The 72,089-nt window shown below is 40.1% G+C and overlaps 2 protein-coding genes across 3 annotated transcripts; both read left to right on the forward strand.

Moving 5' to 3' along the window:
- The first annotated feature begins 5,286 nt into the window (after positions 1-5,286).
- On the forward strand, positions 5,287-29,822 carry rgs8 (regulator of G protein signaling 8). Of its 2 annotated transcripts, none has more exons than XM_030082550.1 (5): positions 5,287-5,506; positions 22,825-22,938; positions 24,127-24,188; positions 28,294-28,460; positions 29,407-29,822. In XM_030082550.1, exons 2-5 carry the CDS (start codon positions 22,838-22,840, stop codon positions 29,599-29,601), a joined length of 525 nt encoding a protein of 174 aa, XP_029938410.1. In that variant the 5' UTR covers positions 5,287-5,506; positions 22,825-22,837; the 3' UTR covers positions 29,602-29,822. The 2 variants fall into 2 exon arrangements, with proteins under 2 accessions (XP_029938410.1, XP_029938409.1); XM_030082549.1 differs by having other exon boundaries at positions 5,288-5,506; positions 22,828-22,938.
- Positions 29,823-54,773: 24,951 nt separating this feature from the next.
- Positions 54,774-56,023, forward strand: rgs16 (regulator of G protein signaling 16). The gene is made up of 5 exons (XM_030082548.1): positions 54,774-54,902; positions 55,175-55,258; positions 55,355-55,416; positions 55,531-55,697; positions 55,803-56,023. The coding sequence occupies exons 1-5, from the start codon at positions 54,859-54,861 to the stop codon at positions 56,016-56,018; spliced, it is 573 nt and encodes a 190-aa protein (XP_029938408.1). The 5' UTR covers positions 54,774-54,858; the 3' UTR covers positions 56,019-56,023.
- The last annotated feature ends 16,066 nt before the right edge of the window (positions 56,024-72,089 follow it).

The raw sequence follows: 72,089 nt of genomic DNA on the forward strand, positions 1-72,089 counted from the left end.
CCAACGTTTCATAATGTCAGGTTGTTGGAGGCATTAAAAACAAAGTAGTATTGAATAACAGATGTTAAAAGTCATCTTATTAAAATGAGCCAAAGCACCCACAAATTATATTATGCATGTTTTTATGTTATACATGCATCTTATATTATGCATGTTTATACATGTCATGTTACTCAACAGGAATAATTCCAATCAAAGAAAGAGGGTCAAATTGAATTTCTAATTAACTTAAGTATCTATGATGAATTTTATTTTTAGTTATTGTAATAGTACAGACGTAGAGATATAAAATATATTATAATAAGTGTAAAAAGTTCAGAATAAATCACCATCATGAGTCAGGTCTCTGTCTAATTCTGACATTTGAAACATGTAAAATGCTATAAAACCTGGAAAAAATACACGCTCACGTCGCTACTCATGAAAGATGAAGGTAAAGAAAAGAAAAATTGCTTCCTTAAAAGGATTTCCGATTCGTCATACAGACAGAGATGACCGGGAAACCTGAAGCTCTCCAGCTGCAGCATCATGAAGGTCACTCATTTCCAGTCAGCTGTGTGGGCGAGGAGTTTTCATCACTCTGCCTTTGTGGACTGCCTTCTTCTGTTTGTAAAGGATTTTGAATCACGCTTTGTCTTTATGCTCCTGCTTCTCTTTGTAGTTGTTGGATGATACTTTTCGTAAGGCGGGGGAAATATAGCAAGGTCTAAAAGTAAATTTCAGAGTGCTAAGACAACCTTGTCACAATTTTCTTTTGTCGGGGATTATTCTTCAAGTGCTTTAGCTTTTTGTGATGCTGTGTATGACACATCCAAGGAGAGGAGACACGTGTGGTTGTCAAAGTTATTCATACAGCTGTAATCTTCACAGGACATGAGGCAATTTTCTCTCTTAAAGTGTTGGAATCATATTTAGAATAGAAAAGACAGATAAAAATATACTTTCATAGGCTACTTTTGGTCACAAACTTTGGTTATGGTTGGATTTTTTTTCCCCTTTTGTGTCTCCTTCAAACTGGAAACTTCCCACGGCAGCAGTAAAATGTTTGCAAAGAAAAGTATCTTCTTTAGGCAGTCTGCACGAAACCATCCATCCATCCATCCATCCATCCATCCATCCATCCATCCGCCTTCTTTCCCTCTCAGTCCATATGGGGTTTTGGGGCCAGTGTACAGAGAGCCCTGCAACTTCTTCCACCTCGTCATGGGGGAACCCCAAGCTGCTCCCAGACCGAACTAGAGACTCCTAGGCCGGCCTTGGGGCATCCTTCCACTTAGACGTGCCTGGTGAACGTCTTGGGAGGTAACCGAGGGCAAGCTACCCCCGACCGCCTGGAGAGGGCAAGTCAGCTGAGTTGTACTAAACTAACCTGACTGCAATTGAAGGGAAAATGCGAAAGACATTTGACACAAATATCAGCTGCTGTAGGCCAAACCGTATATGAAGACGTACATCTCTAATACTTGACAAACAACATGTCGTTATGCTTTATTTGGAGGTGAAAACATTGTTTACCATTCATCAGGTGATTTTTTTGTGTTTTTTTATTTTTTATTTTTTTTTGTGGGGCTAACTTGTTGGCTACTTCTTGACCACAGGTAATGCTTTCAAGGTAGTTTCACAATAGATTCTAACCACTTCACTTATTTTTTTTCTTCTCTTTTTTAGTAATTACCCTTTTCTGTTTCAGGTGTCCTATTGTACCACTTGGATGCCTTCCACAGAGCATCAGCCAGCCTTCATTTCTATTTTGTGTGCGCCTGTGTCTCATGAAAGTCAGATCACTAAACACCACACTTCAGTTCTGACATGGTGCTTCATTACAGCATAGTTTTCTCATCACACTTTACATTCAACGCATGAGGCAGATGAAGGGTAAAAACTCCATTTAGCCATAAATAAACCTGTCAACAGATCCAGACTCAGACATGACAGCTTTTGGTTTGGACCAGATTAGTACTGTCACTGCAACATTTTGAACAAGCTGAAGAAGAGATTCTTGTTTGAACACAAAAACCTTTTTGAAAACTATCGGTTGAAAATCAAAAAACAATGTAGCTTTCATATAGGACCACAAGTCTGTGGCTTTTCTTTGTTTGCTTTTGCAATGAAACCATGTGCACAGAGAACAATGCACAATAACCATTAGCAATGGGAGTACGTGGACGTTCATATGGATGGACAGTGAAGTCAGATTCTATTACGCTGACTGTCAACACTAAAACTACCAAATCCAGGAGAATCTGGACCAAGAGTCATGACACTCTGGAGGAAAACATTCTTCTTGTTGGCTATCTCATGGCCATGTGCAGAAGAGCTGTTTATTATGGCCGTGGTGTGCATGCACATGGGTGGCTGTTAACTTAGCTAGAACTTAAAAGTTATGTTTTCCTGTTTCCACAGAGACGCAGTCAGAACATTTTTAAAAAGTTCCACCTCAGAAGTCAGTTTCAAATAGTTGTGCTTTCAGTGGCTCCGAGTATCGTTGTCATGTCAGGTCAAGTAAAAAAACACAAAACTTCTGTGTTTTCACTTGAACAGGGCTGTGGAAACACTGATAACAGGGAACTATGGCAGTTCAGAGAGTAAGAAGCAGATGCCTGAATGGAAAGATGTGGCTAAGTGAAATCATTAATGTTTTGCACATGGAAAAGATCCGGTATACGGTTGAGGACAAGTTTGACAGATTTGCTGAGATCTGGCAACCTTTTTTAGAACATCTAACAAAACATAAAAGTGTTTCAATGCCTGAGTTTCATGCCAGTTTACCACTCTTTTTGTCTTCTTTTTACCTTTAATGCCAAATGTTTTTTTCTTTTTACGCGCAGTGTAGCGCTGACTGTATTTTATTTATTTATTTATTTATTTATTTATTTATTTATTTATTTTTTGTGTGTGTCCATGTGTGTGTATTTTGTTGTTGCTCTGTTTAATGCTCACAATATTATAAAACTTGAATAAAAACATTATCAAAAAGAAAAGAAACTGATGCATGAAGTCTATCAGCTAATCTTTCCAACATTTCCTGTGTCCTGGGACATCTGGCTTGCCTTCAGAATTTGTTTTGATCAGGTTTTCATTCTTCACCAAAGCTCTTATGTTCTTCTTAAACTTATTACTGGTTTATATGTCGACACAGCCATGTCATTCAAGAACATTCATCCGAAGATGCAGGAGATTTCTAAAGCATACTGGAGAAGATCTGGTAGTTTCTCTTGCAGATGGTGCTTAAGTAATATCTGCAAAGTAGAGGGAAGAGATAAATTTGTCATTCTCAGAGGACTTGAGTTTGCCAGGAAAAGTTGCCAGAGTTGAAATCTCACATATCTGCAGAGAAATGTGTGGATCTCAGGTCTCACCTTAAATCTGTTGAGGTATAACAAACTCTCATGCTTCTTTCCTCTTGGCTTAGAAATGTACCTCGTCTCTGTCTTTCTTCCTTTCGAGTATGTTCCTTTTTTTTTTTTTTTTTTTTTTGCTTGCTCAGCTTTGTGGCGACTGCCGGGATTTGCTTCAATTGATGTCAAAAGGTCAAATAAGTAGGCTGCTTAACTTTACTTTCTCAGGGTACGTTGAACAGTCCTGCCTGCATTTTAGTATCCGTCCATATAAACATATCCTGCTGCAAAATATCACTCAAGTTAGGTCTAATACTGTTTCCCGAAAGATCAGTGGTGTAAAAGAAGCCCGTAATTATCCCATGCCTGTCACGCCGTCATTTAAATGAGAACTTCAGAGTGATGAGGAAGGAGAGACAGAAGGGAATCGATAGTGAGAGCATGTGTGTGTAGGCAGAGCTTTTGCATCCTTTGTGTGTGCGTGCGTGTGTGCGTGTGTGTGTGTGTGTGTGTGTGTGTGTGTGTGTGTGTGTGTGTGTGTGTGTGTGTGTGTGTGTGTGTGTGTGTGTGTGTGTGTGTGTGTTATTTTATGTAACACTTGGTTGTCTATTCAGAGGCGAAAAATTATCTTTCTCTCTGCCAAGTCACCTCCTCCACACGCTCGGTTCTTTGCAGATCACATCTCCGGCTGCAGGTTGTAAAAATATGAAAAATGCCTAATATGCTCTTTCTTATAAACTCTAATGCTTGTCATTAGTCATTTCACATATGCATTCTGGTAAAAACAAACGCAGGTGCAATCACACCTCTTGTTTGCACTGTGCTCATTCATGTTGAATATTTCAACGAACATTAAGATGCTGTAGATGGAAGACACTGTGGGATGATCCATTGGGATGTTGTTGGCTATAAAATTACATTACCTTCCGAGTACTCATTTGCATATGCTCACCATGGATGTTGTGTTACATAACCATCTTTTTTTGCTGAAAGATGCACAGAGCAGTGACCAAGAGCAAGTCCTCTGCATGGACCATGTCAAAAACTTCACACAAACATGCAGGTTTCACTAAAATGAGATAATAAAACACCAAACACCCCCCCCCCCCCCCCCCCCCCCCCCACCCACCCAATTTCTGATTGAACTCTGCAATGCAATAAATGTAAAAGCAAATTGAAAAGTCCTATTCTTATTAAAGATCATGATCTGCTGCAGATTTATTCATTATGCAGCATTATCAAGGCCAAAACCTACCTTCAACATCAAAAATTGTATTGCAACAGATGATGTTTCCCACGCAAAGCCTTCATCCACCGAATATCACAGACAAGACTGCATTATTCAAAAGCAAACACTAAAAGGAAAGACAAGCTTCTTTGCTCAGTTCATTGCACTGGCATTGCACAAAACAGTTAGATCTCAATGCAATATCTTTGAAGACAGTCAAATCAAATAGTCAAAAGTTTAATTTTATGATTGTTAATTTTCTAATTTTCTAAGTTTATATATGCATGTATATATAATTTCCTAATTTATATTTTCTGAATTAAATAAAAAAGTGTTGCAGTTGTATTGACTCTTTCATCATTATAATTAAGAAAAGAAAAAAAAAAACAATTCAACTAGATATTCAAATATTAATTATGTCTGAGTGTGTTATCAAATCACTTTGGGGGTTTTGAGGCATCATTGTCCTCCGCGACTGAAATGCTGGCGGTAAACAGCCTCAGTTCAGCATCTGTATCCACCCCCGGCTTCCCCTTTGCACTCCACATGCATGTTTCCATCTCTCTAAGCACAACATCACTGAGCAGCTCTTCTCCGCTTCACAGATGCGCTCGGGGTTGTCCTTGGAGATTTCCCTGTGCAAACAAAGCCCCTTTCCCCCTCCGTCTCTCTCCGTTTCCACCCCCTCTGCCTCTATCCATCCCGGCTGCTCTCTCCCCCCACAATTTCACACCAATGAGCATGCCGCATGTAGCTCCCACTCGCTGGCATCAGAAACACTAGATATCTTCAGTCCAGAGCCGTGCAATTTCAAACAAATACACACCAGCTTTGGCTAGACGGAGGCTGCGTCCTGCCAAAACGCACGTTGGGGCTAGTCAGTGCTAAAAACGAAGGGGAGACAGAGTCCAGCAGCTCTCTCACTCACACCGGACACAAGGTAAAGGATCCATATTCATTTATTGAATGACAGCGTGTTATGCAATTCTGCCGTGGACACTAAGCTGCTGGCATTGTGCGGGTCTTATTGCTCTTCTTAATGGTTCACAGGGCTGATTAACATGTGCAGCTTTACGTTAGGCTGACAGTCAAATCAGGGAAAACACAGTTGATGAAATGATGTCCGTGGAGATAAGACTGGAAACTGCAATAAAACTGTTTCAGGAGAGAAATGCAAGCAGTTGCTTAGAAGTGTGATTATTATCGGCCATGCTGCAGATATTTATGATGGGTGGGGGGGGGGGGGGGGGGGGGGGGGGGGGGTTCTATCCTGCATGTCCAGATTTCTAGCTGCTACCAGATCAATGACAGCTTCCAGGACCATTTCCTGTGAGCACTTCAGAAAGTAATTTCACACCTTTGCCCCTTCCCTGCCTTGATGCTGGCAGCTCTCAGAGCTGCTCAGTCCACTAAATGTCACTTGTTAGAGTCCTTACAGATGGAGTGGGTCTTTGAACCCCTCATACGAGTTACTTCAGAATGAAGTGTATACAAACCCCTCCACACTGATTCACTGTAATCATTCTTCAGGGCTCATGCATTTTGCACTTCACATCTCTGTTTGTGGTTTGTTTACAATTCTCCATGGCCACAGTTTTCCTCTTGGTGTTTAGGAATTAGTTACACAAACTCTGTCCTTTGTTGTTTTGTTTTGTTTTTTCGTACTTTTTTCAGTAGACGCTCTGGGGATCAGTGTTTCTGACAGAACATCTAATTCAGATCTTCGTACAGTGCAGAAAGCATATGAAGTCTTCCAGAACCACTGAAGCAAACAATTCATGCTGCAGAATTTTCATTATTAATCAATTACTTAATCATTCTCTGATTACTTGCAAACATTGGCTGGAACTGGAACCAAGCTGTCAATTCCATGCTGCTCAAGGACGTTACAGTAATTGGTTTCAGGGACTTCACAATTTCAAGCAATCAATCTGTCCATTCGTGCAGGTATACGGTCTCCCACAGTTTCCAGATTTCATTGCTCAGTGTAGTAATTTTTGGCATGTTCACAAGCTATGGTGACTGAGGAAAATATTATAGTATATCCAAAGCTCAGACTTTCTCCAAGAAAATAAATTTAAAGCAAACATAGTCATCAATACAAAGCAACAACTACAACTTGCAGATATATATTTATTTATGTTGCAACAATCAGTGTCCACAGTAATTACGGCAGGAGCAAAGAATAAAGCCCAGATTAAATGGAGACAAAGGCGCAGATGCAGTTTTTAATTTTTTAGGAAAGAGGAGTCTGTTATGTAAGGTTACATGCTCATTTTACCCAAACCTAATAAAATTCCCCTAACCTGCTGGTGGTATAGAAGGCACTTAGGCTTAATGTTTTGGGAGCTCCGATTTCAAAGTGATGATGCCTTACATAATCCAGTGCAAACCGAGCATCATTGGAAACCCGTGTTGCATGTCAGTCTTACTGTCCTCTCAGTTTTCTGTTGAATCCGTAACAATGTGCAAAAAATTCTTCAGAATAATGTTTTACTTGTCATAAAAAAAATAAATAAATAAATAAATAAATAATTGCACTGTGTTTTTACATGCATGTAGAATGTGCAGGTATCCTGAGCATCGGATCATTGCAGATGCATGACGATAGACATAAGTAATCAAAGGAAAAAGCTCTACATAACATTAGAAGTTATATAAAATCCAGATACAAGAACTGAGTGAAATACAGGCACTTCTCAAATATCTAAAGAACTAGAAAGACAAATAAGAATGGCTTTATATGGTGCCCGGCTAAAAAAACAAAATTTGATTTTCTGCTGAGAGCAGCTTAGTGGTTGAGCTTTATTCTTATAGAGTTGTGCAGTATCATCACCATATGCAGTAGTAAGTTCAAGTCAGAGAGCAAATACATCAACGATGCTGTGCAGCGGAAGCCTTTGTGTGCTTAATACAGTCATTTGTCAACACAGTTTTAAATCCCTCTGAAGTAAAATGCTCTTAGTAGACACAGTGATGGACCTTGGAGTGAAGCCGGTTTCAGCAATGCAAAATAAATCCCTGAGACAAACTGATTACATAAAGGCTAAATACGGGATGAGCGACAGGAGACATGTGCAATTTTTAGCACAAACTGGGTAGAACTGAAGAGAGCAAAAGGCTTAAGCACCCAGGCAAAACAGCCTAGGGTCAAAACAAACCAAAAAAAAAAAAAAAGACAAAGAGGAAAAAAAATTATACCTGCATCACAGAGTTTGTGAAGGGTATGCGTGCTGATTCATTACAAATGGTATTTTTGTTTACATATACTATATTCCGTAAAAAACGACACGACTCGCAGATTTCGCACTCTAACGTTTCTTTTTTTTGTTTTTTTTTTTTTGCCTCAAGTTCAAAACATTTGCATGAACTGGCAATGTTTATTTCCCCAACTGCAAATCATGACAATTTGCAGCAATTAATTCTCCCTGTCCTTGGCATAACATTACCCCAAACAAGACATTTAGCAGGACTATACAAAAGCCCACTCGGCCCAGTCACATCACATCATGTTTGAATCTACCCTCCAGTACATGACAAGCTCTAATTTTATCACCAAGCAAAATGTTCTCCAGAAGCTAAATGCAAGTCAGTGGCCTGCCCTTATCATCCTGTGTGCATGCGTGTGCCTTTAATAGCGCTGTCCAGCCAGTGACAGCCAGATTTACTTGACTGTAATCTGACATAGCTCTGAGTCGAATTCTCGGTCGAACACTAGGAAGCCTGTCGACCTACTTACGTGGCTGAGGAGACCTTTTACAGAAGTGATTATGTGCGGAACAAGAAAAGATGTACAGAATATGTTTGGATTTTTTTTTTTTTTTTTTTATGTCTTTACTGACTATATTTGGAAACTTGTGCTTTTACAATGTTACTTTTGTAACTGAGGTAAAATGCATGAAAAATGGATTGCTGTTCTGCAGCAAAGCATTGGGTAGACATCTCACACGCATACATGTTGTGCAACTAACACGATATCTATTTTTAAATATTAAAGCATGGATTGTAATTTGTAGATTTTGTTGAAGGGCAGTGGTATCAAGTGCTCAATATAGGTTCCTTTAGGTAATTAGACCAGGTCAACTGGACTTGTTGTGTGTTTTTGAAGACATTTTGCCCCCTATTCAAGTCGCCACACACTTTAAGACATATGACCAAGTCCAGTTGGCCTGGTTCAATTGTTCTGAGATGCTTCCTCCACCTAAGTGAGGAAATGCATAGAAATACCACAGTGAGTGAATGACTGGAGGTTTTTGTTTGTTCTGCTAAAAGCTTGATTGTATCTGCACTGATTGTGGACTGTGTTGGGTCAGTCTCTCACAAGTTAAAGGCAAGTTAGTCAACTCTTATGGATTAAAAGCTAATGCACGACAAAATGCACTTCGTCAGTTTTGACAAAGCTGTGCCGTTCCCCTCAGCAGTTAAGCTGTACAGTGTAATTAGCGAAATGGCGGCAAACATGTAAGTCTTCTCGGCCTTATGTGTCCATAATAAGCCTCCCAGCTGCCAGAAATCATTAGCACTGCTCGAACTATTGACGTTGCTTGGACCCACCAGCCAACCAATAGGCCTCTGCATCTTAAGCCTTCTACACACAGTGTAATTTTGACTGCAGAAGATAAACGACAGCCAGTAGTGGCGATATCTGTGATCTTTGATCTTTGTCACACAGTCGAATGGGCTCAGCTGATAGCATGATCATGTGAATGCGAATGTACCGAGAGATAAGTGCTAGAAAATTCATGATCTTCATCTCACTGCACAGCGTCAGTGCAGCTACACGACATTTCTACTGTAACATTAAGAAATATATAAATATCAAAGAAAATGCTGATCAAAGCACCAGTAAAGACATTTCCGTACCCACCTTATTTATGCCAGGAGTACAATGGTCCAGTCTGTGGTCCGCTTCATTCATATCTTCCTGAAGGCATTCTTTGTTGTCCATTTGTATATATATTGAAGTACTTCTGTGTAGAGCCACAATGTGCAGGTACACTCACTGTCGTACTCGGAGTGTAGCACATCATAAACTCACTATACCCCGAAATCACACTGCATGTGGGGGAAGTTGAGCAACAGCTGGTATATCTGATCTGAGATAAATCTTCTCTCTAACTTGTGTTGTCAATAAGATGGCCTAAAGATACATTGGCTATACCTCACCATAACAAACACAAAACTCTTAAATACCTGAAGTCAACCAGACATGGCTGTATGCAAGAGGCTGCAACAGTTCATGCTGTTCATTTTCTCACTAAATGATGAAGAGCTCAGGTATTCAAACGCACAACCAAATAGTTTAAACATAAAAAGTATTACACTACTATCATAATAAACCTTTGGCGACACACAAGAGATAAAATACCTGAGCTTCCCTCACTTTAGTTGGACATTTTTTTCATGTTTCAAGTGAAATCAATAAACTAATGTTTACCCATCTGTTTATATGAGAATGATGTTGAGCCTTACTAAAAATAACACTTTTTTTAACACTGGAGTGCCACACTTTCAAAACACACCAGTCTCTGTCTACAACAGGGGAATAGACACATGCACAATGCAGTCACAGCAAATAGTTTTTTCCACACGCGTGCAAATAAACTGACAACAATAACAATGGAGACAATTCTCACTCTTTAATTCAGTAGTGCTCTTCCAATAAAACACGCGTCTATTACACCATTATCTGCATAATGAACTGACCTAGAAGGCAAAGAATGACAGTTTATAGGAGTTCAAATGTTTACACTGTTCTCTGTAAACATGCATAAGTGGGGGTACAAAAAAACACAGCAACTAACTTATGGCTGGAAATGCAAACTGCAGAATATTCAGCCTTTCTAGCATTTCTTTGTGTGTTGTGATCATTTTAAAAATGCTGAGACTCTTAAGAAAAGTAAACTGAAAAACTATGATGTTTGTAATTGATAGTTGTCATGGAAACAGGTCCTGAAACAGCCCAGCTAGGTTAGGGTAGCAGCATGAGCTGAACAGTCCGACCTGGAGAACGAAGCCTGTCTGTGATCTCAAAACATCGTCATGCATGTGTTTTTCCCTCCTTACATTGTCCAACAGCACATGTAAGGCACACAGCCAGTAACTGTCAGCAAATCAAGTGTTATGTTTTGGTCAAAGTCTGTATTTTCAGAGTGAGGGATTGAAGACTGATGCTGTTCAGAAGATTTTTCTTTGGTTCCTGAAGCTGTAATGAGAAGTCTGCACTTGATCTATGATAGGCTTGCATTTGTTTTGTGTGTGCATCCAATCATCACTGTAGTTCTCCTTTAAACATGCTATTGTAATGAAGTTGTAGTGTTATGTCTTTTAACAACGTTCAAGTTGTTTTTATCCAATATCCTCACATGTTTACACTGTAACCAATGACCCCCTCTGGCTTTGACTGCTGATCGTACCCGAGGAACATGCATCCAAACGAATATGATTTCACGCTCACGAAAAGAGGATAAAAACATAGTGACACTTGTTAGGAAAATGGAAAATCTTTTCAAGGTTGTCAAGCAAACTGCAGTGACAGGTAATGCACCGTGCCCTTGTGAGGCCTGCATGGGCGCATATGTATTCATTTGGAGTTTAATCCATAAGCTGCTGGAGCTCGTGAATTGAACGTAGATTATGTTGATACACAATGAACAGATAGAGTCAGGCCTGCATAGCGGGGATGTTAACATTAATCTCACCGTATATGAATGTACTTTTCTGAGTAGCAGGCAGATGAAAATAGCATCAGGGTGTTATGTGCTGAGAAGCCCCCCTGGGTGTTTCTATCCCAGGTTGACTCTTGATGAGAGTGAGCACAGGTGTCCTTACAACAGGTCTCCAAGGACCAGGGGACAGTGGAGGTTTTGAACATGATTGAACATGAACAGGAAGGACCACAGTTCACAAGTTGAGTCCTTAGATTTATACTGAGCTTTCTCACGGGCCTGTTGCTCTGTCTTCAGAAATAAAGGTTTTTTTTTGAAGGAAAAACAAATAATCACAAAATTGCAGAGCCATTAAATGTTGAACTGAATTAACAATATATTGTTAAAATCTAGCAGAGTGCCTCTAAATGCAACATACATGTTAGACTGACAAAGCTACAAAAGGTTGAAAGTAATTCAACTAAACACCTGGTTGTTTCATCACAAAGCTTTGCAGAGACTGACCATGGTCCAGGTTTTGCATTCAGATAATCACCATAAACATGCAGGACTGTGGAACTTAAGGACCAGGGTTTCACACATTTGGTCTTCAGAGTACTTTTAGCATGTCCACATGGCTGCATGCATCAATTATGCTGCACCTATCACAAAAACAAAGCCTGCCCATGAGTCTGCATTTGCATTTCCTTGTCACATGTGATTTTTAATGCACAGAAGCAGCAACAGAAAGAGATTGCAACTAGGACTAAAACAAGAATAAACTTCTTCAACATGCATTCTAGGGGAAAACATTTTACTAATAAATAAAAAAATAAATTCATATTGACAGGATATAATAGTATCCATGTAATGTAAATCTAATGTTGAAATGTGTAGATGACTGGAGTGATGATATGGTGACTAACAAGGTGCTGAGCTGAGTGTGGGATGTGTGACATTTGTGTTTTTGAGATGTTTATGATCTGTAGTACTAATGCAAGCCAACAATTACGTTTTAGTGCATGACAAGTACCTGATAGAATGCAGAGAGCCGAAGCAGTAAGTCATGTTTGATCGATAACATATTCCAAGTTCCAAAAACAGAAGAACTAAAAAATTGAAACCAAGCTGAGGAATCCAGTAATTAGCAGTAACACTACATTTAGGTGTAGGTGCCCGAGTGATGCAGTCCATTATTTACCTCTGACACTAGTTTTTCTTTAAATTTTTGCATCATTACTTGCCTGAAAATTTAGATCTATCTAAAATTTATAAAAAATTTAAGATTTTAAAGAAATCGATCAGGCTCTGATAAATTAGTAGTGCACTTATACCAGTATTATGCCCGATACTCCATGGAGTATACATGCTTTAAATAAATCCAAGTGCTACATGACTCATACGTCTGCAGTGTCGCCTGTTGCTACACAGGAGAGCAGGAGCAACGTCCACACTGTGGATATTCTTCATTATTATTGAAAAAAGCAAAACAAAGTAAATAAAAAACTGTATTTTTTCATAAAACGTCTTTTCTTTTCACTCTAAAATACCAATCTTGTTTAGCAACAAGTTCTGGCTCTGCTAATCAAGGTGTTAGACACAGCCATTAACAACAATAATTTTTGTTTGATTGATGATTTCTCAGTGACACCCTGAGGGCCAGACAGGCAGAGCTAAAATGCCACAGATGTCCCTGAGGCCTCATGATGCCAAGGCTCGTATTTAAACCAATGCATCCTGTTGCATTATGATACAAAGAATAAGGAGTGACTTCTCTTATTATTTTTATTTCTTAAACATTCCTTCACATTTACTGTCTTTGTTGCTGAGTAGTTTCTCAGGGAATGCCTCTTTAGGTCAAAGAGACACATGTCAGAGTCGGGTCACGCTGTTTATAGAGGAAGGTGTTTCTGCATCAAAGTAGCCAGGTATCAGATCCGTGAGGCAGCGAGCGATGTGCAACAACCTGCCCCGAGTCCTGCCTGAGCGAGCAGAGCGAGCGCAGACATCTCCAAGGACAGAAATAAACACAAAATTAGCTGAGATTTTTACTCTCTCTTGGTGCTGAAAGTGGCAACGCGTCAGATGGTCTGACACACACTTCTGTGGGCAGTCGGTTCTTCCGCTCTCTGGGCAGAGCAGACAGAAGTACACACAAGCAAACACACACGTGCAAGACCACAGTTGTGCTCTTGTGATTCAAGTTCCAAATCTGACAACTTGATAGTCGAGAGGAAAAGGCACACATGCACAAACTGCCAAAATGAAACTGCTGTTCATTCACCCTTAATAACTTGTCGTCTGAGTCACGACGCATCTTAATTTGCCTGAAAACAGTGGAAACTGGAACATGGATTGAATAGAGTGAAGAATCTGGACAATAAATCTATTTGATTCTTCAAGCAGTTTATAATTATGACACCAACATTTGGAGAGTGCCCAGTACTTTTGGCACTTTCATCTGCCATTCATTTGTGTTGCATTTCCAACAAATGCAAGGAAAAAAAATTATGGTAATTAAGAAAATGTATTATGAAAAAATGATGGCAAACCTTTCACATGTGAGCAAGGGCCGTACCAGCACAGGTTCAGGTTCAGGGAAGGTATTGTGCGGTAACATACAGATTACTGGGAGATAATGCAGAAGCATTGTGCAGCCATGCAAATACTGTTAGGTAATGTCAAAAACCCACCTGAGAAAATCAATTGCAGTAATTTAAAAACATTGTGAGGTAACAGAAGCGTTACTGCAAGGTGGTACAAAAAAATAGCAAGGTTATTCCAGGGCACGTTGCAAGGAACAGTGACTGGTTCGTGCATTGTACTGAAAAGGTTCTGGGAATCTAGATGCAAAAATCTTTTTCAAGAGATGATCATCCAAATATGGTCAGAAAATACATTGAAACAACAAGCAAAGCATTTCAAGTTTATGCAAAAGAATGGCAAAGTTATTGAATAATCCCAGCAATCACAAATGTATTTCAGTTGTTATACTATGAGGAGTCAATGCGAAGAATGGACCACAACAGGGATGCACCGATACCATGACTGGGTATCGGGTGTGCTACTGCACGGAATTCTTATACTTGGAAAAATCTTCAAGATACTGCTGGAGTGTGTGTGCAGCACACGGCACACTCGGTTCCTTGGTCTTCAAGGTGTGCATAGAGCAGTGTGGCGATGCTGTGCTACGCTAACTGTAGGCTGTTAGTGAAGGTGCATGCTGCATCGACACAAAGGCTGTGCAGAGGTGGTGATTCGCAGCGGTGCACAGCCGTCACTCATCGTTTGCGTCTGGTGTATAAACTAGGCTTCATGTTGTTTATAAGTATTGACATCAGTACTCGGAATTGGCAACTAGCTAAGGATTAGTACTTGTACACGCACTCCTCCTATCGGTTCATCCCTAGTTATAACAACATGATTGAAATAGTCAATTCTATGACAATGAAATTAAAAAAAAATAGAAAGATGAAATACAGCATTCTCTGGTGGTGAAAATGGAGTGATGAGAAAACATGTATCTGTATGTACGAAAGGTTTGGAGATCTACTACCTGCAAAAGAATTGGGGACAAATTTGAATTACCCCTGCGTCATAATATCATAGCTGATGCTTTGCACTACTTTTTTCTCAGGATTTTTGAAGGAACACGTTGCTGTCTCTCACCTTTTGCTGACCTGAGCCAATGCTTATCAACAGTTATATTGAAACATTTGATGCTAAAGAGTTATCTGCATGTTGTGATCTGCTGGGAGATTATTAGGGCTAACTTTAAAAATAAAACAAACATTTGCTCCACAAAACCTTTTTCCACCTATGATTATGGATTACATGTTACATGTTCGCACAATTACAAATCACAAAATTATCACTAATTGATCAAGGGAAGAAGAGGATTAAGAATTAAGAATTGCATCGATGTTCTTTCACAGAGCAGTGGCTGCTACCTCTGGACCAGAGGTCTCTGTGATGCAGAGTTTCTTCTATATCTCTTCTCATCTCGTCTCCTTTAGAGAAGAATCGAGGCCCCTGACTTTCTTCAGTGACGGTAACGTCAGATGAAATGTGACATGGCCATTCAGACCGAGGTCACTTTGAAAAACATGACGGAAAAGATCACATGCATGACAGTGTGCTGGATCTGATGTGAAGTAAACACTATGTTAGCAGAATAATCTGGGTCATACATCAGCCACAAAACTTGATTTTGACCACTTTTATCTGCCATGTCAATACAGAATAAGACCTGGTCCACAATATGCGTGGCCACTGGGGCAATTAAAAAAAAAAAACAAACTACACTTTACTGTTGATGTTGTGATGACGTTCAGCCATATTTGAACCACATGTATCAGTTACATTTGTTTGAAATCATGTCGTGTTCATTTCTCTGCCCTGTCTTTTCTGACCACCACCGTTTTATTGACTAACATGGGGAGGGGTCGTGGTCCAGACCAGGCCGTCCCTGCTGGTCCATCTTATCCTATGGACTGGGACATTGTCCTGTAAAGTTCCTACCTCCCCAGTTCTCATCTCTTTCTGACATCTGTGTGTGTGTGTGTGTGTGTGTGTGTGTGTGTGTGTGTGTGTGTGTTTGTGTGTGTGTGTGTGTGTGTGTGTGTGTGTGTGTGTGTGTGTGTGTGTGTGTGTGTGCTCAATTAACTGCTTTTTGATTGTGAGATGCATGTTGTGTGTAATCGCCAAGTGATCAGTAAGCTTTTGACTGGCTGCTCTAAACCTGCGTCCTCCGTATCGCAGGACTAATGCTGGATTGATCAGCAGGCCTCATGACTCTTTATTGACAGTTGGTACAAAATATTATTTAAAATATCTTAAAAATGATGTATAGTCACTAAGTTCATTACAGCATAAAAAAATCTAACAAATTTGTTTTGAAAAAAAAAAATGAAGTTTGATTTAGAGATTGGTTTTATTATAATTTGCCACAATAACATTTAATACTTGAGGTAAATGCAGATGGTCACAATTTGTCTGTAATATTGTGAGGATGACATTTTGTTTCCCTCTTTAACAATGATCAGATTTGCCCATTCCTCAGATGTCTACACACAAATTTTAACACTTTTAAAAATACCCAGCGTCATGACGGAGAATCTTGACTGTAACTTCATTCTCCAACGAACATGAGGTTGGTACAAGTTGTCTTACAGAAACAAGGCAGCAACATGGCTCATTTATTGAGCAACTGACACAGACAATGTAATCTAGTTCAGTGTGACAGACATAAGTGGAACATGGTGAGTTACCTAACCTGGGCTTATTAATTAATGGATGTGCGAAAGGTAAGCGCTGTCTAGGTTACGTGGCTGCAGGAAGCAGGACAAGTTCTCTAAACACTGTGATTTTCACTTTTCAAGCAATATGGATGTATCCTGACAATATCCCCGCTTCCAAAAGGAAAATAAAATTTAAAAGTATTGTTAAAAAAATACTATTAAGCTTATATGAAGTTAAAAATTATGTTTTTCGACCTGTTGTTTTTTTTAAGTTTGTGTGGCGGTGGTGGTGCTGTGCTGCAAAGTACGCTCTTTGTTTAGTCTGACCTTTCCCAGTGCTGAATCAGAAGTAGCATGACGTACATATATAGGATAAAAATCTAATTTAATTGGCCACAGTCACAATGTCTGATTTAACTTGACATGTTGCTATTTTTACTCACACTCCTCGGAAAGGAGAGCGGCGATATGATGGTTGCTGGAGATGTTCTTTTTTTAACCTGAGAGACTTCTTGACACGCTCACGTGCCTCCTTGCCTTTTACGTCAACACAGGCGTCACTGTGCATCAGCGCATCCATGCGCCTATAAATGTACTGTGTACATCAGTGCAGGTTATGTCCCTTTATCCATGGTGTCCTATTGTTGACTTTGGACTGTTAAGCTACCTCTAACCAAGTAAACGTGTCTTTTTTCCCCCTCATAACCACTTGGCAGCGAGTCAGATGTTGACGACAGACGTCTTAATGAGGAACTGCAGGGTGTCTCTTGTCAGAATCAAGAAATGAGGACAAGAAGAGACATCTAAAAATCTGCATTGCACCAAGTTGGGTAACATCAAAGAAGACATTCCTACACAGACATACACATGCACATATCCAGAGACAACTCTCATGATCTTGATTTTTGCTTCTTAATCCACAAACCCCACCAGGCATCTCAGATCCTGGAGGTCTAGCGGATGTTGTGAGTGCTTTTAGATTTGAAAGGCACACTTGTGTCTATCTGAGATGTTGGTGTGCTGATGCTGTTTTTAGCCTCCTTCCTCCAGGAGCTGGCCTTGCTGCATGGCTGAATAGAACATGCACTGCTTCCTCCTGACTACATGGATTTGTCAGGGATTTTTATAAATAGCTCAGCGCAGCAGCACGTGTCTGCAGCGCACTGCAGATGAAGAATGTGGCTCACAACAGCCGTGAAGATAGAGATTTGTCAAAACAAGAGAAGAGGCGGTGAGAGAAGATATATCAGCACGTGGGAGACGTCTTTGCATCGGGAGTCTGATGCACACCGGGCAGGCTGATCAATAAGACCATTTCACCTGTCGTCAAACCCATCAGTTATGCTATCCTGCTGAAAAGGGCTCACGCTAGTTTGACCATAATAAAACAACAATTGTTTCTATTTGTAACACAGATTCAAAGCTGCTGAAAAACGTGTCAGGATTTCATATTTTAAACAGACAGTATTTACTGACCAGATTAGCTCACGATTATTTCGAATTCATGAAATTACTGCAAGGAATATTTTAGCATTTTTACCTTCATTCAGGCTCAGTCAGGGGTCTGCAACTCATGCAAGTTTTGTGCCACTTTGTAGTGAGTCAAAATTATATGGAAATAAACATTTATATTAGGGATGCATCAATACCAATACTTGTATCAGGTATTGGGTATCGCACAGAGATAAAGTTACTCATGAGAGCTGTCCAATACAACCCGGCATAACGTCACACATCAGCAACGTCAGAAAAGTTTGTCTTTATAGATGCTATAAATTTCGATCATAGACTTCGCAGCCCGTGTGCTTCGTTTCAACATTCTTTTCCAAACTTTCACATTGTCTGACAAAGTCTGGGCTCAGATGCTTGACTTTTGAGCTACAGCAGCTATTTCAGTTCCAACAGGATGAATCCATGAGATGTTTCCCCATGTTCACGGTGTGATGCTCAACATGAGACTGAATCAGAAGCATAACAATATATGTCCATTCATTCCCATTCACTCCATGTACAGGAGCTGCTACAGAACCAAGGAGGTGCAACTTTCCTGTAGTTCATACAGTGTTTCAACTTTCTTTTCAAGATTCTATAAGAGACTTTGGCAGTTCTGATGGGAGCTTGTTGCTGGTTTAGGTTCGTTGTCGACCGCCAGGATTCCTCAGGGTCTGTGGCTGAAAACTGTCTCGTGTCCTGGAGTAAAGTTCAGTTACTTTTATCAGCTTCAAAAAAATGGATAGTAAGTGCAAGAGAAGAGAAGCAAAATAGAGAGCTAAGAGGACAGGTCTTCACTGTAGTTTAGTTAGAAATACATTAGCTGGCAGCTTCTGCACCAGGAAGAGTGTTCATTGTCATTTGATAATTCTCATTATGTGTGTGTGTGTGTGTGTATATATATATATATATATATATATATATATATATATATATATATATATATATATATATATATATATATATATATATACACACACACACACATAATGAGAATGTATATACATATACACACATATACATATATATACACACACACACATATATATGTATATATATATATATATACATATATGTGTGTGTGTGTGTGTGTGTGTGTGTGTGTGTGTGTGTGTATATATATGTATATGTATATGTGTATGTATGTATGTAGGAATGACATGCTCAATTTCTATATTTCTATTTATTGAAGTTACACATAGAATATTTTAGTCTTTAATGGAATAAAAGAGTGATTCCGTTTAGTTCAGTTGTTAAAATAATCAAAAGAAGAAGACTGAAGACTCAAAAAAAAGCATTGAGGCAAAAATAATGAATATTTTCTGTCATAATTGGCTGTATGATGCCCCAAAAACCTCAAAACTGCAGGTTTGGAGAGAACATATATCCACACACTGACTAATAATTCAAATATGTATTGCATCAAAAGCAACATTTAGAAATTAAATAAGCAGAAGAAAGCATTGTGAAAAAACACAGGACGAGGAAATCTGACAGACAAAACAAAGACAACGTCTTTGATCATGACTTAAAATCATCGTTCTTATGCTGTACAGTACATCAAATGTCATGCCAGCTGGTTACAATGCAACATGTGACTGATGCTGCGAGTCATAGTCTACAAAATGACAGAATAGAATAGAATAGAATAGAATAGAATAGAATAGAATAGAATAGAATAGAATAGAATAGAATAGAATAGAACAGAATAGAATAGAATAGAATATCACAACTTTGTTATTCCCAGAGAGAAAGTGCACAGAATAAATAGAATACAGATCACAGATCAGACGATTTGTACAGTGCTAAAGGGATAAATAGTTACTAGGAATAGAGGATGAAGGTGTTAACAAGTAATAGTAGAGCAGTTTAAAATGATTCAACAATCAAAACAACATCAGACATTGCTGATCTACATAGATGTAGCATTTTGGATACAACTACAACCAAGCTGTTTCCTACATATGTTACTAGAGAAAGAGTTCAGTTTTCTTTTTTGAATGCAGCAACATGATATTCTCACAAAACTTTTTTTTTTTTTTCCACTGTCAATTTAAGTCAGAGACTGGATGGTGACAGCTGCCATGCAATTAGCCCAGCCTCCAATGAGAGCTATTTGAGGTTCGGGGTGTTACTCGAGGTCACTTTGGCATATGGACAGGGTGAAGTAGGCGATTGAACCTGCAACCTTGTCACAGGAAGACAACGTGCTCAGTGAGCCACAAGCGCAGCAATCAAGAGCGTGCAGATCAAATTTAATGCACGACAAATGTTGCACGACGTGGCAAATATAATCATGTTGTCTGTACGGGTCTTTACAGGGGAAATAAGACACGACGCGTAGAAAGACGTGACAAACGGAGAGCTGGCGAGCAGACATGGGACACGAATTGGGACATGAACTGGAAACAGGCACCAATAAAAATAAAGACAGAACAACAGGATAAGAACGGCTCGAAGAATACGAACTATACACGGAACACAAGGACCCATCAGAGTAAAAAAATTATTTGGCTGTGATGAAAACATCTGCTCAGGCTTAGATCTGTTTTTTTTTTCTTTCAGTAATCTTTGACATTTTTGAAACTATATATCAACATTTGTTTGTTGAATCTTGGTCCAGGAGAACCATGACGCTGCATGTTCTTTTAACAGCTCTTTGCAGGTTATTAATGTTCGAGTGGCTTTGACTTTGAATATGACACATTCGTCTTATTGTCAGTGCAACAAAACTCTTTTATAACCTTTCTGACGTACAACCCAACACTCACCAGTGAACTTCAGTTAACTCCATACATAGTTTGCCAACCCAAAAATATCCCCGCATTTTATTTTTGAAGTCCTGCCTGAAAATAACTATTCATTAACAAATGAAGTGCACCTAGAGATTATGACTCATCCAGACGAGACGGAAACTACCCTTCCAGTTCAGCGCGTCTGCTTTATACCGAGCATAACACGGGTGTTTCTAGGGCAGCCTGCGTCACATCTACGGTGCATCTGAAGGAAGCTGCAAATGCCTTCAGTGTTTTGAGTTATTCTTGGCAGCAGAGATAAGCTTTTGAGCGAGCATGTAAACCATTAGCTCAATATTTCCCAGTGCAGGGCGAGGGGAGGGCTTTCATTCTTGGTTTTATCAACTCATGTCCTCCTCCGTGAAATTATATTTACCTCACTGAGCTGACACCTGTCAGACTCTGTGGAAGAAAGCGGACTGAAAGACAAATTCCATCAGAAAAGCTAGAAACCTGATGTATTGTGCTCGTGTTGTCTTCACACATACACACACACGTTGGACGCCGGAACATACTAACAAAAACTGATGGACATATAGCATTAACTCTAAAGTTTATTCCTTAAATGAAGGCCATCAATCTGAACAAATGGCTTTTGCTTTGAAAATGAAAAATACATTTAATACAATGTTCCCAATTCAGGATCCAAGCGTCAAAACAATCGACAGCTCTGAACCGCAGCGGCGGCGCTGATATCACCCGAGAAAATGGGGACTAATCAGGACCACTTATGCAACCCTGGCTTTTTGAGGTGAACAGACAAATGCGATGAGCAGAAGGACGGATGGACGGATAGATAAAGAAACACACAGAGACCACATTAGTTGTTCTCAAGCTTTTCTCCATCCATTACAATACTCTGAGGAGTTTTACATCACAAAGTTGTCACGACAACCAGAAAACACTGTGGAAGCGTGGCATCACATAGTAGTAAACAATTGCAAGGTCCCCTATTTAGGTTAATTACATCAAACTGATCCCAGGAAACCATGTGTGAAGCACAGTACATTTCTTTAGGACACCAGTCTTTCCCAGTGCTAACACAATGAGATGGACACACACACACACACGCACACAAAACATGTTGTCCCTCTCAGTCCAAGTGCTTCTCTTAGACTGATGTTGACATAGCTGATACTTGAGCTACAGCTATGCTAACGCTACATCGCTGCCTTGATCTCTTCACTCAGGCTTCAGTGTTTTGCTGTATTTATCTCTGTTATACTTATATATTGTGATTAATTATGATTTCATGTTCTTATGTTTCCTTTGAATTCAGTCACTTTGTATTTTTTATAAGTCTATGTGCAGTAATTAATTCCAGTATATGATTTTTAGTCAGGTCCCAAGGAAATTGGTTGTTTTGATAAGCCCCCGCCCCCACCCCCCCACCTCCACCCACCCAACAACAACAAACAAAACAATTCTCATACATGAGTACACACTTTCTAAAACTTCATTTGTGTAATTGAGCTGGAGTGCAAACAATTTGTGGTCTGTTTCATCGCATTAGCTACCAGTAAATGCTTTGCTTTTCTCATCTGTTCCATTGAAATGGTTTATTTCCTGAGCAGCATATTCAAAAAGAAGTTAACCTTGATTTCTGTCCCTTTTGCAACATAGAAGTTTCTATCAGATAACAAGATGTTTACATTTCATAATGCATTTTTAAACTAAAACCTCAGGAAAGGATGATGATCGGCAGCAGGGCTGTTTGGTGGTTTGCTCTGAATGAGTCAGAGCTGCACTGAATCAGGTTGTTGCATATGGAGTTACACCTGTCGTCCGGTCACAGTTGGCCTTATCACACTGTGTCTTGATTTAACATTTAGGAACTTACACATAGTCAAAACATCCAAAGCAGGAGAGGCCTGGCGCCATGAAGCCATAACATATGATTAGTCGCTGTAGCAACAGCTATAATGTGACGGCGGTGCTCTTACTGGAGCACTTGCGACTGTCACACTACTACCTGGGGAAGTTCTGCAAACCTCATTGTTTTTGTTACACAATCACACTCAAAATGTGAGATGAACATGCATAAAGCTGAAGAAAAATTATGAATATTATCTGCTTCTTTTCCAACAGCATTTGCACAATGAAGACCAGACTGGGCTGCTTGTCCAACAAATCTGACTCCTGCAGTGACTTCTCCGAGTTTCTGTCTCCTGCCCACGAGACCACAACCAGGTGTCTGAAGTGAGTCTGCCAAAAAATGACAAAAAAGAAAAGCCTCCACCGTCCCGCTCTGTTCCTGTGGGACTACAACCACAGAACAGTCTGAGAGCCGTCCTTCTGTTGTGTGAAATAACTTTCAGAAGACATAGGCTACTTGGCACTCCTTACACAATCGTTGACACTTACCTTTAATTTAAAGCTTTGCAGACATGATGCGCTTTGTTGTCTTTTTAGGGCTCGTTACAGTTTAAGCCATTTAAAGTTTATGCAGCTTGCAGTTTTAGTCTATTTTGCAAAATGTAACCCTGTTTGCCTGTATGAATTGTTTAGTATTAATCAAGTGGAAGAATATTTGTGAAAAAGAAAAAATGCATAATCAGAAACAAGAATTTTGGTAAAACTTCATTCAAATTAAGTGTATATGTTATACTTCCTGCCTGTTTTGTTTTGGGTTTTTTTTGTTTGTTTGTTTGTTTGTTTCAAAAATTAAAGTCTCCAGACATTTTCTTTGGTGGAAAAAAGCTCTTTTAGTCGTCAGGTTGCAGGTCTGTAAGGTAGACCGTTGGGAGATGTCTTTAAACCAATGGTCCCTACTGAGCTCTGATTTCTGATCAGTTTCAGTTTCCAAAAACTGGAGATGGAGAGAAAACAGACTACATGAAAAAAAACAAACAAACAAAAAAAAAAAACACGAGAATTGAGAAAATAAAAGAAGCTCAGAGCATTAAAGTGTCATTGGAAAATGGTCCAAATTTCCTTGAGCAAATCTAATTGTAAGCTTCATTAAAGAGAAAAGTTTTCTAACAAATGCAATCAAAATCTGTTCATTGCCTTAAAAAACAACAACATCCTCATAACGCCTTTGGCTGCATAAAGCATCTATCAGGGAATATCATAAAGCATCTCATTCCCTGGTGTCATGATACAATATATTCACCATGTTGTAAATAGCAAATGTGAACAAAGGCGAGGCATTGTTCCTCTGTCCTCTCTGTACCTTCCTGACATCTTTCTGAAATGTAACCAGATATTTGAAGACCCACATAGTAGCGGGAGGAAGAACAGCTCTGAACGGAAGATAAATTATACATTAAACTTAGGAGCTCTTCAATAATGAATATAATACCAACTTGGGTTAAAAATGCATGAAAGCACAGCAGTTGGCCTGCAGCTTATTCAGACTCTTCCCTTTGGTTTTCTCTCTGTCAGGGTTTCAACGGATGAAGTTGTCCGATGGTCTGAATCGTTTGATCATCTCCTCTCTCACAAATGTAAGTGAATGAGCTGAATGTGAATGTGCTGAATGGGCCGTGAGAGAAATGTGACGCCTCCTAAATGTAGCTGTAAAATTGAAATTTTCTCTTTCCATAACACCTTCCACTTTTTTTCCCGTCATTCCCCTCCCAAGCATTTTATGTAAGATGGGTTTTTGTGTGGTTTTTTTGAGGACTGGTGAACTCCTTCCCTCATAGCGAGTGTCTGACCGTCTTGTAGGACCAAAGAAATCCTGACACAGACTCGCTTGTAGACATCTGGATGGACTAGCAAACTTTTCTGACAAATCTATGACAAGCTGGAGATCCAGATCAATGTAAAACATAATATATATATAGTTTCAATTTGGATTGAAATCACCCTAAAAGTGACTTTTTTTCTCAAAAAAGAAAAAAAAAATCCTAAATTTCAATCAAATTGTTTCTGCCAGACTGAAACATTTAACTTAATTTAAGCAAGAGGTCATCCACTGATCAAAAAGAAAATAATTCACTGCCTAATAGTTTTTAAATAATTTGGAGTGAATTAGAAGTGTGTAGTGCAGGTTGTGAATTGCTTCATACTGAATGAGTTGGATGTTACTGAATGCATTTATTATTTTTGCAAATGCATTGTAGTTTATGGGAAACGCAATAATAGAAAAAGTACTGTGCTTGTACCCATTTCCAGAATCTCTCGCTGGATTTCTTGCATGCACGTGGGAGCACTATCCCATGAAATACTCAAATCAGCTTCACAATCACTAATGCACCGTATTGCATGCACACTCTTCGGTTTTTTCTTTGCATTTGGAGAACAAGACAGCTTTTATGCAAAATATCAACAATAAAGACTTATTTGACCGAAACCTGTAATTGTATCGTTAAATCTCTTGGCCTTGTTAATTTGTTTCAGACCTCAAGCGAGTACAATTGCATTTCGGACCCAATTTGCAATAACATGACATCGATTGTTGGGAGTGTTCATAAACTTTACCTTCATTTGATAATAATTATTATATGCTTTATTAAGGCTCTCTTTGAAATTGAATGCCAAAGCAGTTGCACATAAGCAATTAACCTCTATTTTGTGTGTGTTTTTTTAAAGGGATCAGATGAGCTGGTATAGAATGAAAATAATCGGGACTCATATGAAAGTTAAGATTTGTTTTGACAGAGGTTATGACATAAAACAGTGGCTTCATATATGAGGTATTAAAGGTCATCAGGAAGAAAAAACAAACAAACAAAACTTTTCAATAACAGAGAGTCTGCCCACAGAAGTGAGAGTGGGAGGTGACAGATCAGAGATCCTGTTTCCAAAGACCAAACTTTAGAGAAGAGTACCATGCACACACTCACACACTAAAACACACGCACAGTAATGAGAAATCAATCAGAAGTTCAGAACACGGTACTGAATGTTCCCTGGAAGGATATTGTATTAAGAATTTCCCTAATTTGGTTTATAAGAGGAAATAGTGAATTACACCTTGCAGTATTTTGGTGCTATTCTTCATTGTGTAAACCATATTTTCAGTATCCCCAAGGCCTGACATGCACACAGTATTGGCTATTACATGTCTTATTGGTACAAGAACATCATGTACCTGCGACTTGGGTTATTAAATCACATTGCCTCAAGGTATAGAATGAATGTCAGGTCCTGTGTGCAAAAGTCAGGTGAAGTTTTGGTTGTTCGCATGCTAGAGAAGGCTGTTGTATTGCCATGAAAATGGCTTGCGGGGAGAGAGATTTTCAAAATGCTTCCTTCTCAATACACAAGGGAAAATCAAACCATTTTTTAAATGCATACCACAGTTCGAATCACACCACCTTCTATCATTTTTAGATGACAAGATTCAGCAATGTTTTCATGTGAAAACTGACACCTTTCTTTGTACTTTGGCATCAACACAACAGCTCCCAATGTCAAAATTTTCAAAAACACTTGCACATGCAGCTTTCGAAAAATTCTACTCTATCTCTATCTCTTTTCCTGAGACGTTGCTACTTTTAAATGTCACCAGACATCGTTTTTAAAACTTTAAAATGTAAAAGTAAAGTTTTTCTGAAAGAAAAACACAAAAATGAATCACTTTCAGATTAAGTGTCATGTAAATGCAGCTTCATAGGTTTGTAGCATGCTGGAGTGAATCCCAGTTAAACCATACAGGGTAAAGCCTTGACAGGTCGCCAGTCCATCAAAGGGCAAACATGGAGATAGACAGCCACGCTCTCACATGTGTGAGCGATGTAGGGAAGCCAGTGTACCTCGAGGAAATCTTTCACGCCTGCAAAAGTTATATGCTCGAGTGTTGACATTCACAAAGAAAAAAAAATGCTTACTTGCTTCAGCCTCTGACCAGGGAGCAGTGGACAGCTACAACTCAGCACCCAGGGAGCGGTGGGGGGTCAAAGGCCTTGCTCATGGAGCCACAGCAATAACCTGTCAATAGTGGACTTCAAACTTGCCAAATCGATCACCACTGCCTGCTGAAACTGTCTCCCTTGAAAACTGACAAGAGCACAAAATGAAAATCTGTGAACGCTTGATTCCAAACTAAAGGGAGAAAAATGGGAAATAAATGCAGCACCGGAGGGTTTGGTCTTATGAAATAATATGACGGATAGAAAAAGAAAAAAAATCTCAGAACTGCAAAGAGCTAAATGCTCTTTCTTCACAAAAAATGACTTCTTATCCATCTGTGGTTTCCACCGATTATAGGATTTAAATTTTGACTTGTAGTATTTGACGTCTCAAACAGTATCACGGCACGTTTGCATGGCTCGCCAGTGTGGCTGAAGGAGTCGCACAGTCCAGCACTAAGCTTGTATTTTAGGTCCATGAATTCCTGCATAATGTTTCTCATCATCCAGCAGGTGTAATTCTTTCGGAGTGAATCCAGTCAGGTCTTCAGGTGGTTGGCAATGCTCCAACAATTGCTCAAAATCACAGTGCCTAAATAGCCCTGATTGTACACAGAGTACAGGCTCAGAAAGCGGCAGCTTGAGAGATTCTCTAACATGGTTGTGTCAGCATCGTTGCTTGGGTTTGTTTTTTAGGTCAAACAAACAAAATGTCAGATTGTCTGGAAAAAAAAAAAAATTGAGAACGTGATCTGCATTGCAGGACAGACAAAACTGTCAGTCGCTGTTTAACTTACACACAGCGTACAGTGACCAGCGTCCTCAGCCTATTCCACCTTATTTGCAGCTCCCATGTGCCCTTGCTGCTGTTCAAACTGGATTCAGCATTTTAACGAATTTCCGCGGTACAGCACCTGTAGCAGCGGGCTTCTCATCTCCCCGATGATCACTGATTCTGTCTTCACCGCATCCACCTGACATTTCACTAACTCAGTCAGTCAGGCATCAGCGGATCTCACTGGGAATGTCCCTGCTGTTTCTGAGGCATGTGTTGTTGTTTTGTTGTTCTGCACCCTTAAGTACAAGCTGAATATTGGACCCTGAATACAAGACTTCCTCTTTTTTTTTTTCATCTGTTTCCATCAAATAGGAACGATTCATTCAGGAAGGAATTCTTAAAATGTCTTATCAATTATATGCAGATTGCTTTGAGGTTGGACCAAACCAGCTGGTGCAGCAGTCCCACCTGTAACCATGTCCACCAACAACCATGACGATGTATGAGTAATAGACCGGCCCCTCTTCGTACAGCTTTATTAAACAAACAGCAGAAATGAGAAGGATGAAAATAACATGTCAATGTGACACAAACCCATAGGAAAACATGCCCTTCCTCTGAGCAGCATCAATAGGGGGCACATTAATTGATCACTTATCTTTGCTCTGTAAAACAGAGGGGACGAGGCTCGTAGTGGGGGAGTTTTGTTGTGATTTTATTTGTGTTCCAGTCACAGGAACATTTCCCTCTTTCCCACATAGCGTGTACATTCTGGAAAATGAACAAGATAGGACCAAGGACATCGTCACATGGATAAGCTATTCTGAGTTAAATAAATAAAAACATCCTGAGAGGAGGGGGGAGGGAGGGCGTTCAGCCGCTGTACAGACACATACGTGTTACATGCTGCAAGATCAACTGTGTTTTTGTTGAAGTTGTTCTCATTCATTTACACTCTGATTCATTCATTTCCAGACGGGCTGGCTGCCTTCCGGACATTTCTCAAGACGGAGTTCAGCGATGAGAACATCGAGTTTTGGATGGCCTGTGAAGACTACAAGAAAATCAAGAGCTCCACCAAGCTTGTGTCCAAGGCGAACAAGATCTTTAAGGAGTTCATCGATGTCCAGGCACCAAGAGAGGTGCGTTCTTGGTGTTTGATTTTGTGTCAACATATGGTTCTTTGTTGGTTCTTTCAGATTATGAAAAGCTTTTCAATAGCGAAACAAAAACCATTGCTAATTTTAATAATGTAGTGGCTTTAATTTTGGAAGGCTTAAAGAAAATAAGAGAAAATGGAAAACACGGAGTACACTTCATTTAAAGAAAAGATAACAAAATATAAAATGTGCTATGAAGGTAATTTAACCATTTATGTGCATTTCACATGTAAATCTTTCAGCGGTTGTGAGCTTTGGTGTATTGAAGTCACATTATGATAGGTGGTGGTAATGTTCTAGATCATGTTGATAAATTCATAATGAACTGACTTCATGGGAAACAAACTGACTTTTTGCCAGGTCACTGGTTTAATGTCCCATAAAGTATGAAAAATAAAGAATAAATGAAAATGCCACAGGGCCTACTGTAATATTTAGGTCCCTGTAGCGCTGCAAAGACATCTGTGGAAGTTGGCACAAACAACACGCCCCAGCTTTTTCTCTTCAACTTCACTCACTGTGGACATGTGTAACTTCAGGCTCTTTTCAAATTATATAGCAGATGCAACAATAGTGAAACTAAATGGGGCGATTTGTGTAATATCTTTCATACAAAAAAGTCAAACTTCAGATTCTTTGAAAATGGAGTAGATGATTCAGGTTCATATCCCAAAGATCAACTTGGGCTCGTTATCAGACTTTCTGCTGAACTTGATGATGACCCTTCAGGTGTGATGAAGCAGGGAGACATGTAAACATGCAGGGCGGCGGCCCTCCAAGATCTCACTTTAAAACTGTTTTCAAAATGTGAAACTTTCCTGTAACGAAAGTGCAAAAAGTGATGCATTTTCACTTGGAGCGCAGTCATATAAATGCACCTTTACCCTCATCTACTGACCTCTAATGCAGGGTTTTCTGAATCCGGCAGATAAACATTGACTACCGCACCCGGGAGAAGACCAAGCAGAGCCTGGCAGATCCCACCCCGACCAGCCTCAATGAGGCCCAAGCTAAAATCTACAGCCTCATGGAAAAAGACTCCTACCCTCGATTTCTCAGGTCGAAGATGTACCAAGATATAATCAACAGGGCACAAATGCAAGGTCAGCGGAGGTCTGTTTGACTGGAAACCAAGATCGCAGAGGAACAAAGACTGGACCTACACTGTAGATCATTCATTAACCCTTTGACATGTCTTAATACTGTGAATCTACAAGGATGCGGTGACCTGCTTGACTGTTTCCTTTGTCAACACCAGCTCCATGCATGCACTCCCTCTAGATTAAACACATCTCTGTGGACCACTCTGTACAGAGAGGAGAGTAGATGAGGATAAGCTAATTGTTTATTTTACCTCTGCTTAGTGCTGGGTGATGTGTCTGGTAAGATTATATTGAGAGGATGACCTTCTTTGGCAATAATAGTTTTCATTTTACACATATTCTGCTATCTGTAGCTCTGATATTTATGTATTTATTCACAGATAAGAGTTCAAGATGGCAACAAATCTTTAACGTTATCACAACGCAATGCCACAGCTGATCTTGCAAACCCACTTTATCACTGGAAATAGTGTGTTTAGTGGCTCTAAACATACCCCAAGGTTGTGCAACAGTCAGGGTTATTGCTCTGGGACAAAATAATAGTCTCCAAGATTAAATTGAATGTTTTAGCGATCCTAAGTATTCACCCAGACCTTTTCTCTGTGCATGCTTTATGCATCCACAGGACCTCATTGAGCTGTTATGGAAGGGGGCGCTGTTGCAATCAGACACATGGGTTTTAATGAGCTACTTTCCCAAATAATCTGTTCAATCTATTTCATGAAGACTGCGATGGAGTCAAAGCACAGCTTGGGGAAAATGCTTCTGCCAAATCACATTGAACCTGGGTTTGTTTCTTCACTGCAGAGTATGCATACACAATGAAATGTGGTTGAATCTCTGTATACTTTGCTTTCTCTCCTTTTACACGCTGGTCCAGTGCATTCGTTTTTGCTCTATCCCATCATTGAGATGAAGGCTTCTCCTGCTGCCTGCTCCTACCAATACCTATATTATCATATTTGTGAATTAGAAACCGTTGTATGCAGGTGATTGGACCTGCTGTAGTAGTCTGTGTTTACAATGAACAACAAAGTGATTACTTAACATCAGAAACTGTGCCAAAATAATAACTTGCACTTAGATATTGCATAATACAGTGTATTGTAATCTATTGCGGGTATTCTATGTGATATTGTGTACGTAGTGTTGAAGAAGATATGTTTTTGCTATTATTCTATTCTTCTGAAGAACTGCCAATTCAGTATCACTCACTTTCAACTTGTGCAAGAGTTAGAATCTCCCGGAAAGGGGAATGCCAGGATGTGCTGAATGTCTTGATGCTCACTGTCCTAATCCAAACAAACGATTCACTGCCAGACTTGAGCATATTGTATTTACGACCATTTGATTTTATTCTGGTCTACACATGCAAAGCAAAGCATTGTCCTGAATCACTCGTCGCCATTGGTTTCTTTGGCTTCAGACATCGGTTCGACACAATGACTGATTTGCAGTCACAGAGATTATATTATTGATTGACACCAGTTACTTCAGGATTGGTCTTTTCTCCCTTCTTGTTTGTTTTCTACTGCAAAAGTCAGAAAAACCCCTTTTCTAATTTGCTTGGAGTTTATAATTAAATGTGTTGTGTTAACTTCCTCAGTGATTTCCAGCATGAGGCAGCATACTCATAATGATTACTTATATATTCTTAGACTTGGTACGATATGTAATGAAAATGACTGCAAAGATGTAACAATGTGTCCGTAATGGCATTGTGCTTCCTGCATTTACCGTCCTTTAAATGAGTGTATTAAACCTTCGCTGAACATAAAAGGGGTGAAAAATATGCATTAGTGCATGTGTGCTTTCTAAGCAGACTTGTTGTTCCATAGATGATGACTGAAAAACAATTGTTTGCCATATTTAGTATGTTACTGTGCTCCACATGAATGTAATCCCCTCCGCCCCCATATTTTTGATTAAAAGTAAATCTGCATCTACATTTTTGTGTGACTTTGCTCTTAATATACCAAAAGGTTTTAGGGTGATGAAAGTGTCAGCTGATCAGACGGGGATTGACCTGGTTCACAAAGCTATTTTGTAACCGCAGTGGAATCAGGCACGCACACGAACAAGATGCCCAGTGTATGAAAACCGGGAGATCTACTACTTTATTTCAAAAAACATAAGTTTTGAAGAAGAAAATGAGAATTGTATTGATTATTTCTTTCTTTTGTTGTTTGTTTAACCATTCAGCCCATTTTGTCAAACTTTCAACGATGTCAGATTGACATCCATCCTCAAACAGATGTTCCTTCTGCTTTCTCAGCAGTGAGTCACACTGAGTAAATTCACCGCTGAAACACAACGTCATGCCTTAGGGTCATTTTTAGAGTGAAGAAACACTAAAAAGAGAGCAATCATCAAACATTCATGCCACCATTTCCACTCCGCAGCTGTGCCCCTCAAAAGGAAACCAGCGTTCTTTTTCCAAGTATTTGAGAGACTATAGGAGGACGAAGCTGTGCACCCAGCTATTGCACATCCATTATCGTTGCTGTTGGTGTGTGTGTGTTAGTCACTCAGAAAATGAAGAGCAGGGTGAATGTGGGACAGCGCTCTGTTCGCGAGACACAACACAAGCTGATCTGGGCCAGTAGACTACAAAGAAATCCAGTGTATCTCTTTTCCAAGTATCGGAGCATTACCTCAGCAAATAATGCCCGGTTGAAGTTATCTGTGCTTAAGAAAGTGCAAATCACTGCCGTGTAATGGGAGGATAATAGTGATGATTTTACCCTTGCCTGCTTTCTTAGCATTTTGGCTGCACAAGACAAACAGGGGAAATCAATCAGATGATTTTCCCTTACAAGGCACAACAAATCAATATTTTCATTTTTACCAAGATTTTATTTAAAAAGAATTTTCAAAAAGGCACATTTCTAAAATTCAAACCAAAGTAATACATGAGGCTTTTTGGTCTGTTATTCCTTTCTCTTCTTGCAGAATCTCTTCAATCTGTCACTGTTTCTTTATCTCCCCCTCCATTTCTCAGGCCTCGTTAATCAATAGTAAACACAATACCCAAGGTGCAGCATGGCCTTGTCTATGGATCATGAAGAGGATGAGAGAACAGTCTTGATTACCCCTCCTGTTCAAACAACACCAGCAGTGTGGAGGTGAAAACAACAAAACAGATCAGAAACAACACTTCTGCCACAAGGAGACTCAAATCTGTTGGTAATCACTACACTAGTTTCATTTGTGATTGATTTAATAAATGAAAATCTTATTGTTGTGTCTTGATGAAAATTACTAAACTGCATTGAATTGTCCGTACAACTGACAGTCATCAGCAAACAAACAAAACCTGAAAATGTATAAAGGGTAGTTTTTCAGTAGTGCACGACTTTCTGTAGTAACAGTTAGTGTTGGAGTAGTTACTAAAGAAAATATTGAGTTAGTAGTTACTCATTACTTCTGTAAATTGTGATGAGATTACTTTACTAATTACTGCATTGGAAAAGTAACATCACCACTTATTATCTTACTTTGTTTCTAAATTCACCATGTACATACTTGGACAAGCATCATTGCTTAATCTGACCACAGAGTGCTTATAATATCCTGAGTGTGGGAAAAGTCTCATAACACTGGATTTTTTTAAGCATCTGAATATACTGTGTCACCTTTGTTCTCTGGGTGAAGAGACTGTTTCTCCAGGCCCCGTATACATGTGGAATGTGTAACTGTGTGTAGACATAGTCTCGATATGATAGAGACCTCCTCTCTTAAAAACAAAACCAGCGTCTCCTTAGATTCATGTCAAACAAAAAATTAAAACATCAAAAACAAATATATTAAAATTAAAAGTAAAGGTCTGATGATTTTATCCTATAAAATTAAAAGAGAAATGCACAGGAAGAGCAACTTTTGAATTAAATGGGCAGAAAATTCACCTGGTATAGCTGCCAGAAACGGTAACATATCAACCCACAAACTCTTATAGATGATACCACAGATGAAAAGGACTATAACAAGTATTTGATTGATGAGTGGGTGGTCAGAGCGATCAGGGTGCAGGTGATCAGGGAGGACCAGTGAGGACCTCACTGCTTTTTATAGAAACTGCAATGTATGATGCAAAGTTTCAGCTCCTTTCTAATCAGTCCTGAACACTTTACTCCATAGTGCAGCTGCCACTACAGAGGGGCGGAGCATCACACCGGTCTACAGAAAGCAGGAACCACATGGGGCAATAAAATGCATCACATAACGACCGTATCACAGCTCCTAAACAAAATGCCACAACGCTAATATTAAAGTCATGGATACTGTTCTCATTCGAGTTAAGTCTGCTAATGGACATTAAACAAATATAACCATGTTGTGTGCACAGTCCCTTGATTCATGACAAGGTTGCAGTGAGTCACAAGACAAAGTCAAAGACACGCCTGGCACATGCAATTAAAAACGATACAATTGCAATTAAAAGAAAAGCAATTGTACAATTTCCTTTTGTTGTACTGTGTCCTCTCCTTCATTTATTGCTGGAACAATAATACAGCTGCTCCCCGATATTGACATTCCTGGCTGTTTGTTATGATCTCCAAGGCAGCAGCCTGTACAAACGTACTATGTATGCGATGTTGACAAGAGTCAAATATCAGCCGTGTTGTTGTCTGGGCCTGACATTTCACTGTCCTGTCGCTGCAGTATAGTGAAAAAAAGGGAAAAAAACTGCCATCCAGCTTCAGGTTAATGGTTACCGGTCATTTCACCAGAGTCTCAGACTGACCTGCTAAAGGACCACCTTCAAATCATTCAAGAGCTGTGGTGGGTGCGTTTGGTGGTGGGGGGAGGGGGGCGGGTGGCGTCTCTGCCATATTTTATTCATGGATGTAAAATCTGTTCAACCTCACGCATTACAGTCCTCCGCTGCTCACATACACACTTAGACACACATTTTACAAAAGAAAATGCTTGCTTTCCCTCAATAATGCGCCACAAGAATACAAGGACGGCTGAAAAGGAAACCCACAAGCAAATGTGAATTTAACATCACAAAGTCGGAGCGAATGACTGCCAGTGTGGCAGGATTTTTAATACGCAGCTCGGTCTTGGTGACATGCCTCTTTTAAAATAAAATAAGACTTGCGCTCAGTCTAATAGCATAACAAAAAAAACAAAAAAAAAACCCACCCAAAATATTGACAAAGGAGGCACGTTTTGTTGCTCATGTGCTCGAAGTGGACCATCTGTACCCACTCACCTTTTAGATCACTATACTAAACATTAATGCTGTTTTGAAAAAGGTTATGATGAAGAACTCCCAATAAAGACTTTTTTCTGGTATGTTGCAATGCGTTTCCAAAATACTGAATAAAAGACAGCAGATAAGGAGGGATATTTCATGAACTGTGTTATCATTTAGTTCTGCATGAGTTGGAGTTACTTTCTCGAGGGTGGCGACTGAGAAAGTTCCAAATGACTTCGCTGTATTTTGAGTTTTTGTTTTCTTCAGGTATCTGTCCTTTACTTGATCACATTCACTCACTGCATTTGAAGAAAAACGTGTAGTTTGGATGGATCCTATCAGTTTATCCTATGTTTGTGGTAAATTAATCTTTTTAAGTGCACTCTGAAATTAAACATTTTAAACACATCTATGCCCTACTAGAATGAAATGTATGCATTAAACTTGTGGAATTTTTGGTGAATCAGAGCCAAAGATGACGAGTCAAGGTGTTGACGCTGCACAAGGAGGATTTATTGAGGATTGCAGAGGAAGCACACACAAATCAGCTGATTGAGAGCAAGGCTGTTGCTCCGAGGAGAATCCAACCCGACTCCGGCATGACTTCCAGCCACGCCATCTCATATAGCTAGATCTCACGAGACCAGCAGACGCTGCTTCCAAGTGACTTCAGACAAAACAGAGCGGCCTTCACACTGTGCTCCTGAGAACTTTGAAAACAAAGCATTATTCCACATCAAAACTGACTACAGTGATGTAGATTTAAAAATTTTAGCATACAAATTTAATCAAATTGGATCAATTACTCATGAAAATTTTATTTATTTTTTTTTAATGGCTAAAGTCTACTGAGTACTATCATCATACCAAACCATTTGTCAAATTAAATGTATCAATAACTGAGTGCTTTATCAAGGCAAATAGACCACACACAGGATGGATGGCTGGATGGATAATAGTCGATGATGGATGGATGGAATTCGCTCATAAATGAATGCATTGCACAAAGTGCTCCTTAAACACTGAATTAATGGACGTTACCAGACAGGAGCTGAGATGATTTCACTTCGTGTGCACCTTGTCGGCTGGCGAAGCTTTTGTCCAAACTGCCCCCCGGGATCGGTTTGTAGATGTTTTGGGAGGGGGAGCACACTCCAGCGGTTCTCACTCAACATCCACAGTGAGCATCTGTCCAGGCCTGCGGCAGGCTGCTCCTCTGCTCCCCGGAGAACGATCAGACAGATGAGCAACCTGAGGCTGCAGCATGCACACTGCCAGACGCTCTCCCACGGAGACCAACCGTGTCCACTGCACAAATGTACTGCTCACGCAAAGGAACCGACACTAATGATTCATCCAGTCACTGCTGAATTGTGTCTGTGCGAATCGCAGGTTCAGTTTGAGAAGAACATCCTGCATTGAGATGTCTTGTGATTTGAGGCATTTGATGCTCACTGAGGATCAAAGAAATCAAAGCAAACAAAGGTGAACTTTACATGACAGCGGCACTGTTTTTGTGTTTTCGTTTCAGAAAAGTTTCAAGTTTACGCTGCAATGCTTTGAAAGTGATGTGTCCTGTGTCCTGCTCATTGAACCAACTGTAAGCCTGTGGTACTCTTAGTTATAACTATTGAACTAAAATGAAATCACACACACAAGTGCACACAGAGAACAATATGCTATAAACACTAACAATGGGGAGTTTATTGACGGGAACAATTAAGTCGCTTAATTGTGTTTACTGAAAATCCATGTTTGCATTTAGACGCCTGTACATGGACCACACACAGGAAGATCGAGAGGAGGAGGAGGAACTGGGCTTCAAATTGTGGGCTGGTGAAAAAGCATGCAGCTCCATTGCGAGATTCATTCATTCACAGTTCACCAGTCTGTCGCAGGGCTGACATATATAGACAAACAACCATTCACTCACACATTCATACCCAGGGGCAATTTAGGGTGATCAATTAACCTACCATGCATGTTTTTGGACCGTGGGAGGAAGCTGGAGTACCCGGAGGGAACCCACGCACACACGGGGAGACCATGCTAACTCCACACAGAAAGGCCCCGAGCCCCGGCCGGTATTTGAACCCAGGACCTTCTTGCTGTGAGGCAAGAGCGCCATTGCGAGATGATTTAAGTTATTCAAACGAGGTTTTCTGATGGGACAGCTGTGTCCACGTTTGTGGCTCTGTCTCCATCTCTCCCTCTGTCTGTGTTTCAAAGTGTCATTGGATCATAGAGCGTCCCCAGTGGCGTCCAATGTCCAATACTTTGTGTATCAGCCGTCAACACTGGTGAGCCTGAATAAGTCTTTCCTCTGGTGTATATATCTGTATTTATTAGGGCAGTCAATTTAAACCACTTTGATCAGGATTAATTGCCGTAGAGTTGTTAAAGCTCTTTTTTTTTTGTGATTAATCGTATATTAGACAATTCAAATATATGCTCCACTTCAGTTAAAATATTCAGAATAAAGCATTGTTGTGCATTAAATTGGTGATTATGTGTTGATTATAAGTTCACACATTATGATTAATTGCAGCCAGATTTGCTATTAATTACTTGGGGCTTTTTATATAACAACTGACACCACTAATATCTATGTCTAATAAGCACGGTGGGAAATACTACAGTAGACTTTTTCTACAATCAATACCTTTCTTACCATATCAAAATATTTATTCCTGTTATATTATTTCCTCATAGGTAAATTATTTTGGGAAACGGTTTTCATGTATCGTGTGTGTGTGTGTGTGTGTGTGTGTGTGTGTGTGTGTGTGTGTGTGTGTGTGTGTGTGTGAGGTTGATTGAGACAGCTGTACCTGCAAAAAGAAAATGTGTTTTCATTGGAGAGATGCTGAACGTGACGAGCATCAAAGTCAACAAAACCTAATTTGAGATTTCCAGTCAAAACTCTGATGTCTCATTATTTCAACCTTCAGTCACCAAACTGTCCCGGAGCGTCATTTCACCACTCCAATTTGTTTCCAGTCTTTGATTTCCCGCTCCTCACTGAGTCACCACTCACAGGACCTTCAGACAAAAAAAAAAAAAAAAAAAAAAAGAAAACAAACAAACAAACAAAACAAACACGCAGTCTGATGTAATGCCAGTAAAACATTTCAGACACTTCCTGAGGCACTGACCTGACCTTTCCGCCTTTTTTTTTTTTTTTCACACCTTGTTCAAAACATACTGTACAGGCACTGAGCACAAACAAACAAGTCGGAGGAAAACACACTGGCTGATGCTGAATGTGATTGCTGGGGCCGTGTTTTCATCACCTCCTCGGGCGTCTCGTCACACAGACGGCTGTGAGGAAGCTTACCCACCATTTTTTTTTTCTTTCGCCACATGCATGTTATTCGCATGCATCAGTAGCAAATGGAGCAATCCTGGTGTATGCGCTCTGCTTAGTAATGCTCATTGCAAAATCGCCTCCTCAACACAGAGTGATTTTAACAGCTGGTTAATGCTTGAGGAGGGAACAAAGATGTTTGTTCTTCCCCTCAGAGCCTGCACAGAGCTCAATTATCTGCAATATTACAATGCTAATGTTTTTTTTTTTTTTTTTTTTTTTTTTTTGGGGGGGGGGTTCCCCTAAATGATTTATTTATCATTTGCATGAAAATGTAAGGGTAGATTAGAAATATCGACATTTTAATTCTGTTTCTTGCAGAAGGCTTTAATTGGAAAAGTTATGATGGTGTGATGCCGTATTATTTTGTGAAAAAGACCTATAAAAGGTAATGATCTGTGAAATGGACATGCAGTCGCAGCACTCCAACCAATAGGAGGCACTGTGAGCCTGTGGTATCTGTCACCTCACCCCCCGGATCACTCTCATAACTGCATGATCTGGCGACTGATCTACTTTATCGTTTCAGCAACATATAACTGCCCACGGGAGCCGCCGCCCGGTACCCGTAACAATGGCCCCAGTGTATCTGGTGGAATAAATTATTTCGAAAAAAAAAATCCATCCATAAAGGTGAAGAAATAATAATGATTATGACGCCACGATCGATACAAGAGTTTTATTAAAACTCAACGCTTTTATTTTAATAAAACAGAAGTATTGTGGAATTTATCCAAATGTTATTACTTTGTCAGCGGCAAAGTCTGAAGTGTGAGTTTAAAATTCATTGTGTTTGAAACTTGATGTGTGACATAGGAAAACTCTATTACTCAGAAAATGCATCTAGAAGATTAATTTATCTCACGTGTCTTTGTCCTGTCCTGTTTAATAATCTGCAGGGCAGACACAGTTCAAAGACTAAATTCACGTTTGATGGAGGGCATAACTTCTTTGGATGTTTGCAGTCAAAACGTATGATGCTCTGCTGTAATGTTCATGTAAAAATGGTTATCTTTGGTCTCAAAATTTAGTCCCATGCTCTTTGCACATTTCTGCCTGTGTCTGTGACTTTTTAGTTGATCATTCTGTTGTCCAGCTCTCACATCAGTTGTTACTGCTCCAGCTAATCACAGGCGCTGTGGAGGCTCTGTTTACATGACAAAGGCAAAAAGTTTGCTGAGTTTTGGGTGCCTAGCTACATACCATCGTATCTGGAGCCACTGAAAATGCTACTTTCAACAAAATGAAAATGACTTCCAATGTGGAGCTTATTAAAAAAATTGTCTGATTCCGTCACTGTGGAAATAAAGGGAAAGTGCAACTTTTCTGAAATGCTGCCACTGTGCGTGTGCACTACAGCCATAAGTAAAGCCCTCTGCAAAAACACAAGCAAATAGACAACAACAACAACAACGTTGACCTCCAGAGTGTCATGACTCCCTGTCCATGTTCTCCTGAAATATCTGTTTGTTTTTTAAATACCTGGGTACGCATAAATGTGGCATGATCTAAATTTATGGGGAGACCATGGGGATGTGGGTCAAAACCTTCTGTATTTTCCACCTGATAAACGCTTGCTCCACTTTCCAAAGTGGTTATCATCATCATTACTATAGAAACAACATCTTACGCACCTTGACCTAGTTTTCATGCTAATAGAATCTTCTCAATGTGACGAAAAAGGAACAAATTGCCATCAAGGTGTAATTTACCATCAGAAACCCATCACCTCCTGTTGGCGGTCTGTATTTGCCTTGGCTGCTCTGTTTCCAACAATAGGTTATTAATAGAGGAATCACACACTTCATCTGATTTGTCATTTTCCCACTGATGACAGTGCTTTGGAAAACAGCTAGAAAGCATCCCCCGAGGAGAAGATGAACCCAGTGCTACAATCTCAGAACCCACGTGGAGGCTGGCTGTGAATGAAACACGCTGAGTTGAAGATGAGCTTTTTCTCCATGACAGCTGAGGCCCAAATGAAATCAACACGTCTTCGGCGGGTTCAAGACGGCAGGCCTGTGGCGATGGAGGGCTTTCAGATTTAGGTGGCATGAGGTGAGTGATCCGGGTTAGAACTCCTTGGTTGAGGTGAGGCTGGACGCAGAGACGTGCTGTCGGGCGTCCCAGACTGGCCGCAGCGCTGCGTCTGTCCCAGGGAGAACTGACCTTTCATTTGAGGCTCTTTCGTACAGGTTGATGTCAGTTTGGGTTTATCTGGATTGTTCTGCACAGTATTTTCCATCGTGCCATTCAATATTCTGATACGACACAAAGAATAAATGATAAAAATCCCCCTTAGACGGACCCGGCCATGAATAACTCCACATTTGTATGGACAAGCTTAGTCTCCATGTGAATCTGCTTCATAACCTCTCCTAACCTGAATCCTGATTTAGACACCATGGTTTACCACCACCATAAAAATGTTCCCATGTGAATAAAAACCTGTGCAAATGTTTGCTGGAAAGATTTCAAATGGATAGATTTTGCAATGGTCAGTATATCAATAAATCAATCAATCAACAAATGACCTAAATAATAAAATTAAAAAATTAAATGAAGTAAAAATTTCTTTGTAAGAACATATTAAATCGACAAGATAGAGCTTGGTTACCCATTTGTTTCTGGCAAAAAAAAAAAAAGCCCAAATAAGTCATTAAAAACACATTTTTAAGGGCTGCTCTGAAAGAGGTTAAGGAGTTCCCACATGTAGCAAGTGTCCTCAGGCCTGGACGTCTCACAGCAGTGGCACAGAAACTGCATGGCACTGTGGGAACCCTCCAGAGAACATGAGGTTATGATTAAACAAGCGAAGTACAATGCGATTCATTCATAAAACATGCACAACGACTCTAAATAAAGCTTCTGTGGAGTGCTGCGTGTATTTTTACTTTAAGGGCTAAGGACAGCCTCGGAAGTGCTCCAGACACAAATGAAGCTGCATGTTGAACACTTATGACTATATTACCCTCATCTGTAGTGAGAATCACGAAGAAGCATGTCCTTGGACAGTGGATAATGGTATCCATTATCTGTGGCTAAACTAAAACTGCAAACTGCAGTCTAGGTCACACATGGTGAGACACCAAAGATCACAAAAATCCTCATGTGCTCTATGGTTGTGAAGGTTATATTTGCGCATATTAAAAAAAAACAAAAAAAAACATACTTTGCAGTGCAGTTGTTTCCTGGACCTGGATTTTTATTGGGTTTCTGAAGCAGTTTGATCCTGAAGTGTTTGTAGGCATCATAAACACGACATATTGAACTGTATATTGCTTTTGTTTCAGAAGCTTTGTGTTTGTGCACAAACACTTCAGAGATCATTTGGAAGAGTTTCAGATCCCTCCCCAAAAACACTGGACAGATATTTTTCCTACTCTGTAAGAAGCAAACTGAACCGAATGCTCTTTGTGTTTTATGTGGTGTTAAACTCGATCTTTCTCTCTATGCAAGCCGCATGAGGACGTTATATCCTCCACAGTTCTATTGGCCAGACGCCTCCTGCAGATCACATGGAAATCAAAGCAGACCTCCGTTTCATTCGAGCTGGTTCGATCATTCAGGATTTCATCAGAATGAAAAAGATTCAGCTCACAGCTGTTGGTTTATCCAATAAATGTAATGATTGGAGTCCTTTACTGCTTGTTCAGTTTTTTTTCATTGAGTATAGTTTGTTTGGGTACTTATGTTTTGTTCTGTTGTTGTTCTCCACCTTCCTTTGACAAACATTGTTGTCTACTAACTATATGATAACTATACTAACTATATGCATGTGTGTACAATATGGTCATTTCTTTAAGCAAAGTCTGTTGAAAAACTCTAAGAAGAGATTTAGAAATAACATTATTTGTAAAACAAACTTAATGAAGGAAAACTATTTAAATCCGAATGAAATCCATTTCAAATATACATTTTAGAAGGACTTGGTCTCCAATGACATTAATGTGTAAAATAACCATCGCTGATCACATCAACTTTTTTCCTTCATCCATCTGAGTGACTGGGGAGACCCAATCACAGGTTCATTTACCAACACGCTGGTTTCAATTGCTTGAATGTAGGGCAAAAACAGCATTAAAACAGACTGCAAACAATTACAGGGTGATCATGATGAGACGATCAAACTTCATTTTCAATGTGCTGCAGACATGCACTGGATGCAACTGTGTATTCCAGGAACAGACAGCAAGTCACGGACATTTAATAAAACTACCAATCAGCAGATCGGCACATCGTTCATCCTATCTTGATAGTCACATCAAGGCCCCATTAGTTACATGGAAAAGCCTCACCCTTTCAATGTATTTCACTAGGACTCACAGCTCAGCAGACCCTCCAGGCTTCTCCGAGACAAGCCTCGATTCAACCCCAGTGCTATAAGCAGCTCTGTTTCCAGCAGACAGCAAGTCTGTGTGTGGCGGCCATTTATCCTACAGATGTACGGAGGCTGAAATACCGTGCTGGGAATATGTAGGAGGGCGTATCCGTAAGAGCAGAAGAAGAGCCCAGGGCTATCACCGCTCAACTGATTTAATCATAGTTAGAAGTTTCCAAGAAGTCAAAACGTCTTTCTCAGCTTAATCTCACGTAACAGGTCTGCAACATGCATTTTTTTAAATCATTGTAGCAGTGTGAGAGTGAACTTTCATCAGTGCTAGCTCATTCACAATCTCTTTTTAAATTAAATAGTAAAATATACAAATCCTGAAAACACTGCTGAGATGCTAACACCACAACACAAGTATTTCATCTATTTTTAATGAGTGTGTGTACACTGTAAAACTCCTCTAAAACTCATCAAAACACATCTTTTCAGCAAAATAACTTTTCTTGACTTTTTCATCAGAGTTCACGTTATGAATTTAAAACTTACTTTTATACTTTTTTTTTTTAACTTTTTTAAATAAACATATATAACGAATTAGCAGTCTCAGCATAATTTACGTGAGCCTAATACATCAATTTCTCAGAAATCATGCACATGCCGACAGTGACTGCAGATATTCAGGCCAACTTGAGGTTCAGCCTCCAGCGAGATAGTGATACAATAAACTATGACTTGGTTTGAGATTGAGGTTTGAGGTTTTGAATAAACTATGTCAATTGGTTTTGGGATTGTTAAAGCAAAGACATTGAACCATCCATGCAATCCTGATTGCTGCCGTGTAAGATGTTCAACAATGCACTGGAAGCGACTTGGGGTTCAGTGTTTTGGTCAGGGACAGTTCCACCGAAAAGGGGAATATGGTGATCAAACATGACAGACAGACAGTTTGCTTTAAACCATTCACCCGTTCACAGCAGGGCCGAGCCAGCTGCTGCTCACAGCGCCACCCTCTGCTCTGGAGGGAACACACGTGTGTCAGGGCCAAATGAAGGAAGTATTGAGAGATGGAAAAGTATTAATGATGCATGGACCAGTGCCCATCAGTGGGAGGCTTAATGGCGTGAACTCAAAATGCAGTATGAATGCACCGCATGCATATCCAGTCAGCATACAGGTCCAACGTGGTCTTCAGCGGCAGAAAGCATAGAAGAGCCTTTAGAGATAAGGCGAGGAGCTCAGTCACCAGGGAGGAGCTCGGAGTACAGCCGCTACTCCTCCACATCGAGAGGAGCCAGCTGAGATGGTTCGGACATCTGTTTAGGACGCATCCTGGACGCCTCTCGGCTGGCCAGGAAAACCCTCAGGATCCTCATGGAAGAACAGGGGAAGAGTCTGGGGACAGGAAAGGCCTCCCATGCTGCCTCTGCGACCCGGTCCTGGATAAGCAGTAGAAGACAAATGGAATTAATGGATGAAAGAATGAAGAAATACGTAAATACAGTGAAAGACTGACATGACTGAATAGTAACAGGAGGAACCTTTTCCTCCTTTATTATTTATTACATTCTCACAATCCTAAACAACCATTTTTAGTCAAGATTATTAAATAGTGGATAAGTGCATCGGAAAGTGATTAATTATTTGATTACCAACTGCATCCGGTGTGTGTGTGTGTGTGTGTGTGTGTGTGTGTGTGTGTTCTCGTATTTCTATCCTTGTTGGGGCCAAATGTCCCCACAAGGATAGCAAAACGTGAAACGACGTGCCTTGTGGGGACCTTTTTCCGGTCCTAAGTAGGAGAAACAGTGTTTTCTTGACCATGTTGTTGTTACTGAAAAAAGTAAAAGTGCAAAAACATTTCTTTAGGGTGAGGCTTTGTTGTGGTGTGGGTTAGGGTTAGGGTAAGGGTCAGGGTTAGGGGCTAGACATGAATGGGAGTCAATGGACGGTCCCCACAAGGATAGAAATACAAGACTGTGCGTGTGTGTGTGTGTGTGTGTGTGTGTGTGTGTGTGTGTGTGTGTGTGTGTGTGTGAGTCCTAGTTTAACAGTTTCTGAGCTTCTGCTGTTTTATCAGTATGTCAGTTCGGCGGCGGCGCACACACTCCTGTGATGTAAGCATCCGCCAGGCCCAAGGACGGCGACACCACAGCTCTGTGAGGGCACATTGTTCAACATCATGATACAAGATGTTTTTTTTTTCTTCTTCTCTTCACCTTCACTCATTCATTGTGTGATTTCCGGCGCTGTCGTCAGGGTGGACCGGCGTGTGCTGACATCACAGGAGGAGAGCGTGAGTGGGTGACCGGAATCCCCCAGGCGTCTCTGGGAAAACCTTTGTTCTTTGGTGGCAATGAGCAATGCAATTACATCCTCCCTCTCTCACACACACAGACACACACACACGCACGCACAATGGATGTAGACGGGTTAGGTAATCCCTGCGTGGTCATCCTGCCGGTCAGAGCCATTCTCTCTATATTAGCAGGCTTAACTGAATCAGTAATGTCTGGCCATGGTACATGGTGAGCTCCCTTAATAAACGCTTGTGCATCACAGGCAGCATCCGTTGTATTTCCTGTTTGACTTGCTCTTTCGCCTGTACTTAAATAGTGTAAGGGCTGTTTGCTGTTTTTGTTTCGATAAGTGACTTGTGGGACTTGTTCTGCCAACAATGAACTCGTATCTGTGTTCACGAGGCCTTCACCAGCTTTTGGCACTCAGACGTTTTGACTAAAGGTTCAGGAAAGAATCCAATAATTATCTGAATTGGCGCTGCCCTCCCAGAACTTCCACATCTGGAAATACACAGTCACATTCAATATGTCACATCCAACTCATGGAAATGTTGATTTTTGTGTGTTGTGGATTTAATTGTTTCAGGTGTGTAGAGACAGGAATTATTCACAGGCAGCAGGAAGGAAAACACCAGTATTTTAAAACAGTTTAAAAAGGGTGAAATCTGAAAACACTTCTGACAACATATACAAAATAATACAACTTTGCAGCTTCAGAAATATATTTACATTTTTGGTTTTGTATTTCACTGCTTGTGGAACAGAGGAAGTGTGTCAGGGGTTTTTCTATTAAAGAACAAGTTAACAACTCTTACATAGTTCATCACAAATGCTTTTACTTGTACTTTTAAAAATGAAAATTCATGTAAAATCCATTTAACCCTTCTTTGTGAAGGTGGAAATCACACAGACAAGCCAGTCACAATTTTTTTTTTTCCACACTTGATGCACTTCAGATCAATTGAAAGCAGTTTTAAGTTGTTTTGGTTACCATTTGTCTATTTGTATGACCAAATAAGGATGTTTTAAAATTATCTTTAAGATGGAATAATCCTTCTTTATTTAGCTCCCTTTTATATCTCTCAAACATTGAAAACTCTCCCTACGAGCATTACTTAACCAGATAAAACACATCAAATATATTTCAAATCCGAAGTAACGTTAATTCTCACACATTCTCTCACATCCTGGTTTCAGTCATACCTCTCCGATCGTCAACAGTTCGTCCACATCAATCGCTGCTCCTCCTCCACAGGCCCCCTGCCACAGGGCGTTCCCCAAGGTTCGGTGCTTGGTCCTCTCCTCTTCATCCTCTACATCCTCCCCCTCGCCAACATCATCCGTCGTCACGGTCTCCGCTTCCACTGCTACGCTGACGACATACAACTTTACATCTCCACCACATCCATACACCCCAACATCCACTCCACCCTCACCCAGTGCCTCACAGACATCAAAACATGGATGAATCACAACTTTCTCAAACTAAACAGTGACAAAACAGACATCATCATCATCGGTCCTCACAACATCACCAAATCCGCACAATAGTTCACCTTAAATTTTGATAACTCTACACTCACTCCATCCCCGCTGATCCACAACCTCGGTGTTCTCCTCGACCCCACTTTATCATTTGACCCCCACATCAAACACATAACCCGGACTGCATTCTTCCACCTCAAAAACATAGCTCGACTCCGCCCATCACTCTCCTTCTCTGCTGCTGAAACTTTAATCCATGCTTTCATCACTTCCAGAATCGACTACTGCAACAGCATTCTCTACGGTACACCATCCAAAACCCTCAATAAACTACAGTACATTCAATACTCCGCTGTCCGCCTCCTCACCCACACCCGCTCCCGTGAACACATCACCCCGGTCCTCCACAAGCTCCACTGGCTCCCCCGTCCCTCAGCGCATCCACTCCAAACTCCTCCTGATCACCTTCAAAGCTCTCCATCATCTGGCCCCTCCATCCCTCACAGACCTGCTCCACCTCCACACTCCATCTCGCTCCCTCCACTCCTCCAACTCCAACCTGCTGTCCCTGCTGTGTAGGACCAGGCTCCCAACCTGGGGAGACAGAGCCTTCTCCATCGCCGCCCCCACCCTCTGGAACTCACTGCCCCAACCTCTCCGTGACTGCTCCGACCTCCCCACCTTCAAGAAAGAACTCAAAACCCACCTGTTCAGAATTACTTTCAATGTTTAATGTTTTTTTACTGCTTTTGATTTTATGCTGTTGTTTTTAATTTATTTTGCCGTACTGTGAAGCGTCTTTGAGTGTCCTGAAAAGCGGTATACAAATAAAATGTATTATTATTTATTATTACATTGACAGTGAAAGACGCATAAAATTTTGTTGATTTCAGACTTCTTGATTATATTTTTGGTCCAGCTGTTGGCAATGGTTTGTAATGAAAGCATATACAGATGTTAGAGACTTATCCTTTGAAAGTTGATGTTTTCAAGTCCTTTAACATAAGTTAGCCTGCAACTCTACCCACAGAGGACAAACATGTACAGTTGGCAATGAGAAAGAGATATGAAAAGACAGAAAACACTATGAAATCAAAAATATGGAAGCAATTAAAAGAACAACATTAAGCATAGCAGCATTAAGATACAAGAGATAAAGCTATACTGCAACGGCTGCACTGTTGTTTTGGTCCAGACCAGTATCATTGATTAGTGACCGAGTGTTTATTGTGCCGGACGTGTAAACAGTACAAGAGTTTGGTAGACAAGAAACTGCTACTAAATTAGATAAGTTAGCAAAACCAGCACAGTATTTTCTTTTTCTCTGCTGTTTAGATACTCTTGTTTCTATCATTATTCTTAAGTGGCACTGAAGAAAAAGTCCCTGGTAAAGAGAAACCATTGTTCCCCTGGAAACATTTCCACATATCATTATCCTCCAGACTGGACCCAACACACATCAGACTGTCGTCATAACATTTTCTACTCTTTAACTCTTTGTCACTTCGGAGCCAGAGAGGTTGCTAAGAGGACGGGCGAGGCGAGCAATGTGTTGTTGGAGCCAGAGAGGTGGAGAAGGCAGTGTGCATTCACTGAGGATGTGGAGGAAAGGCTGCGGATGAGAAGATGGTGGGAAGTGAGTTTTTTTCCACAGCAGCGACCAATTCATTCATCTGCTTATTGATTCAGGATCCTCCAAAGTCTTCATGTTGGAAGGGTGTGGTGAGGGTCGATGCCTCTTCCTCTTGTGTCTGAATCTCATTATAACAGATGGGGTTAAAACAAATGTATCTTTTCAGGGGGAAAATATTAATTTAGGCTGCACCATCCCGCCCCCCAATTTCAACAATTTCACACCAATTGCAACGCAGTCATTTCAAGTCACTTTAATAGAGAACAAAACCCCAACAATTTCACATCAGAGACGGTGAAAAGAAAAGACTTCCTTTGAGCAGGAGGAAACCTGTTCAAAGGAGGAACCAGACTCGGAGGAGACTTTCTGTGGTTCTGTTTGGGATTAGCAGATGTAAAATAAGAGAAGGATCAGGAGACAGATTGTGGCTCGAGATTCAACCCCTAGGTTCAGGTCAGGAGTTGGGATTCTCTCATCAATTTAACCTCAACTTCTAATTCTTCATATCATGAAATATTTGCTGTCTTTGTAAACAGAATCCAAGCACAGCATCAGTGATAGTTTTATTATAGTACTATGAAAGTTTTCAAATATAATTCAGTATATTAACCTGCTACAATTTAAAACTGAATTCCTATTTTTGTATTTCGGTCTAACAGCTTGTTAATTTTGTTTGTTTTTTGCAATAATTAAAGTCTTGGTCAGGATTGTTTTTTAGGTGGGGTAGGTTGTTTGTTTCCTTGCTTGGTTTTTGAAACAGGAACATGTGTTCTATTCATTTTTCACATATATTTTTGTAATTGTTTATGCTTTATGATATTTTAAGGGAGTGATGTGCCCTTTGGAGTGCTTTTTTATTGATCACACAGCCCTGCTCCTCCTCAATTCCTTGAAATGCCCGTGGGTATAAGATTACGTAACTGGTGCATTACAATGTTTCCTCTGTCGAGTAAAAAACTGGTCGAAGGTCTTTTAAATGCATGGATTTCATAATTAAATCCAACGGTTCTCTGTCTTCTTTTGTTTTTGTATTTGTTGTAGATTGAAATTCATTAGCCACCTTGCATTAGTCAACCAGCTCATCTGTTTTGGAAAAACGCCCGGCAGCAGCTGTGGTGAGGCACAGCGAGCTGCTGTTTATGTCTACCATTCCTGGGTCGTGTATTGCCTGAGATTATCTACTGTTCCTTTTAATCCGACTTACGACAAACAAATCACAGATAAGCAACTCGCGGCTCACCATATGGGAAGCGGCCTTGCTTTAGCTCCTTTGTGTGAAACAGCTGGCTGTGCATCCAGCCGCCTGGCAGTGATATCATTTAACAGAGTGAATATTGAACGTCCTTCCTAGCATTCACCGAAATTTATACCTTCATCAGGCTCACAGAGGGTGTGATTGTCTACTGCCAGAAAACTAAGAACCATGGACAAAAGGAGGGGCAAAAAAAGAGAGATCAGACGGGAAGCAATTTAGCAGTACAGGATGTTCAAATGGCCGCTACCAATTACCCTTTTTTTCATGTAAAGTGAAAAACAACTGAAAACCTGAGATCTTCGTATTCACCTGCACAGAGGATGTGTTTAATATGAGCACATTTATACATGTGTCATCTAAAAGCTTCCATGAGAATCCAGTTCGTGTCTAGTTTCTCAATTACTGATGCAAAAAGTAGATTTTAATTCACGTGTCTGAAGCACATTTACAGACTTCTTATGTTTCTTTCGATGTGCAGAAGAAACCAGCAGAAGAAACAATCAGTCAAATAAAGAGGGGGCTAAAAAATTTTTTTTTATGCACTGATAAACTCTGAAACATTTGTTAAATGTATATTTAAATTGTAAAGGGATGTGAAGATTATTTGTTTCCACCCTTTTAAAGTCGTTTTAGGGAGTTGCACTGAATTCCAAACACGTGTTTGCTTTCTTTGTGGGTGGTGTAAGTGGCGACACATTTCCACATATTTCAATATTTCTACTTTAAAACAATAGTAAATAAAAACGCACTTTAGTCAGTGAGTCCTATAAGCCTAAAATATTTGTAATTCGTAAAAGAAGTATACTGAATATGACTTCATTGATTTACTGGATGTACAGACACTGTCGTAGATATTGTTTTAGCATCTCTTTAAAGGGATACTTCAACATTTTGGCAAATTGGCCTATTTAGCGCAATTCCTTAGTAATTTCGAACAGCGTACTTACTTTTTTGTGAGGGCGAGCTGTTGTTTATCCAGAGGTGAGTCGGGGAAGGTTTTCGGGACGGACACAATGGAAGTGAATGGTATTTTTGGTTCCCCTCATCAAACTCATCAAATACACAATCCAACAACCCCAAAACACTTTGGTGGACACGTTATAATCCGCACATTCACTACGCTGTGAAATATTAATGCAAAATTACGAGATTCAGTTGTTTATGCGAAGATTGCTAAGACGGAACTACTTACTAAATATGGCGTCTGGGCGTAGTGATTTCAAAAGAAAAAGTAGTTCCCAGTATTTGCTTCAGTGTCGTAACACTACAATATTATTTGTTGGTGTTCCACAGCGTAGTGAATGTGCGGATTATAACGTGTCCACCAAAGTGTTATGGGGTTGTTGGATTGTGTATTTGATGAGTTTGACGAGGAGAACCAAAAATACCATTCACTTCCATTGTGTCCGTCCCAAAAACCTTCCCCGACGCACTTCTGAATAAACAACAGCTCGCCCTCACAAAAAAAGTAAGTATACTGTTCGAAATGACTAAGGAATTGCGCTAAATGGGCCAATTTGCCAAAATGTTTTAGCATCTCTTTAAAGATGAAAGCATTAGTCTAGTACACTAACTGGATAGAGGAGATGCTTTGCTAAAATAAAGAAGCCAATCATGCTGGTTCTTATTCTGTCTTGGAAAATACTGTAAAAACAACATTAAAAAAAAAAAAATTGGCCCGGGTATTCATCCCGATATTTTCATATTTTTGTTCAGTTTGTCATTCCTCTTGTCTCTTTGGACATTCCTGCAGGGTGCTTGGTGGTGAAAGCTGATGTTCATAATCTGTGCTATCACTATCATGGGTAGTGCAGTGTGTGGATTAAAATGCAGATGTTGTGTTGTTTGTCTTCTTTAATATCCTATTCTGTCTCTGACCACAAATTCAGTCCTGACCCTGCTATAGCCCAGAAGAGCCAGTGTCCAGAAAGCATAAATACAATAGGATGAAAAATTTAAGTATATTATAATTTTTGTGTATTTTGGATAACTTAAATTGATATTTTTACAGTAGTTGAAGGTGCATTAAGGAGTTTTTCAACTTTAAAAATACTTATTTTCCACCACAAATATGTTACAAACATTCAATGATGTGCACAATGTGCCCTGACATATTCATTGCAAGTACCTCTAACAGTGTAAAATTGTCACTTGAAAGTTGCAGAGCCGGTCCGGCACCAGAATTTTTTTAATGAGAATTTGAGAGGATGTGACGTAATGTGCGCTCCCGCTGGCCTGATTTCCTTAAGTTTAGTTTTGTCCGCCATTACTCCGCCAGATGCTTAGCAGCAACAACTGAGCAGCATTGAGGATGGATCTTCCAGAAAGTAAGAAAAGACTGGCTTCTAGCACTGCCACAGCTCCAGCACAGACCCCACCGGGCAAAAGAAACTCAAATTTTACTCGAGCTCTGCTAAAAGAGCGAGGAAGGAGTTCCCCTCTTCCATGCACGTACATGGACGCAAGCCACAGACACGAGCATTTCACTAAGCTGCAGTTACGCCCAAGGCCTGCAGGGGGCGCAGTTTTGCAAAGAATGAGCAAAGTCCTTAATGCACCTTTAAATGTCAGTGGGGTGGGAGTTGGGGTGACCAAAACAATAGGTAAGGGTGATTAGGGACTGCAACATCAGAAACCTATTTTAGATTCAAATATGTTGATTTCTTTTTTTTGTTTTTTTGTTTTTGTTTTTGTTTTGTTTTTTGGTCAGTCCAAAAAACAAAAAAAAAAACAGTTCTTGTGAGTATTTTTATAGCTTAAGTCCAATACTATTGGTAGATGTGATCACGACCACACTGTACCTGTACGAAGAGAAATACGAAGAGAAAGCTGATTGTCCATTCTGCAATGGTCTGCCAAGGGGATGAAGTCATAGCCTTCACTACTCCACAGTAAAGCACATGCCCACATCAATAACTTATCACTTAGAGACAACACAGCCAGATAAATATCAAATACTACACATAAGGCTACTGATAAGCTCCTAACAACAAGGCAGCTGATCAACAAATACTACAGTAGGCTTTTGTGTCCCCGAACAGATCTGTCTTTCTGTCAGAATCAAGCACTTATGTGTTTGTGTGTTTTAAAGAAAGCAAAACAAGAGTCCTGGTGAGTATGAGGTTCTTGTAAAACGTGTCAGATCAGTCAACACCGTGCTCCGCCATAAGACGGAAGTGCCTGGATCCATGGGGTCAGATGGGGGATAACTGTTGTACCAGGAAGGCAACGCAGTCGCAGTTTCTTCTGTTCACACACAGAAGCACAGCTGACATCATGTGGCAGTCATAACCTTGGTGTGTAGGAGCAGCCTTGGTGAAGCTTTTCCGGCCCCCAAAGTAAACCAAGTTTAAAGATAAACATTTCTGTGGAAACAAACAAACAAAAAAAAGATAGTTTCACTCTGTTACTCACACATCAAGCTCAATGTTTAAACCTTTGAAATTATAGATAAACTATTTTACTGGGGTTGGTTATTGATGGAAAGCAACAGTATTTGTACTTATAATTGGATTTATAACTAATATTAGAATATTACTTTAAGGTTTTAGAAATATATTTGTGTATTTGTTTCTTAAAGGTGCATTAAGGAGTTTTTTTTAACTTTAAAAATACTTATTTTCCACCATAAATATGTTACACATTTTTAATGATGTGTCCAATGTGCCCTGACATATTTATTGCAAGTACCTCTAACAGCGCTAAATTGTCACTTAAAAGTTGCACTGCCAGTCCGGCACCAGAATTTTTTTGGAAGGATGTGACGTAATGCGCACTCCTGCTGGCCTGATTTCTTTAAGTTTAGTTTTGTCCGCCATTACTACGCCAGATGCTTAGCAAGCAACAACTGAGAAGTATTGAGGATGGATCTTCCAGAAAGTAAGAAAAGACTGGCTTCTAGCACTGCCACAGCTCCAGCACAGACTCCACCAGGTAAAAGAAACTTACATTTTACTCGAGCGCTACTAAAAGAGCGAGGAAGGAGTTCCCCTCTTCCGTGCACGTACATGGACGCAAGCCACAGGCACGAGTTTTTCACTAAGCTGCAGTTACACCCAAGGCCTGCAGAGGGCGCTGTTTCGCATAAAATGAGCAAACTTCTTAATGCACCTTTAAGTCCTGTTAACATGACCACATTTTCATTGGCACTCAGGACCTTGGTGTGTCGACTACCGCTGCATTTTGGAGTTCCATTTACACAACAACGCTGGTCAGAACCACTGAAAATGCAACTTTTTGAAAACGCTTTCCATGGTGGAACTTTTTGAAAATGTTCCGACTCTGTTTCCATGGAAAATGTGACTTTCCTGGAATGCTGCTCCTGAGCGTCGCCAGACACAGCACTCAGACTTCCTCATCTGTTCATATGAATGTCCGTACTCACCATTCTTAATGTTTATGTTGTTCTCTATGCACGTGTGTGGTTCCATTACTAAAACAACGCACAATGCAAACTGATGGCCTGGCATGCTAACTACATCATTTTCAGTGTTTCTACTGTTTCCATAAACGGACATCACTTTTAAACCGTGTGGATGTGAAGCTTTTCTGAAATAAAAATTCAAAGACGATTGTCTTGGTCGATGGTTTTCACTTGAACGCTGTTGTGTAAACAGGGCATTGCAACTTATCTCCCTGTTCTAAATTATGCCACTTTTTTAAAATACATCATAAGTTATTGTTATTACAATTATGCCTGTGCTTTAATTTGGACATACTGAGATTCATTTAAACCTAGAACTACACATTTTAAATTACTAAGTTTGGATTATATAAGCTACAGCCAGTTTATCAAGACTTCTTGTGTTTTCTTGTGAAGCACTTCATTTGTGACTTAAAACTATTAGTTCCATTATGTTGTGGGTCTCTGCAGTGATAACAACGGTTAACATTTGGTAACAAAAGTGTCTGTGTGCATCTTGTGCGCAAACTGAAGATCATTCATCTTCAGTCTTATAATTGATTATATTTCAGAGTCAAAACTTTAAAAATTCCTCATTGGAAAGCTGACTCTGACCTTATCTGCTATCATTTATTTTATTTCATTTATTTATTTTGTTGTACTTAAATCACCTCTGGCCAACTTCGGATATAAGACAAGCTTAAAAAGCCAAAAGTCACAAAGAAACCCAGTGAAAGACAGAACAATACAACCGTCACGTAACAGAAAAGCCTTCAACTAAAGCGGTTTCTATCACCCTCTACGGAGGCCTTAAAACAAGTCATTTGAGATAGGTGTGCTGGAGCTGGGATGTGAATGAAACATGCAGGCTGGCGGTCCCTGAGGATTGTGAAGCACTGATCTAAACAGAAATATAATTGTTTTGACAGTAAAGCAGTGAAAGCACATTCTGAAAGGGTCGCTGTATTTGTTCATTATTAATTTTTCCCTTCTTTCTTTTCCTGAGTATATGCATGAAAAATAAAGTGTGAAATGTCTGGGGCTTTTGTTATTTACCCCTCTTCCCTCCCTCTCTCTCTCTCTCTCTCTCTCGCTCTCTCTCTCTCTCTCTCTCCCTCTCCCTCTCTCTCTCTCTCTGTGATTGGCTGAGAGAGCTGATGACACATCAGAGGCAGAGGCAGCAGCTCTATAAAGCCTCTCCTCTCCCTCCCTTCAGACAGACAGTCTCACACTGAGCTCCACTCAGCGGACATTTAAGCACCATCTCACCGAGACCCCACCTTCACCGGCTGCATCTCCGCTGCTATGTGCAAAGGACTAGCATCTCTGCCTACCTGCTGCTTGGAAAGGTACGTGCAGCTCCATGCAGACAATATGAACAGCTGATGTTTGGAGGTCTGAGTTAATGTGATGGGGGAGACGACAGCTGCACAGTGCAAGATGATGCATGTGTATGCGAGCTTTTCCGGAGCTGAAAGAGGCTGTGGGTGTTGGGATGTGGTTCATTTAGACTTTGCACTCAAAGCGTATTGGTTCTGTTGGATTTTTAGTAATGGTATGTCTGTGGGGAAAAGGAGTCCAGGTTTTGTGATTAATGAATGCTGTTTTCTCTTTCTGTTAGGGCCAAGGAGCTGAAAGCAAGGCTGGGAAGCATTTTGCTGAAGCCCAACTGGAATCTTTCTTGCTGCAAGTTAGGAAAAAATAAGTAAGCATGACAGAAATCTGAAAATCCTGCAATGTATGTTTGCAGTGGATATTAACTGAGGGTAAATCTAACTGTTTCTTCTGTTTATTTTTCTAGGCCAACCATGGAGGAATGCCTTAGGTGGAAAGAGTCGTTTGAAAAGCTCCTGTCCAGCAAATGTGAGTAATTTTTACATGTTGGGATTTCTTCTTATACAAATTAAATGTGCCTGCGCTGCCTGGCGAGGTGTATTTTTTTTCTGGTAATGAATTAGATTTCCTGTCTTTCCTCAGATGGACTGTGCGCCTTCACAGCCTTCCTGGTGTCTGAGTTCAGCGAGGAAAACATTGCATTCTACTTCGCCTGTGAGGATTACAGAAGCACCAAGTGTCACGACAAACTGCCTGCTAAAGCTCAGAAGATCTACAATGAGTTCATCGGCAGCGATGCTCCCCGGGAGGTGAGGAAGCTCCAGAGGTTCAGATGTTGGGGCAACTTTACCCCTCAGTCTCACAGAAGAAGCTGATTCTAATGTGTTTCGTCCTCTTCGTGTTTTTCTTTCTAGGTCAACATTGATCACGAGACCCGGGACATCACCAAAGCCAACATGCTGAGCCCCTCGCCCTCTTGCTTCGACCAAGCGCAGCATAAAATCTACATGCTGATGGCCAAAGACTGCTACCCACGCTTCCTCCGCTCCTCCAACTACAGGGACCTCGTGTGCCAAGCCAAGCCCAGCGCCAAGACCACCAGCCAGCCCCAACAGGACAAGAAGGCGTGAGGTGTCCCTCGAAGCGTTTGAGGGGTCGTCCGTGTAAATGCCTTAACAGTTGAGACAGCAGGAGAAGAATGGCAAAAGGTGCTGCGTCGCGAGGCAGACGCCGGTACTCATGCAGACGCTGAGGTTGTCTGGAGAGAAGCCTCAGGTGGGCTTGTTCTGTCGACGCCATCTCCTGGAAGATAAGGCTGGTTGGAGGGAAAAGTGTAAGGCGGATGCCTTAAAGTGAACTGTGGAGGATTGGTGTGCAGCACCAGGATTGTGGACTTTAAAGTCATGAGAGTGGAGCTACACCAAAAAGAGGAGTGACAACGCTAGAGGAGAGGAGCTCGAAGGAGACGCACTTTTTCTTTTTCATAGGCAAACTTTTGAATTTGTGATGTGCAATGTTTCTGTTGTTTGTGATAAGGCATGAAGACTACTTCATAAATTGGTATTTATTTGTATTTATTTGCCTGCAATATTGTATGTCTGTATTTTTTTTTTTTTTTTTTTTTGCAAAGACTGGAAAAAAAATGTGCATTTTAATTTATATAAGGATATTTATATTGCATTTTGTCTTTTTTACATGCCAGCTAATAAACTAAAGTGTGAAAAATTACTGAAATACTCTGTCATTTTTGAAGGTATAGTTCAACATGTCAAAAACATGTTAAAGACGAGGGACTGAGCAGAAAAAAAACCTCACAAGTTCACAAGTTCTCAGCTAAAATTGTGGGTAACTTCTAATATTTTGTTTCTCCTTGTAAGAGCGGCGGAGTGATATGATTGTTGGTCAGGTGAAGCATACGTCATCGTTCAAACACTCCGAGACGGCTTGTCTGCTCGTCTGACACAGAAACTACAATGATACATTGACAGTCGGTGTTTCGTGTGGCTGTATGTTGTGTTTTTCACCAGGGAAACTGGTCTGGCCTGCGCTGTAAAGAACTCAAACAGAGACGAGGACTCTGCTGCCCGAGGCCTTTGTCCCTAATCGAAAGAACGAGAAGGAGCTTTGAAGCAAACAGGAAGCACAAGGGATGATGTGACAGCATTAACGTAATAGGGAGGGCTATAAAACTTTGTTATGACTTGGGACTGCGTTTGCACAAACCATCGACACTTGGGTAATAAATCATAGAAAACCGCGGTCAAGCTAAAGTTAAACAAACATGCAAAATACACAACGGAGGGGATACGACAGTCCGTCCATAGCTTGTAGTTAAGCAGTAATGACACTGATTGTCCTTCTGATTCTGGTTATATAATTTTATTCAAAATGTGAAGGAGCTGTCTCTGAGAAAATCAGGCAGGAACCATTATACAGGTGGAACCTGGCCAGTCTCAGGCTTTATGACTCTGGGCTTAGTGACTCCTGAAATAGACTGAAGAAATGGGGCGAAGTAACTCCTCAATGCTTAAAATTCAGATGTCGCTCTGAAATGTCAAAACACCTCCTTCATTTTTTTCTGTAACTGCTCATTTAATGCCACATTTTGCAATCTTGATGGCAAAACTGCTCCTGACCGAGATGCAACTTCTGGAATATATTCAAATGCAAACCTGATGAAGAACCAGTTTTATTGCTGAACTAAGATTTCATTATTCTACTGCAGTCTCAGTGTGGTAGTGATTGAATTCAAGATGGAGTCCAAAATGGCTACTAAAAGCTGTTTCCTGCCTTAATCTGTCTAGAATTACCCACTAATTGATCATATGATGGCTTAATTTGACCAGTTTTATTACTTTTTTTATTATTAACAATGTGAAAAGTATAAATTACTGAGAGCCATTTTTCAGCTGATTCTGAGGTCTTATTTTGAAAGTGCCATTTTACCCCCAAAAGTATTTTTTTGAACAAAAAATGACTTTAACCTATTTAAGGAGTCATTGAACGGATCATTGTTATCTGAGACCGGCCCTGTCTGAATTTCTCAGAGACAGCAGCTCCTTTTAGTGCCTTTGCTTTGGTGCAGCACGTTTTGTCTGTGAGCAAAGGACAAAAGGTGATTGAATGTCTAGTTTGTGTATTCAAATGTCATCAGAGCAGAGTGGACAACAGCTGTTCTCCCGGCCTGATTCATATGAACGTCTCAGGACGCTGCCTCCTTCACCATAGTGACCCTTTGCCCTTGTGAGCATAGCAATGAGCATCTGGGTCACTGTTTGCAGTGCCAGTACACTGTAAGCTGCTGTGGGAGATAACAAACACATATTCAATTACAGGTGCAGAGAAGGAAGCTCTGGGCTCTCTTGATGTTTGTGAATGGGCGACTGATATGGTCCTTAAGCAACAGTATGTTCCAGGGGAGTGTCAAACTCATTTCAGTTCAGGGACCACTTACAGACCAATTTCATCTTGAGTGGACCAGACCGGTAAAATACTGCCACGATAACCTTTACGTTTAAACTACAAGGTTCTTCTTCGTCATGACACAGGGTGACACGTGGTGAAAATGTCACAAACTCAACATAAAACCAGTTTGGGTGTCACCTTGTGGCACAAAATGCAGTGAAATTTCCAACTTCTAGTATAGGTGTTTCATCATGCATGTTTTTACGAACTGGCCCTGATAGCATGGCTGCGCATCTAATTTTCTAGCAGTGAAGGAGCTAGTTTTCATGGCAGTTTCACCGATAAGTCATCTTTGAGAGGTGTTGTGTCTGACACACTGATTTTTTTTTCTATCATTGTTTTCTGTGATTTTTTTTACAAATTACATTGTGTCTCGGCAGACCAGATTGGAGCCTCTTGTGTTGTTTGACACCCCCGCTTCATTGCATAAAGCCATTATGAATGATCCAGGAACACATTATAGGAACCACAAAAATCACTGAGATGTCTATTAATATAGGTATTTAGCAAATTGTGCCCTTAAATTTAAAAAGATGCTATTTTCATATTATGAAAATATTTGAGTTTTTATTTTTAGCCTTAAATAAAGTGTCTATTATCTTTTGCAGATATTTATCTATATTTACCTTTTGTTTAAATTATAATGTTGGTTTTCTTAATAGCAGTTTCATGTCTGTGATGTCTATATATTGTTTTTCTTTCTTTTTTTTTTAAAGTAAAATTTGTCTATGTTGGATTGTTCATCGTGTGTGTTTATCAATAACTGACTGAGCCTTTGGAAAATACACCATTGGCCAGATTTCACACTGTGACTCATGCTCTCTATGTATGATGCACACGTGCACACACCATACATGAGAAGATCACCAGAAACGTGCTACAAATGCCCTGCAATTTGAATCGCTGGAGCTTTTCTTTCATAATTTTGTCCCCAACTGAATAGGTCGTCCGCTTTCACAAGCTTTGCAGGAAACGCATCCGGCGAGTCACGGTGACCAAACTAATGTCAGAGCGTCTGAGGACAAGATGTTCACCAGGTTAAGCCTGCAGTCTCCACCAATGTCACATCAGTCTAAGTCACACACAGTGTTCACAAATCATGTGGAGTAAAAAACCTTTAGCAATTACAGTGGAACTAAAAATGGTTGAAATGCTGAAAGCGATGCAGCTGGCATGCCAGGCCTTGAGATGGCACTGTTGTTTGCTTTTGTAATGACACTCCACATTCATGCACACAGCGAACAATACACTATAAATATTAAATATGGCAAGTAAATGGGCATTGGCATTAAAAGACGACGGTTTAGACCGTCGTGAGACAGGTTAGTTTTACCCTAGATGATGTGTTGTTGCAGTAGTAATCCCCTTTGACATGCAAACGGAATGAGCAGCTTTTACAATAAATTATATTTTCCCCACTTTACACTGTGACGGAGCCATCCCTAAATATTGCGCTTTCTGCATTTGCATTGAGATGAAAGTGTAAATGAAGTGTTTTTGAAAAGTTCCACCTTAAGAAAAAATGCATTTTCAGTGTCTCTGAGCTCCATTGTCATTTACACAGTTATCCGCTATATAAACCATGGTTCCTATGCCAATATCGATCTCTGTCTCGATGTCTTAATCGAGAGTTACCGTTTTGATGACGACCATGTTTTAGAGCTGAGGAACGGTGTGTCCCAGTCACTTTTAAAACCCTGCAAACGACACTGAGCTGTTGCCCCTCCGCTTCATGTTCTTTATTCAAATGACTGGGCTGCTGCTCGCTGGACCACAACAGGTCACTTGTTCAGGGAAGTCATGCGGACAGTTCAGACGTGTTGCTCTTCTTGTCATCTTACACTTTTCTGAACAGTCCTTCCTTTATGATCTGAGATTTTGCGACGTGTTACGTGTGCATATTTGGTCCCACCTCAGTTCCATAGAAGTGAATGAATCGTCACTTGTGCTGGGATGTGTGTTTACAGGAAACTTGATTTCTCAAGAAGCACAACTCCCCAGAGCAATGGCAAACCTCACAGCGGGCGCTTTTCATCGAATCTGCCTCCTGCTCATGATATCCCAGAGGGGGGTTCAGCCCCTCGGGGAAGAATGAACCCATAGCCTCCGCAGTACATCTCAGTCTGATTAGCACAACAATGGTGAGCGTTTTTCTTTCATGGTGAGCTGTTAAAAATAACTCAAAATCTTCTACAATAAAATGATATTTCTGTACACAATAAACGCTTATTTGACTGATGAAAAAAGTTGGAAAGAAATTAGTTGTTATGGTTTAGTTTAGTTTAGTTTAGTTTAGTTTAGTTTAGTTTAGTTTAGTTTAGTTTAGTTTATTGATTTATTGACAGGGACCATATGCAAATACATTAATCTTTCAATAGAAAAGATGCTTTGTACCAGATTTAGCAATTGCTAATTCCCATCTGCAGTCCCTGGGCAGGTTCACAACAATAACAATGCAATCACATAACTATTTGTTAAAAACTATTACAAAACACTTTACATTAGCTTATTTAAAATTAATATACATCAGTGTCAAATCCTATGTACAAAATCAACCGGACTGATGCTGACACAGTTGGTTATCAAGAATATATTTCTTCAGGTTTCTAGAAAAAATGTTTAAATCTACAGAACATTTCAGACTGCCTGGGAGCTGATTCCATTGTTTAATGGTTTTGGAATGGTGTTATAAAACACTCATACAGACATTTTTGATATGCATATGGACAGAAGAAAATATCAAGACTGAAACGTGAGTGAGGTAGTTAAACATGCACGCACACACACGCACACACCCTCAACGCACGTGCCACAGTTACGAAGGACAATTTTGCAGTTATAGTGACACCTGGTGGTTACTGGCAAGAACACACACGCACACAAACAATAGGAATCCATGGAAGATATTAACAGTCATTATGTGACAGGTACAAAGCCACACAACACTGATATTTGTGCATCATCCTGTGTGACAGGCTTGACAGGTTATAAGCTTGTGTGAACACAACCAACTCCACAATAAAAAAATGCAAACAAAAAAAAAAAAAAAAAGTGGGATGGAAAGTTTCAAAGGTCGTGTTTTTGGATGTCCACTCCCTAACTGTATAAGCATAGTATAATATTTACACTGTATTCTGTGTAAACTGCCAAAATAAATGCAGGAATGTCTCACTGCAGAAATGAACTGTGTGCTATATGACTTACAAATACTACCACCCAGTGGAAAAATGTGCTCATGTAACTGATCTAGTTTCTTGTTAAAGATTTATAATCCTAAAATAAATAAATAAAATAAAATAAAATAAAATAAAATAAAATAAAAAATGAATTCAGTTTAGTTGTAAAATTGTCCATAAACACATGTAAGCACCAACCGTGTGTGTGTATCTAACTAATTAATTAATAAGAAAAAAACTAGTACAAGTTTAAAATAACGTGGAGTTACTCCAGTTTAATGTGTTACTGAAAACACTCTCAAGTGTTTTCATAGTGACGTGTTTGATAAAAACAGATGCCACTTATAAATATAACTTAAAACAAGTAATGTTTGCATGATTCAAACATTGTGAACGCTTTAGTTTGCATGTTCTCCCTGTTCATGTGTTGGTTTTCACCGGGTTCTCTGACTGCCACTCCAGTCTAAAAGCATTGGCGTTATTCGTTCTCCCTCTGCGTTCACTCTGCGACGGACAGGCAGGGGTGAAAGTAAGCCGGTACAGTCCGGTACTGCATCCCCACTGAAAGACCGAGTGCCAGGAAGTTGATAGAGCAGCTGTCTGTTATAAGGTCCTCATTCAGAACCAGTCACGGTCACATCCTAGATCAGAGAATAGATTGGTCCATGCTGGACGGAGCCTTGGCCAAACAGGCCGTTCATTGCAAAATGTCCAAATGAAAACCAGCAGGAGACGGATCAGCTCAGTACAGAAACTGCTTTTGGGCCAATGACCATAGAGTCCATTCAGCAGTACGCGAGCGCATGCACGTCTACTTCCCAAACACTGTTCCGACCGGGGGTCGGTGCATTAAGGAAGTTTTCCACAACTGGTCCATAGACATGAAGACACGCCACTTGTGCCGGGACAGACTGAACAATGAATCAAACCAACAAAGTCATCTCAAGATTTCATTATCTGGGTCCTCATTCATAAAGCAGTACATGTATATGTGGCCTCCACATGCACATGTATGTGCAAGGCCCAAAGACAGAGAAATTTCACTGTTTTCACTTATCTGCAGTGTTGTGCAATCAGGGTCTAATAGAAGAATTTAAAACTGTTTTCACAGCTGTGGACAGGTGAGCCCTGGGACTGACTCCAACACCCCTGTTCATTAAAAAGTGGTTCAGAAGATGGATTCAGTTCAGTGTTGAGGTTACTGAGACCAGACCTTCAGCTAGCAGACTCATTTCACTCCAGCAGAGGGCAGTGTAAAGCTGTAGATGAACCTGACTGTGTCCAGCTAGTCATTTATACATAAAGCAGAGTATGAAATACATCATTAAGCGGATAAATGCACGTGTGATTGAGGAAATATGTATAATTTATCAAATCAGTACACGACTTAAAAAAAAAAGTCAGACTGGATAGCAAACAATAAAAGAGGGTTTCCGTCTCTTAACAGTCTTTAAGACAACAGATTGTAAGATCATCATATCACCACCCATGACTGTCCTCATAGCACAGGGCTGTACTGCGCCCTATGACCTTGAGATTAAAATAGGTGCTGCGGCACACACTGTCCTCCATGGATGTACAGTATGGGGACGCAGTCAGACCCCCTCGGTGGTCATTAAGATCTGGAAGATGACCCAGTGTGTGCATTCCTCAGTCCCTCCCTCAGGACCGGACATGTGCTGTGCAGACGCACCTCAGTGTGGCCCGTAGACCTCCAGAGGGCTGCTTTTTCCTCCCATGGCAAATCCCTCCAAGCACATTGAGACTCCTCTCAGCCAGTTTCTTTTTTTTTTCATCTCCTGTCTGATTCGGATGTATCTGCTGCCACCTGCTTCAATGAATTATAGGAGAGGCTTTTAGGGGAAAACAACACTTTCAGCTGGACTGGGGATTTTTGATGTTGTTCAAGCGAACATTCGGTATTCATAACTTGTGGGTTAAGAGTTCTTGTGTTTTCATCAGTCAGTAATGAACGATTTAAAGAGGATTATCTATTAATCCATACATTCTGTACTCTATCCAACCTGGGTCTGACAATAGGTGAAATTCAGAACATGTTTAGAGCTTGAAGCTGAGTCAAACATATTTTAGCCCAGGAAACACATAGAGGGCGATATGGTAAAACAGTAACTACAAAAACAACCTTGAAATTTAAACTTTAAACTCTTTCTTTGATGTGGCACAGAGCATACATAATGAGAATATTTATAATTTCACACACACACACACACACACACACACACACACACACACACACACACACACACACACACACACACACACAAAACAATTCCCATGAAAATACTCCAATCTCAACAAAAGGCCAATTTTAATGAAACCTTGAGTTCCAAATTTCAGTGAAATGCCCACAAAAGTTTCCCACAGTTCTTTTTTTTTTTTGTAAACTTATACTGACAGCATGGCTTTGATGCTAATGCTAGCTTGATAGCAACAGGGTAGCTAGCTAACCTGGCAGCACGACTGATACCTCAGCTTGGGTCTCAGAGTTTTTTTGTGTCCACTGCTCTTACGAAATTTACTAGAAAAAAAAAAAAAAGGTTTCTTTGAGTTTGTTTGGTGCTTTGGTTAGCCTGACGGGAAGCTCTTGCGGGTCTTGTGTTTGACTGATTTACAGTCACAATTTTGCATGTTTCAGAATGATAGAAGTAGAAAATAATTGAATATTGCTAAATAAAAACTTTACTTGTGCTGCACTTTTAATACATAGACTACCTCAATAGAAATAAACATAGACTTATATAAAAAGACAAAAATGAAAATTTTTAGGAGAATATTTTTCCAAAAAAAAAAAAATGGTTTTAAGCTACTTTTTAAAACAAACTGGAACTAGAAATCAGTCTGTATGTAATTACAGGAGCATTTAATAAAGCTGCTTCAGCTCAATGTGCAGCTTGGATCATTTTCTGTTTGACAGAAATATTTGAAGGTCATTTTAAAGGAATTAGATTTTCTAAAGGAGACATTTAATCAGTGTAGTGATGCTAGAAGAGGTGCTACACATTTTTTTTTTTTTTTTTTTTTTACAGTAGCTACTCCAGCTGTGCAAAATCAAAAGCATGAATCAGTTTCTCAGCCTCTCGATGGTTAAAAAAAAAGAAAAAGAAAAAAAAAAGTATCTGACTCCCATTCATGTGTTGGTAGAACAAGCTAACTCAATATATAACTGTATGGAATCAAACCAGAATGTTACAGTGTGGGTAAAACATTGCTACAAACCACTGCACCACCCCATGGAATCAGTTTTTCCACATCCTCTATTTAAAATTTAAAAAATCAATAAATAAATAAAAGATTTCTAACTTTCATAATGTTATATAAAAGCATTCTATCAGCAGACTGTCAAAAGTTGTAAAGAATGTCTAGTAAAACTATTAAAAGCAGAAAAGGCAAGAGTGAGGAAATGCAATAAAAACAACACATAATGCTCCAAGCGTGGGAAAACTCCTGGTGTGGGTCCCTGGTGAGAAGGGATGACTGTGGTCTTTACATCCTCTGTGGATCATGCTCCAGTCTGAGCTAAAAAAAAAGAAAAAGAAAAAGAAAAAGAAAGAACTTCTCCACATGCAGAGTGACTACCGTATCTTTATTTCTCCATGAAGTGAATCAGTACACGGTATCGAATTACCCTGGAGCGGGCTGGACGTATCAGAAATAATGTGACAGATGAGATTTTACGCTTAAAAACCGACGCTGTGAATCCTGGTTTCAGTTCAGCTTTTTCCAACTCGCTCAGACTGGAGTCTTCAACATGACTGCTGACCCACAGTGGCGAGGGTCAACCCCAGGCCAGCGGTCCACATCTGGCCTCCGGAGACATTTTGACTGGCCCGGCTGCTAAATCTGTTCAAAAATGAAGAACCTCAGTTTTTTCTGGATTGATAGACAGGTCAATCCTTGAGAAGTAAAGAAAATAAAGAAAAGTAAAGAAAATAAGACTGATTTGAAGTATATTCACAAACAGGTTCATCAAAGATTCAACATTCCGTTTTTTAACTGGGTTTAGAATAATTAAAAATCTTGCATACATACATATAAGTTTCATGCATGTGCATGCATATACACACGTTTCAGTCTAAAAAAAGTTTACTTTACCAACAAACAGCCTTTTCTTGTTTTCTTCTTCAAATTAGTTTTCCATGCATGTGACCAGGAGGCGTTAAAAAACACCGTATGACTGATTGTGAAGCAGATTTCAACTAACATCTGAAGTGTTCTGTGACTTTCAGCTCTCCAAATACTCACATAGACATCCCAGTTGTGACAAACTGTAATTACAGAATATTGATTTTGTCGGCCGAAGTGCCAGTTAATTATCCGTTCATCTGTTAATATGCATTTGATCTCCATCAGCTCCTGTCCGTGTCTGAACATTGTGTTTCTGGAACAAATTATTTGAGGAAAATTTCGCCTTTTATCTGAAAAGTTTCACCTGGACTATGCCTGTGAATGTGAGTCATGTTTTACAAGTCAGAAACAGATTTAAAGCAGCAGGTTTCTGCCTGACGTGACGTCACATGAGTTTAATCGCACTGTACAGCAAATGAGAAGCAAGGCAGAGCAACTTTAGTCATGTTGGTATTTACTGGTTTTTTTCCACTGTCACTCTCCAGACATAACATTTTTAAAGAAATATTTCTTTGAGTTTAATCTGCAAAAATTTCAATATACAAAAAGGAGAACAAAAAATGGAAAATTGACAATAATCACACACATTTCATGATTTCTGAAAAAGAAAACACAATATATTTGACTGCCTATCCCTAAGGTATAATAGACTATTTTGAAAAAAGGAGCCTAAGTATGACTGGCAAGATGCTGTTGGACAAAAGTTTCAAAGCACTCATACAGAACTGCAACCGGAAGAAAAATGCACTAAGTACTACTCTGATGTTGAAAAAGATCCAAAAAGAAGCAAGCCCTGTCATTAGATCTGGAATGTTTTATTTTGTAGTACAATCTAACATTTGTCAAAATTATCAATATCTCCATCATTCTGGTCGATATGATTTAGTTTTCTTATTCTTAATGTTTTTTTTTTTAATGAGTACAAGTACTTGTACTAACCTTCAGCCCCTTGCCAATACTGATTGTGCATAGAGTCACGGTACGGTTCGGTATGGGTTTTCATGTTTTTCTGCTGACTACATTTGTAGAGAGTACCAAAAGAACCTCGACCACCCTCATCATCTTTCGTAACCCCTCTGTTGTGGCACCTGGCACATCGGTACAGGTTTCATAAAGGGGGGGGACAACACTACCGTCTGAGGACGATCGTCACTCTCCTTAAGCTGGCCGTGTGAACAGCTCATCGGCTCTTCAATGCTCCTGCAGTTCACCACGTTTTGTCTTGGTAACTACACTAGTTTTCCAACAAGAGGCTGATGCTCTTCTCAACAACAGGAGATTCAGCAGGAGTTGAACGCTGCCGTTCAGAGTGTTTTCCAAGCTGGAGGAGGGACTACCAGACGGCGAAGGACCTTCATAACCGGAGTGGAGCGTTGTATTTACTGTCGCGTAACGACATCCCGCACCTGCATTGCTGTGTTTACAGCCCCACCTACATTTTAACCTCATTTACAGTGGAGATTTGGGTCCGGTTCCACTTTGCTGTTCCGCATCAAGCCGGGCTGGACTGTGCAGAGGTAATGAGGCTTCTATGAGTTAAAACAACACGAGAAGATTCTGGCACAAACCACCTCCGCACAGCCTCTGCGCTGATGCTGCACACACCTCCAGCAGTCGCCATGGCTCCGGTGTTCTGCCGCATCCAGGGCAGCGCGTGGCTCATCTACTGACTATGCTGTTTGCCGTACACACACGTTCCAGTTCGCAGCTAATTAGGAAGACTGTATTCTGAAAAACCACGAAGAGGAAACCCTAAATGCCCAATTGTAGATACTTAAAGGAAATACCGAAAGACGTCAAAGTATCATTTTAAACCATGAATTGATATAAAACATTTCTTTTCTGTTTGAAGAGAAATTTTTCTGGTACACTGACCTGCGGCTCTGATGGCGGCTGATGGCGTGAAATGCTAAATCACCCTCGGCAGCATGTGTTTTATCCTCTGATTTCCAGGCTGGAAGTCTGTCAGTTTGGAGGAGCTCTCACCTCGCACAGCAAACCTCTGCTTATCGGTGGCAAAGTGTTTTTCAAACTTCCCAGAACCTTAATTTGCACGTGACACACAAGCGCCAGCTTTGTGCTTCCCAACAGTCAAGACCACAATGAAAAGACGGGCAGTTTTTTGCTGCAGTGCATCTTTAAGTGTGTCTTTCAGGCACTTTAAGGTGATGGACTCGATCTACATTGTGCACTGTGCATATTAAGGATCCAATGAACGTCCAACTTCAGTGTCCACTTTGAAACATGTTTCTAACATGTTATTTTGCAAAATGTTCACCATCGGTAGATCGCGCCCATTGCATGCTAATTTATATATTATTAACACGCACAGGGTGATCGACGGATCAGGTAACAGCATCAAACAGATGCATTTCTTGCACAGTGCAATCAATAGAGCACACAGATCAAAAGGATCCGGTGTCTGGACAAAAGAGGACGCATGGTCCCCCTGCTGTTGAAGACTGCGTCACTCAGACGTTTTGTGTTGTATGAACTGGTTTTCACTACCTCTCAGTATTTTGGCAGAGAATCGTTTCCTTTTGTCATTAATAATCTCAGCAATAATAAAGACTCTCCAAAGCGCTGACATTGCTTGTGGTCTCCTGTCTACCTGCTGCTTACATTGCCGACGCATGATGACACATGATCTCAGGTAACACTCGCAGGGTCGTATCAGAGATCTTGAACAAATGCGAGTACGAGCACTCCGTGCAGCACTGGACCCGATAGCGGCACATTCCTCTTTTGAACTTTAAAACTTCACATGCACAAGCTTTGCACAGATGTTACTGGAGATAAATATACGTCATTTACATCTTCATTATGTGTCTGCATCTGGTTTCAATGGTCATCATGCTGACCTCACCGGAAACCTTGAACGCCACTTCTAATCGCATTTGTTTTACACAAAGCCAGTGTTGACATATTTCTAGGCTCTTTTAGTAACTGAGACCACATGTTTGCTCAGTAATGATGTTCATTCACTCGCACTGAGCAAAGACCGCTCTCTTACAAAGCCACAACTCTGAGCCAATTTTTTTTTTCTCTACTCTGTTTGGATCAGAAGTTATTCATCATAATTACAATTTGTAACAGTTCAGTCATCGATTGTTTATTAATAATGGAGGATCAGAATCGGAAAGCATTTGTCCTGGCAGGGTTCAAAGGGGGGTCACTGATTGGGATGAATAATCTGTTTCTTTATTTAGTGCACAAAAATGTCAAGTTACATAATGTGGCAAAAGGTCAGTAGTCTGGAAAATTATGATGATAATGTGCAACAGCAAAAAGGAAGAGGGATGGAGCCGTCTGACACGTGTATATCACTGAACCCACTTCATATTCAAGCAAATCTTCATTCACACTTTTTTATTTAATGAATTTCATGTATTTAATAATACATGTATTGTTCTCTGTGCGCGTGTACATGTGGTTTCTTTACAAAAACAAACAACAGCAAAAACTCATGATATGGTAACTATGGTAACTTTTAGCGTTGTAGCCACTTGTTTTTGTGCGTGTGTATGTGTAATGGCAAAATGTTTCTGAAACCAAAAATGGCATTTTCACTTAGGACTGTGGTGGACTGGCAACATGCCCAATTTTAACATATTCCCACTTATTCTCAGCAGGGATTATTTAATGCTTCCCTCTATGATTACTGAGATAAAATGTGTTTCGATGAGAATGGATGGATGAACTTCTCACTTAACTTTTTGGTTGAACGTCGCAAAATAACAAAATAACCATCTAGCCATGCCAATTACATCTCTCAGTATAACCCCCTCTCCAATCTTTCAAACTATTTATCTGGTGAAACTTGCTACCTATAATGTTATCACTTCTGAAGAAGTTTGCTTGAAAAATTCTGCCCTGTTTTTCAATAGAATATAATGGAGGAAGGGAAAAAATACAAGTTACTGTCGACACTATATAACATGCAGAAACCTCTGTTATACATTCCTCATGGAATTGTTTGACACTTTTGAGTTGTTCTCTATGGTCCTCTTTATTTTCAGCCTCTTACCCACCATCTTCTTGGGGTAAAGAAAGCATTATAGTTTTTATAAGGCATACCTTGAATTCTCAGGCTTCTAAATCAAGATGACAATAACAGGTTGCTTTACTTGGTTCATACTCTCACTTGAAGGTCATCCATGTTTTTTGTTTTTGTTTTTAATCTAACACTTTTTTTTAAAGCGTTATTATTTATTTTGGTCTCTGTTCATCATCTTCAAGTAGAGTAGTGGGATCAATAAAATAAATGGAGTATAATCGTTCAACATTTGCAATGCTTTCTTTCTTTCTGTATATAAACCTGTATTCTATGAAAATCAAGATGGTTTACTAAAACTTTAAGAATAAATGACATGAAGGCTGCTTTAAATCGGGTTCCTGGAGCCACAGTGTTGAATCACTCGTGCGTTTTTCTAGTCTGTTTTTAAAGCAGAAATGCACGTTCTGTCCTTGCACTGTGTTGGACGCAGTAAAATTACCACATTTAAAGATTCGAGTGACTTTGATAGGACCTGTAACGACCTATAAACCTTCAGCTTTTGCAGTGTGTTCCCAGTCTGCAGTGATCAGAATCTAACGAATGTGAACAAGTAAAGGAAGAGAAGCGAAGAGGCTTTTACTTCCTGCACGACTACCTTAAAATCTGATCCAACTGAAAAAAAGATGGATTCAAACAACATTAGAGAGATAGTGCAGCATTTCAATATTCATATTCTCATTTTGCAGGCAGCTTTTTTTTTTTTTTAAATCACCCCCGTGCAATACAGCCAGGCTGAAAAACAACAAACTTGGCGGTCGTCATCTAGTGTGGAAGAACTGTAACACAAACAGTACTCATGAGAAAAACTCCTACAAAGGCTGTAAACTCTAATCCAAAGTCTTTACCAAAAAACAAAAAATAACAATGTGGAGGTGGAGGGTGGAGGCTGTTATAGCAGCATTTCCATAAAGTCACCCTATTAAAGTACTTTCAGCCAAAGCACTTTACACAATGAAAAATATATCCTATTAATATATTTGTTGTGGAAACCAACATAGTGAGCAATCACACTGTAGTTTAAAGGTCCTCACTCACCGGGTGCTGTGATAAGAAAATTGGGTGAAAATTATGATTTAATGACCTTCAAATAGTTTGGAGCAAAGCCAGTTTTGCTATTATCCAAACAAATATCAAATGAGACATTTAAATGTGTCAAGTCCATTTCCCCAAAATACATAAAAGCCTGGTTGATTCAACATCTTTCTGAAATGACAAGTGTGTCCTTCTGCTCTTTGTAAACGACAGGAGTAGAACAAAGGTCTCTTTCGGAAGGTAATTAAAGAGGAGTGGAGCCTTGTTGTCAGAGACAGAAAAAAAACCCCACATCTAGCAATAATCCGGTGTTGTGATGTGACTTTTTTTTTCTTCGATGAAACTTGCTCCACTTGTTGTGCCGTTTGTTATCCAACACATCCCACATGGCTGTGCTTTATTTCTCTGTCAGTTTGATAATTCTTCGTTTTTTCACTGAGTAATTGACTTCTGTGGGAAAACTATGTTGATTTCAGAATGTAAACAGTTCTTAACAGTAAATTCACTGAATTCAGGTATATGAAGAAGAGCTTCCGTCCAGAGATGGAACCTGATTGGTCACCCTGCCCTGCTCTCACCTCAGGAACTAAGTAACACTGAAGTCCTTCACAGGAAATTAACCAGACATCTAATGTAAGCAAGGTATGTAAGGCTTGACAGGTTTATTCAGACATGAGTTCAAATAATCCATCCATCCATCTTCGAGTCCTCCTAATCCTGTGCAGCGTTGCACAGGATTAAGAGGTGGTTAATGACGGGCGAGGGCAGGATACACCTCAACAGGTCTTCAGTCCGTCCCAGGACAAACACACACACACACACACACACACACACACACACACACACACACACACACACACACACACACACACACACACACTAACATTCAGTCCTTTGGGCCTTTATGGACGGTGGGGGGGAAATTGGAGCAGTCGGGGAACATTCAGAAAAGGCCCTGCTGGTATTTGATCCCAGACCTTCTTTCTCCCTGTGAGGCGAGAGTCCGAGCACCACCGCCCTGCAGATCATAAGCAAACACCGGACTAAAAGCTGCTTCACCTTGTTTCTTTTGACTCGGTGGTCTAGATGTTTATTCTACAAGTAAATCTGGGATGTAGGACTAGGCTCATTATCAAGATATTTCTGCTTCTTTTCTACTGCAAAAACTAATAAATGGTATAACTGACTAACCAAGACAGTGTTGCTTTTGTTTTGCCGTATGTGAGCTTCTTTCAGGTTTGTTGACTAAAACAACACACTTGGTGAAGCTGATAAGTAACAGTCCTGACTGAAAGTTACACTGAAAACGAATTTCCATTCAATAT

This window comes from Salarias fasciatus, chromosome 23, assembly GCF_902148845.1.
Source record: "Salarias fasciatus chromosome 23, fSalaFa1.1, whole genome shotgun sequence".
Classification (NCBI taxonomy): Eukaryota; Metazoa; Chordata; class Actinopteri; order Blenniiformes; family Blenniidae; genus Salarias; species Salarias fasciatus.

What these genes read in the sequence shown, in the direction of transcription:
- rgs8 (XM_030082550.1), top strand. Translation starts at nt 22,838, where the DNA reads ATGAAGACCAGACTGGGCTGCTTGTCCAACAAATCTGACTCCTGCAGT. An exon ending in ACCACAACCAGGTGTCTGAA is followed by an intron (nt 22,939 to 24,126) that starts GTGAGTCTGCCA and finishes TCTCTCTGTCAG; the next exon opens with GGTTTCAACGGATGAAGTTG. An exon ending in TCATCTCCTCTCTCACAAAT is followed by an intron (nt 24,189 to 28,293) that starts GTAAGTGAATGA and finishes ATTCATTTCCAG; the next exon opens with ACGGGCTGGCTGCCTTCCGG.
- rgs16 (XM_030082548.1), top strand. Translation starts at nt 54,859, where the DNA reads ATGTGCAAAGGACTAGCATCTCTGCCTACCTGCTGCTTGGAAAG. An exon ending in TGCAAGTTAGGAAAAAATAA is followed by an intron (nt 55,259 to 55,354) that starts GTAAGCATGACA and finishes TTATTTTTCTAG; the next exon opens with GCCAACCATGGAGGAATGCC. An exon ending in GCAGCGATGCTCCCCGGGAG is followed by an intron (nt 55,698 to 55,802) that starts GTGAGGAAGCTC and finishes TTTTCTTTCTAG; the next exon opens with GTCAACATTGATCACGAGAC.